A 72,089-nucleotide genomic window follows, 5' to 3' on the forward strand; every position below is an offset into this window, starting at 1 on the left:
CCGTGACTGCATCAAGGTATGATTACCACATGTAAGTATCTCGCTTCCACTATCTCATTCACATAATGTGATCAAACGATGTAAAAGTTGTGAAAGAGTTGGTTTATAAGTGAAAGGTGGATAGTTAACTTGGCCACCCTTGTTTAGTCAACGAGGACAAAGAAATTAGTCCTTCCGCACGTGGCAACAGTTACGTCAAGGAAAGGAAGGATGAGGTTGAAAGTAGTTAAGCTATGGATGCTTGGAGTGGGAGTTGATTACGAGTTGAGGAGAATGATGATGTGGTAGTGGGACCAACAATCCAAAAATAGCTATTTGTACCTCGGTTGCTAGCACACCACCTCACTCAAACAACCCATATGTGGAAATAAACGTTGATCCACATGCATAGAAGCATTCAAATTCTCGAGGCTCACACTAGAAAAATCACTCTCGTCCCTTAGGCAGTGTATAGGAAAGGCAAGTTTAATTTTCTTCCTGCGTAGGACCACCTACAGGATCCTACAAGAGATACTACAAGATACAGTCAGGCAGTCTATAGGATTGAAAGTGAGCAGCTTCATAAGGGGAAAACAGAGGGTGGCTTCATCAAGCAGTGTTAAGGAGGTAGGCTCTACATTTCCCCACATTTTTCCAAGTGAAAGGAACATAAAAAATCTTTTAGTTTGTTAAAATTGGTTGTAGTATAGGGGAATTGTATACACAAAAATTTCAATTAAATCTCCTCCTTCATTAAATTTTGTATCAAACATATACACTCCTCCATACATTAGATAAAATGATAGGGGGGTTTAATAGAAGGGAGCCCATCAACACCATGAGGATTCATCAGAACCCTCCCATGCTAGATATATTCACAAGGCATAATTGGATGGGTTTCTTTGAGAAATTGAGGGGGTAAGATGATGAAGTAGCCAAATATTTTTCTCTCTCCCTCATTCCACTGACTAGGACCCATGCCACTGTTGTGGTGAGAGGCCTCTCCATAGAACTCACCCTTGAATTCATAGGCAGAATTACCACACTTCCCTTAAGAGTGCCTTGGAGAAGGGAGGATAAGGGAAATAACCAAACTGTAAAGAAGAAATTCTTTTTAGAAGGAGAGGAGGCTATGGAAGACAAAAATGGAGCAAGGAGAGCAATCCTACCCTATCCTTTGAATGAAATTAGCTACCACCCTATAAAGTATATCTCATGTGAAGGTAGGTATAGGATACAACTTTAGGCTTCTTGAAGAATTAAGGTTTGTGGCAAACACATCTCCTCAACACAGACTCAGCATACCCTACTTCCTTCTTCAATCAATGATAGATATGAGCATGAAGGTGCAAGAAGGAAACCATCAACAACTAGCCCATCATGGGTTAATTAGACTCATCATAGAAGATGCCCTCCAAAACCTCAGAATTCCTATCACATGGGAAACTTTTAGAGACATGCAAATAGAGGGAGATATAAAAGCCCTTGAATATGACAAGAGCCCCACTACTAGTGAAAAAGATGAAGAAGAAACAGAGGAGGATGAAGGAGAAACTGGAAAATAGGAAGAAGAAATAGAGAGGGATGAAGAGGAAATAGATGAGGAAGAAGAGGAAGAAAAAGAGAAGGAAAGTGGTGAAGAGACATAAGAAGATGCTAAAGAGGAAACTAATGAACAAAGTAAGGAACTAGAGGGAGAATAAGAGGAGAAATACAAAGATGAAAAGGGGAATGGAAAAGAGGAGGCATAAGATGAGGAGTCACCCAGGGTGTCTCCAAAACCCACTGAGAAAGAGGCAACAATTGCCCTCACTATCCTTAGCACCCCTATCAAACAAAAAGGAAAAAGACAAAGACAAACTCCATTGTACTTTAGGACAAGAAAAAGTACAAGAATAAGGCAAGGAAAACCTCAAACTCTCACCAAGGTTCCTATTGTTATTGAAGACTCACCTAAATAGTAGGAGAAGATGACTCCTCTTATGAAAAATCAAGGAGAAGGATCCTCGGGACAAACCTTCCCTAAGTCTCCTATCACTTATGTGAGAAGGCCTGTGACTAAATTTGTCTCATCCAAAGGAAAGGGCATCCTACAGGATACACAGGAGGACCTGCAGGAAGCAGAGGCAATCCTACAAGAAACTTTGCTAAACCTACAAGAAACTCAGAAATTGGATAAAGAAGGGAGTGTGTAGCAAGAAACAAAGAAGGAGGATCCAGAGCTAAGGGAACCTAGTCCTCAACCTAACCTTGGCTCCTACTATAGGTTTATTGAAGGGGGTAGGGTCATTCCACAAAAAATTTCCATCCCATTATTCTTTGAGCTTGAGAAAGAAAGAGCAAGAACACATAGATGGATACAGATTGCCAAGTCCAAGGGAGTGGAGGACATAGGTCACATGGAGGAAAATATCAAAGAGATGGGCAGAGAATTGAGCAACTTGAGGGACAGAGAGGCCATAATGAAAGCTCAGTTGGAGGCAGAAAATGCATGGTTGAAAGGACAACTACAAGAAATAGAGAATCAATTGGCATCCATGGCCATTCTATCCTTAGAGGCAATCCAATGCAGGATGCTAGCTAAGTCCTATGCATTATACCTTAAGGAGCAGTGGCTGCAGTTCCAAATCAAGACCCTAGCATAGAGAGGCACTATGCCATTCTAGGATTATAGACAGTTCATTGATCTTTGTGATCAAAGCACATTGGAGGATAGGGCTAAGATGTTTGAGTTTTACCTACATAACCTAGCCTTGACAGATCTGAATGTATGGGACCCTAACGCAAAACTAGGGGATTTACAATTGATGGCTTTGGCATCATGGATGAACCATGAGGAAGCAAGGGCTATAGAAATGAAGAAGATAATGGCAAGGCAACAAATAGAGCCTCTCATGATAAGTGTTGAGAAGTCAAATCCAATGGCTGTCATCAACACACATAACTTAATTACAAATGATCCTCAACTTGCACCTAGGTATCTTGCTACCTAAGAGCAAGCAATTACACATTTTGAGGATATGTCCAGGCTATTAGGGGATGACAACATGCAATATTGAAAAAGGAGATGGAATACTTTTCCATACAGTTTGAAAATCAGAGAGTACCATTCTCCTCAAAGAATGAGAGAAGCACTAAACAGGACACCCATGTACAAGCAAACCCTCCAAAGACTCAAAGTCAATTGGATTGGCTTGAGACTTAGTCCACCACTACTCTTAGGGATGTTAGAAGGAAGGAAAGAAGAAGAAGAAAGAAAGAAATGGGAGGAGATAGAAAGGAAGGTAGGATTCTATGCACAAGAAGAGGAAACTACAACAGAAGCATGGGATGTCAGGGAGGCCACTAGAGCTATGAAAGACATGGATATTGATTGAGTTTCTTAGAGGATGAGCAACACTTTCAGTAGGGGGTGATGATAAGCCTCATCTTTAGGTAACTATATGGACCTTAATTCACCTCCTAGCTTAGTGAAATCAACTCTTCTCACAACTTATTACATATTTTGATTATATTTTGTTTAATGAGATGAGTCAAAGTGAGATATTATGCTTAGTGGACTAATGTGCATTGAATGCAGGTTTGTGAGAGAAAATCAGGGAATTTTGGCTAGATAAAGGGCTGAAACTTGAATGAGACAAGGAAGAGAGATTGTAGGAGGTAAATCCTCCTCATTTACTCCTCCCTCATTCAAATATTCATCCATCAATCACACTAGCTCTAAGTACAAGAAACCAAGTCATGGAGATCAAAAGGCAGCCGAGCAAGTGATAGTTAAAGAGTTAGTTTATCTCGCGTTTGGGAGCCGAGCCTCCCTAGATTTAAGGAAGTTGTTGGAGACTTTAGTTGTATAAATAAAGAGTCCTAGAGCCTCATTAGGATTCAAATTTTTGCTGTAAAAACACTAGTCATTTTCGAGTTCAAGACTTGTGGAAGACATTGCTATGTAATTTCCTGTTTTGATAATGAGAATGAGAATTTTCTTGATCCAACACTGAGTTAACTCAGAGGGCTGAAGCTCTTGGGTTAGGGCCCAACCCTAGCAACAAAGGCTCCTCTTCTTGTATTTGTATGCTTAGATTGATTTCATAGCTCAATGGTTGAATTGTCTTTGGGATTATTTCATTGCAAGTAGTGTAGAGTTGATTAGTTGCTTATTAGTTTGCTTCCATTTGTGATTTACTTCATAAGTAGTTTAGAAGAGATAAAGGAACATCAAAAGGCTATCAATAGGTGTTTTGGCCTCACTTCTTCCTTCAGGGATCATGATTTGAGGAAATAACTCCTATGCAGCCCCAAAAAGACAAAATTCTACTTTCTCATAGAATTTAGGGTTTCTTGTACTTAGGGCGGAATTTTATCAGTTTGCAAGAGTAGGATTTAGTTATCATTTATTCCATATTCAGTCTTACATTAGATCTCATCAATTATTCCATCTTATTCTGCAAGTTTTCTTCATGCATGAAGTAGACAACTAGCTCATTAAACTCTGTTTTCCTAGATCATTGAAATTCTTCTTGTTTACATGATTTTTGGGTAACTATCAATGTTTGATGTAGTGCAGGTGTTTTAGAAGTACATAGAAATATCATAGCCAACAATGTCCTTCCAACTTCATCAATTCATGATCATTCCTTGCTTTCACTAAGACCCTCACCAATTTCATCATTTTACAAGGAAACTTCTCCAAGCTTTTTGAGCAAATCCAGCCATCTTCCAACTTTGGTTTTGAGTTTTGGAGTGATCCTAGGTATTTACTTGCCTCATTCCATCAACCAACTACATTCCCTAAGCCTTCCATCACCTTCAACACCCATCCTTTCTCTCTCGACTGTATCCTGTAGAAATACAAGGAATCCTATAGGTTTTTAGGACATCTTGTAGGTTTTCCTGTAGTGGCCTATTTTGAGGCCGAATTGAAGCTAGAAAAGGTCATCTAGTGGTCTCCCCAACCTTATAACCATTCAACAGCATCCCTAAGTGACCTGCCACATCACCAAAAGAGATTAGCTTTCACACTTTTCCATAAAAAAAAGACAAAAAGAAAACATATTTATTTTAGTTAGTTGCATGCACAGTAGTAGAATGTTTGATGTTTTGAATTTACATGCTTAGGATAGTAGGATTGCATACATGTTAACTTAGCATTATTTTTGAAGCATAGTGCCTTAGCAGTTAGTTAGAAAATGATGTGTTTTTAGCATTTGATTTCAGTCTTCTTCCTTACTGCAATAGACAAGCTTTCTCTTTCTCTCATGAGTAAACAAGCTTCTTCTGAATCCATAGATGTCTAGTTTGAATAACCCTAGTGGTCTATTGCCAGTTGAGAAGTGACAAAGAGAAGATCCATCACTTTTACTTGTGTATACAACACTGTCACCTCCAAGTTTGTACATACCCTGGGTTGATAAAGTAAAGTTGGTAGCCCCAGGAGTTGTAACATTCTTGCTGCAATACGGGTGCTCATCAGGGATATGGAAGGATAAATATACATGAAGCAACCATAAGGCTTTGATGTGAAAGGAAAGAAATTGCTAGTACGTAGGCTGAAAAAGTCCCAACACTAAGGATGTGGTATCAAAATTTTGATACTTATATATTGGGACTTGGATGCTTAAGGAGAAAATCAGATCACTATGTGTATTTAAAATTAGTTGGTGATCATGTTATTTATTTGGTCTTGTATGTGGATGATATGATGTTGATTGGGAATGATAAGGAAATCATCTAATAAGTGAAAACTCAATTGTCCTTTAAATTTGGCATGAAGGACCTTGATGCTGCAAATTTTATCTTGAGCATGAAAATTAAAAAAGATTGGGAAGACATGAAACTTTGGTTACGTGAGAGGAAGTATGTAGAAACAATATTGTATAGGTTTAATATGCATGAATGTAAATCGATTATATATTTTTCCATGTATAAAGTTAGTTTCATATCAGTGTCTTAATACATATGAAGAAGAAAAGGACATGTCCCATGTTTCATATGCCAATGTAGTTGGAAGCTTGATGTATGCAATGGTCTATACTAAATTAGGCATTGCACATGTAGTGGGATTATTAAGTAGGTATTGTTTGTCAATTTAATTGTCTTAAATTGATTACATAAATTATCGACTGGAGTTGGTAAACTTGTGAAGTGCAAGTGCATTATGTATGATAGAATCCTTTTGAGTTTAATAAGATAATGATTATGAATGGTTTATTTTTAAGGATTTTCTTTGTTCATATGTTCCTAATGAAAACTAAAGGCTTACAATACAATCAATTCTTGAAAAGGAATGTTAGGTAAGCTATCATGGTCTTCTTTAGCTTACTATTGTTAGTTACTATGTAAATGATCAAAACAGAGCTATCTAAACTAATATTCTAGAAAGATAATTACTTCTACTCTAAAAGAATTACTTATATTCAAAGATAAAATCAATCTAGATTAAGATCTACACACTAAAATTATCAATCTTAATTGAAATAATTAAAACAAAAGTAGAAAGAATATGATGTCAACAAATATATCTATTTATAAAAGGAAGGATATTTATATTTACAGTCCTATTTTAAAAAGCATGTAAATGAATTGAAATCGACAGAAAACAAATGGAAAACTGTAAACAAATAATTGCAAAGAAATGAAACTATGATAATGCAATTCTGGAATAAATAACAAAATGCACTGAATATTAAGAAAAGGAATGAACCTCGACTGTCTGTAGGGGCCCTCCACAAAACAACAGGTTTATAACTCTATCTCAACAGCTAACTGCACATGATATTCATGAAAATACTTCTTCAATTAAAGAGGAACAAAGTCATGGAACTTCAAACTATCAATTACAAATTACATATACGTCTGCATGTGTCTTCTTTCTGGTTATATATATATATATATATAGCATTCATGACCAACAATTTTGAGATTTTCATGCCTTAAAAACTTAAAGACAATCCTAATCTAAATCCTAATATGATAATGGAAACTATAATGATGATTTTATATTTGGAAAGAAAATCAGATAGTCATGATTGAATTGAACTTTTGCTGCTCCGTTCATCCATGCGTTGACCCGCTTCCTTGAGTATGCCACTGGGAGATTCCCTTGATGATTTGGCTCGGACGAATAGGAGGAGATCCATGAGGAGATCAATTCCTATATGCCCATGTGCTTCTTTGCTTGACTGGCGCACTGGAACCCGACAAACCATGGAGGTAGCTACAAAATCATAAAACAACTGCAGATTCGTGTTAATTTTGTAGCTATTACAATCTTTAACTAAATAATAAGGCACATTAACAAGTATGAAAAATAAGACATTTGAGTACCTTACCATGTCAAAATCCCTTATTTTACTGTTTATTGGAGTTGATAGTAGTGATGAAAAGAGGAAAAATGGATGGAAAATGATGTCAAAAATAGAACAATCATGAGACTCTACATTCCCCCATGCTGAGGTCTTTGCATGTCCTCATGCAAAACACAAAAATGATATCTCCTGTTTAATTATTACATTTATTTTGTAACTTCTGCAAGTACATCCAACTTCATCTTTTTCCATTTCTTTCCACCCACTGCCATCCTTGGCTTTTTCATAAGAATCTTGTACTTTAGGTTTATGACTTGCCTTTGTAGAGCTCTGTTTTTTTTGTTTCAATGTCTTGTTCTTCTTGTACCATAGACTTAGGTGTAAAAGGAGATTGTCACTCTTAGCCACTTGGATTTCACTCTGCACCTTTAGAGTTTGATTCTCCTTCTAAATGTACCTATTTAGTGTCTCCAGCTCGAAAATTTATTGTTTTAAAACATTTACTACTGGAGGTTCTTGTGGTTCACTAAACTGGACTTCCTCTTGATTTAAAGCTAATGTTTTTGCTGCATCTCTTTTCTCCAGAGATTCAATATAATCATAGATTTCTTGTTGTACTGGATCAATTTCATGTGTTTTTCAGCCTGGACTCTGAGGAGATGTGATGAAAGTTGGTGGAGAAACCCTTGAATCTTTCTTTGCTTCTAGGTAAATATACTCCATACTTTTTTTAGGTCGTTCTTTTGTTGTTGGATTGAGTCTGGTACTTCTTAAGTTTGTCGCATGAGGCTTTTGAATCTTTGCCTTCTTCCTTTCTATCTTAGGTTTCTCTGTTTTGGGTGTGCTCTCTGTCTTTTGGCTGGATTTCTTTCTTCTAACATCCTTCTTGTTCATATTCCCCAAAATTTCTGCAAGAGGAATGTCATCCTCTGACTGCTCTTGTGATTGTTGTTGTTGTTGTTCTGTTGGTACTTCAATTTTTATTTTTATTCCTCTCTTAGCCTTGCTGCTGCTTGGTTGTTCTTGTGCTACTGGTTCTTCAATTTTTTTTTTTCTCCCCCTCTTAGCCTTACTGCTGCTTGGTTGTTCTTGGTTATCTTCTTTAAAATGGTTCCTCACCAAAAATATTTTCCAATTATCACCCACATTCTTAAGATGGAATTGAACAAGGATTTTAATGATACCATGGTGATACACAGTGTTTTCTATAAACTGAATTTTTCTTTTGACATTCTCTGACATATTTCTTAGAATATTGAGCTAGAAATAAGGAATATTTATTTCATTATCCTTAATAAAATTCATCAATAGTTGGATATGATAGAAAAACATGCATCCAAACCTCCCTTCGCAAGTAACAAATTTTTGAATTATCAGAAGAAAATTTCTCCACTTACTTTTTAATGTTGTGCTCCAAATGCCTTTCTTGAAAATGGTGGCATCCATGCTAGGGTTCTTTAGAAAAACTTTCCAGCTTCACACTCAATACCTCTGTTCTTAAAACATTTTTATCCAATTAAAGGTAATCCAGTAGTTTTGGCAACAAAATATTCTATCATTGTGAAGTTTATGTCCCCTATCTCGACATCCACTCCATCAAGGGCTTTGGAGAAGGACTTGGTTACTTGGTTACTTCCTTGTGGAATCCGTTAAATTTCTCTACAAATTCCAACCACTGCATTTTCTGCAACAATTCCCTTGTCTGTGGATATCCTTCCAAAAGTTTTCTTCCTACTGGTTCTATTATGACTATAACTCCCATGGCTGAGAAGCTTCATCTCATGATTATTTGTTTGATAGGGTATGAGGGTTTCAGAGTAATGAGGAAGTGTGAATGAAAAGAGTGTGAGTGGTAAAAGTATGGAGAAATGCACTATAATCTAATTGTTGAGGGAATGAATGAGCATGATTTGGGCGATCAGATCAATAAAAATTGGGATGTGGGTTGGAGCATAGGTATAATGATGAGGAGTGAATGGCAGATTAGATCTGATTTGACACGATACTATCAACGTTTAGTAATGATGATTTTGAATTCGGTAGTACAATGTCTATATAATTCATACGATTAATGTTTTGATCCCTATTATCAAGTTAAAGAATTGCATACCTTTGAATTATTGCTTCTAACCTTTGGTTGTGTTCTTTGTATTGTCTTTAGGTGCCTTGCAGTGGAGGGAGTCAATCACTTCTTTCAATTATTCCATCAAAATTCTCTGTCAAATTGGTTGCAGAAATCTATCAAAGCTACAGAAACTCAATAATTCTGTAGCTATTTTATTTTGAAAAAGAAAAGAGTGGGACATAAAGAAAATTTAGGGTGTAAAAAATTGATTTTCACCTTAAATTTTCTGTATAAACATGCCAAACATTGTTGGTTTTCAAATTTATACAAGTTTTGTTTTGTTTTGTTTGTTTGTTTGTTTTTTTATAATTTAGAAAGAAAATGATTTTTTAAGATCAAGTTGGAGAAGAAGGAAAATCCTTCTTCACCAACTTTAAATCAACATTATCTTGCAAATTTTTGATAAATTCTTGCTTGAACAATGGCTTATGATAGATTCTCAGTCGATGACCATTCACAAGAAAAGTGATCCTTTCTTCATCAATAGTTCTGATTCTGACTGCTACATTATCAAAGGCTGTTTCAATCTCATAAGGCCCAAGCCAATGAGTTTGAAATTTCCCTTGGAAATCTTTGAAATTTGAATCAAACAGTAATACCCAATCTCCCGGTTGGAATTTTCTCTCTTTGATATATATTGTCATGCCATCTAGATCTCAGTTGTTGAACTAGATTAATTCTTTGGATTGCATCTTGTCTTATGTCATCAACTTCATTTAGTTGCTCAATTCTTTGTTTTTGTGCTTCTAAAATATTAAGACCCAATTTGACTATTGTCTTGACAGTTTTGAATTGAAACTCAATAGGAAACATGACCTGTTTTCCATAGAAAATCTCATAAGGAGTATGTCCTGCAGTATTTCTCCATGTGGTATGGTATTCCCATAAAGCTTCTGGAAGCTTTTCTGCCCAATCTCTTCTATGCAAGTGCACACTTTTGGTGAGAATTGCTTCAATGACTTTATTGGTGGACTCCACTTGTCCATTTGTTTGAGGATGATATGGATTAGACTTTCGATGTTTGATTTTGTATTCCTCCATTATCTTCTATACGAACTTGGACGTAAATTGAGTACCTTGATTTGTTACAATTTCTCTTGGAACACCAAATGAGTAAGGATATGCTAAAAAAGAAATGAAACTACAACATTTTCAGTAGAAGAAATAAGTGCTTTAGCTTCTACCCATTTTGTAACATAATCAGTGCAAACAAGAATGTACTTTTTTTGCTTTGAAGGTGGATTGATTGGACCAACAAAATCCAGAGCCCATTTTTCAAAAGGTTCAATAAGTACTTGAGGTTGTAGAGGCATCTCATAAGAAGGAACATGTTTCCCCATCCTTTTACAACTATCACATCTCTTAACATACTCTCTGGCATCCTTAAAAAGGGAAGGCCAGTAGTATCCTAAGAGAAGGACTTTGTAAGAAGCTCTTTTTTCAGCGAAGTGTCCTCCACATGGCTCATCATGACAAGCTTTCAATATCTCTGTTACTTCATCTTCTCTCACACAACTTCAAATGATCAGATATGGACATGTTTTATACAATTCTTTGTTTATCCATGAATAAGATGCACTAATTTGAATTACCTTGTTTTTCTCTCAAGGGGACAAGTATGATGGTAATTTTCCTATAGCCAAATAGTTAGCAATATCTGCAAACCATGGAGATTTAGTAGATACTGCAAAAATATATTCACCAGGAAAATTATCTTCTACACAAATATCATTGTTATTATTTTGAATTCTTGATAAAAAGTCAACAATTGTGTTTTGTTTTCTAGGTCAATCCAGAATAGTAATATTAAACTCTTGTAGCAATAATAACCATCTAGTGATTCTTCCATTAGTGATTGATTTATTCATTAAGTATCTAATTGCAGAATGATCAGTATGTACAAAAGTTTCATAGCCAGTAATATAATGTCTGAATTTATTGATGGCATGAACAACAGCTAAAAAATCCTTTTCTGTGACAGTATAATTTAACTCTATCGGAGTCAAATTTTTACTAGTGTAATAAATGGCATATGGAGTTAAGTCTTTTTTTCCTAGTACAACTCCTAAAGCTGTATCTGAAGCATCAGTTGAGATATGAAAAGGTAATTTCCAATTTGGTCCTCTAAGAATGGGTGCTTCATAGATTTTCTCTTTTAATGACTCAAAGGCCTTTTGGCAATCAAAATCCCAATTGAATTCACAATCTTTCGTGAGTAGCTTGAAAAGTGGAGATGCAATTTTTGTAAAGTTTTCTATAAATCTTCTATAATAACTAGTGAAACCAAGAAAACTTCTAACATCTCTTTGATAGGTTGGAATTGATAATTTAGAAATAACTTCTACTTTAGATGTGTCCACTATAATTCCATTTCCTGAAATATGGTGTCCTAGAAAAATTCCCTCAGTAAACATCATACAAAAGTTTTCATGGCTTAATGGGAGATTTTCCTCTTTACATCTAGTGAGAACTTCTAAATTTTCAAGAGATTGCTTAAAAGAATTTCCATAAACTGTAAAATCGTCCATATACACTTCTACACAATCATGAATAAGATCAGGAAAAATGCCTAATACTGCTCTTTAGAATGTTACATGAGCATTACATAATCCAAAGGGAAGTACTCAGTAAGCATAAGTTCCCCATGGGAAAGTAAAGGTGGTTTTATCTTGGTCTTCTGGGGCTACTTGGATTTGGTTATACCCACTAAAACCATCTAAAAATGAAAAATATTTCTTTCCTGCCAATGTATCTAAAACTTGATCTATGAAAGGAAGTGGAAAGAGATCTTTTAAAGTGGCTTTATTCAGTTCTCTATAGTCACTACACACTCTCCATTTTCCATTCTTTTTAGGGACAATTACTAAGGGTGAAACCCACTGAATATCTGGTATTGGATAAATGAAATTGACATTCAACAATTTTTGTAGTTCTTCCTTAACAATCTCCATTAAATTTGGATTCATTCTTCTTTGAGGTTTCTGAACTGATTTGGCATTTTCTTCAATGTAGATATGATGTTTACAAGTATTAAGATCAATTCCTTTCATGTCAATATATTCCCATGCACAAGAAGATGAATGTTCTTGTAACATCTTGATTAATTCTTTCTTTTGAAATTCTTCCAAATTATTATTGATATTCAAAGTTTTTTTTTTTTTTGGAAATATTTCAATAGTAGAATTGCCAAAGTTTTCCATAGAGTGCAGGGATAGTTGACGAGATGATAAATATTCAATATTGTATTGTTATTGAAAACTCCGATTAGATTCACAACATAATGAAGATTCATTATTTTCCATTAAATTTAAAATTTGATTGTCTTCATCTAATTATGAAGTAGAAAAGATTGGTCTTATATTGAAGTCATCATCTATCCATTCTTCATTTTCAACCTCTACTGTTGTTTTTGTTGGTGGATATAGTGTGAATTTATTTGTTGTACTTCCATAAGAAATGAGCATATCACCATATCTACAACTTATGAAAGCATAGGTTGTAGCTAGCCATGGTCTTCCCAGAATCAATGGATGCCCTCCTAAGTTATCCTTGGATGTTAAAATCATAAAATCAACAGGATATTCCCAAGAATCTAAGGATACATATATGTCTTCTAATGCACCACTAGGTTTGATTACAAATCTGTATGCCAATTGTAATAGTGTAGGTATATATTGAAGATTAGAAAGTTTTAATTGTTTCATATTTTGTTTGCTCATGATATTTATGGCTGCTCTTAGATCAATCAATGTATTTGGGATCTCTATACCATTGATGTGTGTTTTCACAATGGGGCTTCCTGTATCAAGATATTTTTGAATTGTAGTTTTACCCATCATGATATCTGTAACTTTTCCAAAAAGTTGGATTCTTTTGATTTCTTTTCTCTTTCTTCTAGGTTTTTTTATGCTCAAGTCCCTAATTTTCTTTGTGAAAATTGGTATTTCCTTAATAGTTTGAAGCAAAGGAATATTTATGCAAACATTATTTAGTTCATCTAACATATCATAATCAAGCAATAAAATTTATTTCTCCACTCCTTCATCAATTTTCAATATTTCAGGGAAGGGTGGTTTTGAGAGAGATACTGAAGGTTGTTCCATAATAGGGATTGAGTTATTTGGATGTGTTGAAATAACTTGTTTTTGAGTTTCTTCTATTTTGATCATTAAGAGACTTTTCTTCTTTGAGGATCTTTTCTTTTTCACTTTACTGAATAACAATTGAGGTGGACCTTTTTTCTAATATTCTACCAGATATAAGTTGAACAATATTTAGATCTAGTGGAGTTATCATGTAAGTCTGAAATTTTTTCCCTTCCATATTGTAAAATGGTTGTGAATTTTAATTATTATTTGGATTTGGAAGTGTTTGGGGAGGTAGTTGATTTGGTGTTTGAGGAAATTGTAATGAGAGTTGTGGATTCACATTGTGAGGTTGAGTTTATTGAACAAGCTGAGGATAATATTGTGGAGGAAAAGTAGGATATGATTGTTGAAATTGTGGATATTGAGGGAATTTTCCATAAGGATTTTTCCATCCTTGTGACCAATGTTGTGGCCAATGTTATGGCCAAGATTTCCAAGGCATTGGAGCATTCCAATTACTTTGTGAAGATTGTGCAAATGGTTGAGGATTAAAACCTTGAGCTGTATTTAGCTGTGGATTCTGACAAGGTCTTTTAACAATAAAATAGAGAGGGTATACCTGATTTGGTACTCCTTCTTGATAAATAGCTTTAAGACATGGTATTAAGGGATATTCTTTTGTATCACAATTTTCTGCACAAATAACACAAGTTTCAATACCTTTTAAATCAAGAGGACATTCTCTCAAGGCATGTTTTTTTCTACACTTAGGACAAAAAATGGACAATGCAACATTTTCATCTTTTTACTTGTTTTGTTTTTTAAGGGTGTAAATTTGTTCACTAAGACTCTCTAACATATCTATTTTAAATTTATCGAGCAAATTTCGTAATTCTGCTCTACTTACTGTCCCAACTGCAATTTTATTAATCCTTGATAGAAGAGGATCTCTTAGATTTTTCCTAGTTCTTGCTTTGCCTCTTGAAATGTGTATGCACAATTCATAAATTTCTCCTAGTGATAACTGTGAAATGTCTCCCTTACCCATTAGACTGAGAAGATCAATCCATTCATCTCTAATTAATTTTAATAAGAGAAATTTCAAAGTTTCTTCATCTAGATTATTCATTTTTTTCCCTTTTTACATTGTAAGCAAATCTTTCAATGAAATCTTCAAGTTTTTCATCTTCTTTTTGTATCATTTTAAAGACTTCATCCTTAATGTTATGGGGCATACAATAATCCTTATATTTCTCTAAGAATGCAATTTTCATTTGTTCCCATGTTCTTATGGAGTTTATTCCTAAACCCATAAGCCATTTTAATGCTGCATCCTTAAGGGTTGTAGGGAATAATTTCAACTTTTGAGCATCATGTAGATAATCATATGATTTACACAAGACTTCAAATTCAAAGAGAAATGTCTCAAGGTCTTCGCTTCTTAATCCATGAAATTTTGGAAGGATAGAGGGCGAGATATTTTTCATTGTAACGATTGTCTCTTCATTAAGGATTGGAAATCTAAAAGGTTCTGGATTTATATTCTCTCCTCTTCCTCTTCCTCCATTTATTCCACCTCCTCTTCCTTGTCTTCCTCCTCCTCTTCCTCCTCCAATTCTAGGTTGTTCACCATTCAAATTATGTACCTCTCCTTCCCCTTCTCCATCCATTGTAGATTCTTCAGAACTAATATAAGGTTCTGATTCTGGTTTTAAGATTGGATTTTCAATCTCCTCTAGTTCCTTTGGTTCTTATATCAATGGTTTGAAGTAGGTTTCTTCTTCCTCTTCTTCAATAGGAACTTCCAACTCTTGAGCTAGAAGTTGTTCTCCAGTTGAAGATAGGAAAATTATTCCTGTTGTTAGGGATGTGGGATCTTCTTCAATTACAGCTTCTGTTGATGAAGTTGGTGAATCTTTAGGTTGGATTTCAGATCTTAATACCTCAATAAGTCTATGTTGGCCTTCTATGGATGGAATTCGAGTTTGTGTGGGTGGTGTGGCACTACGAGGTTGTGGTGGAGTGAGTGATGTTGTTGGAATTAAGCTCTTTCCTCTACCTACAATCTACCCCTAGAGTCTCTTTTCCTATGCATATCATGTTTTTGTTTTGTTTTGTTTTTGTTTTTGTTTTTGTTTTTTTGTTTTTGTTTTTGTTTTTGTTTTTGTTTTTAACTCAAGACTTCTATTTACACTTCCCACGCAACGATGCCAAAATGTTTGTCATTTTAATTGTCTTAAATTGATTACATAAATCATCGACCAGAGTTGGTAAACTTGTGAAGTGAAAGTGCACTACATATGCTAGAAGCCTTTTGACTTTATTAAGATAATGATTATGAATGGTTTATTTTTAAGGATTTTCTTTGTTCATATGTTCCTAATGAAAACTAAAGGTTTACAATACAATCAATTCTTGAAAAGGAATGTAAGGTAAGCTATCATGATCTTCTTTAACTGACTATTGTTAGTTACTATGTAAATGATAAAAATAGAGCTATCTAAACTAATATTCTAGAAAGATAATTACTTCTACTCTAAAAATAATTACTTATATTCAAAGATAAAATCAATCTAGATTAAGATCTACACACTGCAATTATCAATCTTAATTGAAATAATTGAAACAAAAACAAAAAGAATATGATCTCAGCAAATATATCTATTTATAAAAGGAAGGAGATTAATATTTATAGTCCTATTTTAAAAAGTATGTAAATGAATTGAAATCGACATAAAACAAATGGAAAAATGTAAACGAATAATTGCAAAGAAATGAAACTATGATAATGCAATTTTGGAAGAAATAACGAAATGAATTGAATTGAATACTAAGAAAACTATTGAACCTCAACTATCTGTAGGGTCCCTCCACAAAACAACAGGTTTATAACTCTATCTCAACAACTAACTACACATGATATTCATGAAAATACTTCTTCAATTAAAGAGGAACAAAGTCAAGGAACTCCAAACTGTCAATTACAAATTACATATATGTCTACGTGTGTTTTCTTTCTATTTACACACACACACACACACACAAGCACACACACACACATATAGCATTTGTGCCCAACAATTTTGAGATTTTCATGCGTTAAAAACTTAAAGAAAATCCTAATATAAATGCTAATATGATAATGGAAACTATAACACTTCTCGACGATTTTCTATTTGGAAAGAAAATCGAAGAGTCATGATTGAATTGAACTTTTGCTACTCGGTTCATCCACACACTAACCCACTTCCTTGACTGCGCCACTAGGCAATTCCCTTGATGATTTGGCTCTGACAAATAGGAGGAGATCCGTGAGGAGATCAATTCCTATTTGCCTATGTGCTTCTTTTCTTGACTGGTGCACTGGAACCCAACAAACCATGGAGGTAGCTATGGAATCATAAAACAACTACAGATTCATGTCAATTCTATAGCTATTACAATCTTTAACTAAATAATAAGGTGTTATCACTCAAGTTGTTCCCCAAAAGTTGTAGAAAAGGGAATACGACTGAGGTAACCACAGACCAATCTTTTAGATGCAGGTTCTAGCCAATATGCATCCAGAGAGGGCTCTCTCTTTATAATTTAGCTTTGTTTTAAGGTATATTAGGCTAGTTATGAAGTACAATGGTTTGTTTGATTTTTGGATGGTGACATTCAATAGAACAGGGGTGTAAATCTGAGAAGTTCAGTCCATTGGGCTAATGGAGTCTGTGAGGATGAACTGCTGGATATGGTTTCTTTGATAGAGGGTGGTACTACAGAGCAAGGTAATCAATCATGGAACAAATTGTAAGCTAAAATTAGGTGGGATGGAGTCAGGGGGTGAAGGGAAATTAAGAATCCTTCATCATGTTGATAGAGGGAAAGTGGATGAATATTGCTAGGGAGCAGTTAAGAATTCCTTAGATGTCTTCAAGATGTAAGAACCAGGGGAAACGGGTGCAATTAAGAATTCCTGCTTATGCTAATTCTGAAGAAAACATAAACAATAACAGAGATTGAACATAGAGTGCAGTTACGAAAGTTCTGGGTTATTCTTTTTCCCTGTTATTCAGATCATGAAAAATATATGATATAGTAAACTCAAAAATTTGAAACACAAGTAAGAGAGACTTATTGATCCACAAAACAATTCAGGAATTCTGTAACATAGTCCTCTGCTATCAATTCCACATCCAGACAGTTCAGCGACAATGGATTCCAACAACTTTTGTATTCAGAAGCTTTTCAGAGTTACAACGCAGTCTGAGAAATGTATCACCAACCCCTAATACTTCGCTTGGGGAGGTATTTGTACAAAAATGTTTACAAAATATCTCAAAGAGATAATATCTAGTAATAACTCCTTCTACCTACTTTACAGGAGAAGTAAATGATCTTGGGGACAGGAAGAAATAAATGTAGAAGTAAATGTTGCTGTGCTGGCCACTCAGTTGGTAAGATGCATTGACTGTAAGCTCGGTGAGTTGGCCGGTGGCTGTTTCCACTGATATTCCACGCTGCTGGCTCAGCTTTCTCGGGTGTATCTATTTTTTGATTTGATAGACTGCCGCCCCACGAGACTCTCACCCGTTCCTTTTCTCCGCTTTATGATATTTGTTGTATTCTCGGAAAAACAAAAGTTTGAAACCCGCCTACAGGATTTCCAACATGCTTTGCCACCACTGCTCTTCTGGTAACTGATGTCTTAGTAGCTTTCTCAAAGTCTCATCGGCGTCTGTGTACCTGTAGAAGTTAGGCTGGACTGTAAAAAGATGTTTCACTTCATGTTCTATATAAAATAGATTTTCCAAGTTGCTGTAAAGAGTTTGGCCAGATGGAAGGGTCTTCTCTGCTGGAGTACTTGATGATGCATTTAGTTGATCAGCAGCATGTTTATTCAACCTGAGCTGGTACTCAGCTTGTCTCAACAGGCGTTCATTGTTTCCCACCAGACTTGGCAAGCCCCTTTCATGCAAAACTGCAAATCTTTCCATAAAAGAGTCTATCTCCACCTGCATATCCTGGCTCTTCCTCTCCAAATTCTGCATCAGGGTTCTCATGGTCAGAACTCTTTTGATTGTTAGAATGGTGGCTGTCCTGTCTCTGATGTCCAGTGCTGCTAGTTCTTCACTGGTCTTAGTGTTCAAAAATTGTATTAACCTGTTGGCCTGTTCGGGCATATGTCCCAATAAATTTCTGGCCCTTTGAATTTCTACCTGGGCTGCTGCTATCAAGTCAATCTGCTCATATATAATTTGAATAGATCTCCAGACATTACTAATGGATTCACTGATGTTAGCCCACAAAATTCCCTTGATCTCTCCCAGAGGCTTATCTAAAGAGAGGTCTTTTTCCAATGCTTTCACTTTGTTCTCTAATGCTTTCACCTCTCTTGTCTTTTCTACCACAGTCATTTTGGATTTGTCATAACTTACTTCTAATTTTGCCAATTTCTCTTTGGCCTCTTTTAATTTTTATACTTGGAGTTTTAAATCCTCTATAACTTTTATTAACTCTTCTGTGGTCATGGTAGTGCTGCTGCCTGCTGCTGTTGTTGTTGCTGAAGTACCTGGTGCTGTTGATGCTGGGACGGTGGGAGGCACTGCTGTTGTAAACGTGGGAGGAGAAGTTGTGACTATTGGAGATATTTGAGATGGCTGGGTGGTCGACACTCCCTGCTTTTCCTGTAATGCTTTCTCCAATTTCTGCTCCGTCTCACTTAGTCTTTGATTCATTCTTATCAACAAGTCCATCATGTCCTCCTCTGCTTTTTCCTGCACAACCTCTGTAGTTTGTGGATGCATGGTAATAGGTAGCTCCAACTGTTTCCTAAGGGCAACAATGTCCTTTTCCTTCTTCTTAATCAATGCTTTTATTTCTTTAGCATCCTTGGGATCATGTCCCAGCTCAATGATAATCTCTTCCAAGGACTTTATCCTATTGTCCTTGGCTAATGAAGATGCCTTTTCCAAATCTAGTTGGGCAGATGTGTTGTTCAATGAGTTCTACAATTTGTGAGCTAACATTGCCTTATCTGCCAATGTAGAGTAGACCATCTCTCCAGTTTGCTTGTGCAACTCAATCTGGTCCATAGGATGAATGTCTTTGGTAAGGACTGATGAGCCCCAAATTTGGTAACTTGTTGGCCTCATTTGGCCTAATTATCCTTGTTCAGTCCTTGTTCAATCCTTCATTTTTCATAGCTTACGCATTATTTTTCAGTATGTTTATGTCATTTGTATGAATAAGGGTAGTCACTCTTCCTAGGTGGCTAACACGTGCTCATTTCAGGTTTTTTGACACATGTTGGAGAAAAACCGAGCAATCATGGGCTAGAAGACAACCAAGCTTGAGGTGAGGATTCATAGGGGGGTTGTCTATGGCATTAAATAGCCCTTCCTCGGGATCTTCACACCCAACTCCAAGCTCCAAAGGCCACCAAAACCAGATCTAGAAGGCAGCCAAGCAGATTTTGGAAGGGGCTGTTTACTCACAGTTTGGACAGCCAAGTCCGATAGATTTAGGAGGCCAGCTAGGGCCCTCATGGTGTATAAATGTTAAGGCCTCAGCCTTCATAAGGGACTTTTGAAACCATTGCATATTTTGCACTACAGTGTTGTTAGCTTTACTTTGTTCTCTTGTAGCCATTTTGGCATAACTCTTGACTTATGACTATTTTTTGATAATGAGAAGCAGTCCGATTTTATATCAACTCTGAGTTTTCTATAGGAGCCATAGCTCTCAGGGTTGGGCCCAACCTGAGAGCCTAGGGCTTCCTTTTTGTACTGTTACCTTTCCCTTATGCATCGTTGTTTTCCTTTTATGCATTTGAAACGTATTTCTGTTGGGCAGATTTAGTTGTGTTGGTTAAATAGGTCACTGTTTATGAATAGAATTGCTTCGGATGTTTAAAATAGATTGGTAGGATAATAACAGGAAAAAATCTCCAAGAAAAGGGTCAACAACACTCTCAGTTTCACCTCATCCTTATTGGATCAGGGGTTGGAATTGAAGAAACAGTGCTGCCCCAACAAAAACACTAGTTTGCTTGACCATGCAATCCTTAGTGCACTGTTGTTCATTTGCAGAAGTTAGTTATGGGTTCAGATATCTGAAATGTTTCTTTGCATGATTGATGTACATGGTTTTATTTCCAAATAAAGCTGTTGTTCATTCCTTTTATTGACAGTTAGATTAGATTAGCTAGGACTTTGATTATTTGCAAGACTTTGTTGATTCGGTTAAATGTACACCGTGCAAGGCATCTCTACCACTCTCTCATCTGCCTAAGCTTCATCAGAGCTAGCTGTTCCACCTCCTAGCTAGGTTCCTCATCTCACACCTATCCTTTTTCCCACGTAACCCTACCTTCTTGCTCCATCATTGTCTTAGCCCTCTTTAAGCCAAGTCAGCCTTCTACACCCTCTCACCACTCCATCCACCAGTCCTTGGGTCACTCCAGGCCCCTATCCTACCTCCCTATCCATTCATGCATCTTCCCTCACTCACCCATCCTCTAAAATCCACTTTTTAAACATCCTGTAGAAATTTCTGAACATCCTGTAGAAATCTCTGAACATCCTGTAGAACCCCTGCAGACTTCCTGTAGAAGCTCACAAATGAGGTTTCTTGATAGCCAAACTTTGTGAAACTCTCTGGAAGGGTGTTAGGGACTCCTTAAACCCTCTCTGAACCTTCCCAACCTTTTCCAAGCATTTCTCCTCCTTGATCCACCCCTGCATAGTAAAAAGCCAGTTAAAAGCACATGCATGATAATTCTAATAACTTATTCAAAAATACAAAAAGATGTTTTCTTCAGGTAGAGGTAGTCTAGACACATGTATTTTACCTTCATAGAAGTAATGGCATCCCTTCCAGTAGTTTGCATTCTCTCCTTTGCATCAGTAGGACTAGCTGGTAGAATTAGGGTTTGCTAGGGTTTGCGTTACTTTTTGGCTTTCAGTTTCTTTCCGCAAGTAGATTAGCTTCCTTTGAGTTAGCTTTCATCCATCAGTTAAAAAGCTTATTCTAAGATCTCATAGCAGTTGGCTTAAGCCCCTAGTGGACTTGTGCCAGCTGACCAAGTGACAGCTGCGGCAAGAGCTAGTACTTGTGCATACAACACCGTTGCTTCCAAGTTTGTTACGAACTACCGGGTTGATAAAAGTAAAGAAGGGAGTCCCAGGAGTTGCAGCATTATTGCTGCAATACTGGAGCCCACCATCTTTTTGGCGCTGTTTCCAACTTCAGAGGATTGACCCTCATACTCACCCCACAGCTCATTAGCAGAGTAACTGATCTACCGATGGGGGTACCCTGGGATAAGGAGGAGAGAAAATTGGGTCAGAAAGCTAAAAAAGAGTTCTTCTTGCTAGAGGAACAATTTTCAGAGGACAAGAATGGAGTTCGAAGAACTAGCCTACAACCATTCTGGAGTGAAGTCAGCCTCCAAATTATGAAGTATATTATGTGTGAGGGGCGATTTAGCATCGTGTATGGCTATCATTTCTGGTTGCTCACAGAACTCTGGCAACAAATGGACCTACCCTCAGAACAAAAATTGAGCATTCCTTACTTCCTCTTGCAATCCATGATTGAGTGTGCCACCAAACTGAGAGAGGGGACACCAGACTAGCTAGCCCATCATGGGCTTATCAAGCTCCTCATGGAAGATGCACTCCACACTTACACTGTCCCTCTCTCTTGGGAAATTTTTTGGAATATGTCTAAGGATGATGACATCCGAATTTTGGCCGAGGAGCTCACTTCCTCTAGTAGCGAGGAGAAGGAGCACACTCAGGCAGAGAAGAAAGCTAAAGGACAAGAAACCCCGGGCAAAACACCAAAGAAAGAACAGAAAGGAACGCAAGAAAAAGGCCAAGCTGCTAAAATAGGGGGTGGTAAAATTACACCAACACCCAGGGAGAAAAGACTACAGAGCAGGGTAGAAAGGACTGAGAAAGTCCAAGCCAGTGAGGGCACCCCTAAGGCAGCCTCAGCCAAGCTAAAGGAAAAAGCACCCTCAGCCAAGTAGGCTAAAACGGTGCCATCTGCTTCTATAGGAAACCAGAAGGCTATTTCTATAGGAAGTTTAAAAACGGTTTCTACAGGAAGCTAGAAACCAGCGACTACAGGACTTTCTACAGGAAGTTCGAAAAAAGGATAGCAGAAGGAGAAATCGGCCGAAATTCTAGCTAGGGAGGTAGCAGCTATGCTGGCCACCCTAGGTACCTCTCCCAAGCCAAAGGAAAAATGAAAGAGGGAGACTCCTTTGTATTTTAAAGCAAGAAGGAGTGTGAGAATTAAGACTGGTAGACCCCAGCCTCCATCAAAAGAGCCAATCACAATTGTGGATACCCCTACCACACCAAGGGATAGGTCCCCCTCCAAGGCATCCATTACTTATGAGTGGGGGAGCCCGAAAAAATCCTCATGGAGGGAAAGGATGGAGAAATTGAACTCGGAAGCCTCTCTACAGGATGCCGAGGTGGTTCTGCAGGAAACTTTGGCTAGGATGAAGGAAACTGAGCAGATGGAGGAAAGAGCAGCCAAGTCACCACAGGAGGAGGAGAAGACCGATGTCATCATGGAACCAAGCCCCCAACCCAGCCTGGGCTCTTATTATAACTTTTTGGAGGCCGACAAAATTATTCCTAAAAAATTCACAGTGCCACTATTTCTAGCACTAGAGGAAGAAAGAGTACGAACCCACACTTGGATGAGGATCGCTAAATCCAAGGGGGTAGCAGATATAGGGCTTCTAGAGGAAAGGCTCAAGGAAACACAAAGGGAGTTGGCAAGAGTATGGCATGTGGAAAGCTCCCAACAGGCCAAGTTAAGAGAAGAGAATGAGCTGCTTAGACAACAGCTATAGCTACAGGGACAGAGGAAAGAAGAGGACACAACAGCCAAGGACACCACAGCAGAACCTCAAGAAAAAAAAGGAATGCAAGCTGATCTTGAGGAACTAAACCGGCAACTACAGGAAAGGGAATTGCAGGCAGGCATAGAGATACAATCTCTAAAACAATAGATGAAAGAAAACGAGGCATAACTGGCTTGCATGGCCAGTTGGGCAATGGAAGCTCTACGATGTAGGCAGCCGGCCAAATCCTATGGCCTATACCTAAGGGATTAGTGGCTACAATTCCAAATCAACACATTGGCACAAAGGGGTATCTCCCAAATCCAAAACCCCCAATAGTTCATGGATTTATGTAACAGCAGTTCATCAGAAGATAAGGCTAAGCTTTCAGAGTTTTACCTTCATAATTTGGCCCTTCCAAACATAACCTCGTTGGACCCCAACACAGCAGTAGGGGACATGCAGCTGATGGCAATGACCTCATGGTTAAACCACGAAGAAAAGAGAGCGGCAGAGGTCAGAAATGTCATGGAATGAGAACTACATGAACCACTGCTGATTAGAGCAGAGCCAGGGGACCCCACAACATTGATATCCGCTCACCAGCACCTAGCAACCAACTCTCAGGCTTTATTTGAGTACATGGATCGGCAGGCTCAAGCCATAGCACACTTCGAGGATATGGAGTGATTATTAGGGGACAATTGTGTTCATGCTCGCACCCATAGGTGGAACACATTGTCCCACAGCCTCAAAATCAGGGAATATCACACTCCAACTAGAATGAGGGAGGCCTTGGCATGAGTGCCTCTCTACAAGAAGTCTATGCAGAACCTCTAGGCTAGCTGGATAGGCCTCAAGCGAAGTCCACCTTTGCTTTTGGGATTGTTAGAAGGAAGCACAGAAGAAGAAGAGCATAAGCAGTGGGAAGAGGTGGAAAGGAAGGCCGAATTCCATGACAGTGAGGAGGATACTACTTCAGAAGCCTGGGATGTGAGGGTGGCGATTAAAGCAATGAAAGACGAGGAGCTGGACTAGTTGCTCAGAGGATGAGCAACCCTTTTAGCAGGGGGGTGATGATGAGCCCCAAATTTGGTAACTTGTTGGGCTCATTTGGCCTAATTATCCTTGTTTAGTCCTTGTTCAATCCTTCATTTTTCATAGCTTATGCATTATTTCTCAGTATGTTTATGTCATTTGTATGAATAAGGGTAGTCACTCTTCCTAGGTGGCTAACACGTGCTCATTTCAGGTTTTTTGACACATGTTGGAGAAAAACCGAGCAATCATGGGCTAGAAGACAGCCAAGCTTGAGGTGAGGATTCATAGGGGGGTTGTCTATGGCATTAAATAGCCCTTCCTCGGGATCTTCACCCCCAACTCCGAGCTCTAAAGGCCACCAAAACCGGATCTAGAAGGCAACCAAGCAGATTTTGGAAGGGGCTGTCTACTCACAGTTTGGACAGCCAAGTCCCATAGATTTAGGAGGCCAGCTAGGGTCCTCATGGTGTATAAATGTTAAGGCCTCAGCCTTCGTAAGGGACTTTTGAAACCATTGCATATTTTTCACTACAGTGCTGTTAGCTTTACTTTGTTCTCTTGTAGCCATTTTGGCATAACTCTTGACTTATGACTATTTTTTGATAATGAGAAGCAGTCCGATTTTATATCAACTCTGAGTTTTCTATAGGAGCCATAGCTCTCAGTGTTGGGCCCAACCTGAGAGCCTAGGGCTTCATTTTTGTACTGTTACCTTTCTCTTATGCATCGTTGTTTTCCTTTTATGCATTTGAAACGTATTTCTGTTGGGAAGATTTAGTTGTGTTAGTTAAGTAGGTCACTGTTTATGAATGGAATTGCTTCGGATGTTTAAAATAGATTGGTAGGATAATAACAGGAAAAAAGCTCCAAGAAAAGGGTCAACAACACTCTCAGTTTCACCTCATCCTTATTGGATCAGGGGCTAGAATTGAAGAAACAACGCTGCCCCAACAAAAACACTAGTTTGCTTGACCATGAAATCCTTAGTGCATTGTTTTTCATTTGCAGAAGTTAGTTATGGGTTCAGATCTCTGAAATGTTTCTTTGCATGATTGATGTACATGGTTTTCTTTCCAAATAAACCTGCTGTTCATTCATTTTATTGACAGTTAGATTAGATTAGCTAGGACTTTGATTCTTTGCAAGACTTTGTTGATTCGGTTAAATGTACACCGTGCAAGGCATCTCTACCACTCTCTCATCCACCTAAGCTTCATTAGAGCAAGCTATTCCATCTCGTAGCTAGGTTCCTCATCTCACACCTGTCCTTTTGCCCACGTAACCCTACCTTCTTCCTCCATCATTGTCTTAGCCCTCTTTAAGCCAAGTCAGCCTTCTACACCCTCTCACCACTCCATCCACCAGTCCCTGGGTCACTCCAGGCCCCTATCCTACCTCCTTATCCATTCATGCATCTTCCCTCACTCACCCATCCTCTAAAATCCACTTTTTAAACATCCTGTAGAAATTTCTGAACATCCTGTAGAAATCTCTGAACATCCTGTAGAACCCCTGCAGACTTACTCTAGAAGCTGACAAATGAGGTTTCTTGATAGCGAAACTTTGTGAAACTATTCAGAAGGGTATTAGGGACTCCTTAGACCCTATCTGAACCTTCCCAACCTTTTCCAAGCATTTCTCCTCCTTGATCCACCCCTGCACAGTAAAAATCCAGTTAAAAGCACATGCATGATAATTCTAATAACTTATTCAAAAATACAAAAAGATGTTTTCTTCAGGTAGAGGTAGTCTAGACACATGTATTTTACCTTCATAGAAGTAATGGCATCCCTTCCAGTAGTTTGCATTCTCTCCTTTGCATCAGTAGGACTAGATGGTAGAATTAGGGTTTGCTAGGGTTTGCGTTACTTTTTGGCTTTCAGTTTCTTTCCGCAAGTAGATTAGCTTCCTTTGAGTTAGCTTTCATCCATCAGTTAAAAAGCTTCTTCTAAGATCTCATAGAAGTTGGCTTAAGCCCCTAGCGGACTTGTGCCAGCTGACCAAGTGACAGCTGCGGCAAGAGCTAGTACTTGTGCATACAACACCGTCGCTTCCAAGTTTGTTACGAACTACCGGGTTGATAAAAGTAAAGAAGGGAGTCCCATGAGTTGCAGCATTATTGTTGCAATACTAGAGCCCACCAAGGACCTCCAGATTTGTTCTTATGTAGTCAGCTGCTGACTGTGGCTACTGCACTTTAGGCCTAAAGTGGCTTAAGATCATTTTTCCTTCTTTAATGTCATATGCTGACATTAACCTTTGCTGTTTGGTGGGGGTCATCTTGAGAAACTGATCATAAAGTTGCAATCTTATTGGCTCATTCTGGGCTTTGATGTCCATGAATGTTCTTTTGATATCAGAACCTTGCTTGCTTTGTGGCCTTGTGGAGGAAATTTCCACACTATGTTGTTTCTCCAATTCTTGCCTATGAGAGCTGGTGGATGTTTCTACCACTGGGGATGTCTGTGGGCTGGTTGCCCTCTCACCTCTTGGACTTTTTATGATTTCCTCAATAATTTCCTCTTCAGGTAGAGGATTTATTCTTTTCCTTTTTTCCCCTGGTTGCTCTGCTGGTCCACTTACAGGTGTGGTCTCTTCTCTGTCCCTTTTCTTGCCCCTTTCCTCATTTAGAGGAGTTTGTAATGCTGGTATTTCTGGTGCTTTGGTCTGGACAGGAGGAATTTGCCCTTGGCCCTGTTCCTTTGATGATGCTAGCTGATCTGTCATTATGTGCTACTCTGAATCCAGCACTTCTTTGTCCTTTGATCCCCCTGCAGCTGGTGTAGTGCTTTCTTGGGCAGGTTGCTGTGAAGTTCCAGCAGATGATGTACCCACTCCGGTTTGCTGAGGCAATTTGAAAGACACCTGTCCAAAAGAGTCTAGGTCAAGGGTCTTTTCAAGATTTTTCATAGCTTGTTCCATTTTTTCTTCCTCAGTAAGCTCTTCTATCAATGTGCCCTCTACCCACTCATCTTGATTGGCAAATTGCTCTATTTCAGGGATCCTACAATGTTTGTAAGCTGATAGCCTGTTTTTCACTTTTCTTTCAGTGATAAAGCCATTTGGGTCATAGGGAACCCACCAAAAGCTCCTCTTTAATTTGAGTTGTTCACCCAATATCTTGTCAGCATCTTGCCATGCTTCCTTTTTGTTAATGATGAAGGGGCCTAACTGGTTTCTTAATTTCAGCTGAGCTTTTTTCTTGGCACCATAAAAGTGAATCAAATATGAATTGATAAATTGCCTGAAGTATTCAAGAGAAAACAGTGTCATAGGCGCATATTTTGGCAGTTTATAAGGGCACAACTCACAGCCATATATCCTGATCTTAGTGTGATTATGGTAGAAGTACCAGTCACCTATTTTGTAGCTTTTGGAGAGCTGTAAAATTTTCTGCATATCACCAAAGAGTCTAGGAGGAGGAGTTCTCATCAGTAGTGAGGAGTCTGGATGTATAAACAAATCAATGAATTCACAGTAAGTGTAAGGAGAGCTATGGACTTCATGGAAGACTGAGGTCCAAAAGATCATAGACCTCCTTTCTCCTTTAGAATCCAATTTTCTGATGGGAATCTGAAAATATTCCGTTTGATAGTATAAGAATAGATGATATATATAAGGGCTATACTTGAAGGTTCCTTCTCTTTCTAGACTCATGAATTGGTCATGGATCTTGTTGGCAATGAAAGTAGCAAAGTCATATTTGACAGCAGGAGGATGTCCTGGAATAAACATGGACAACAAAGCTAAAATGGTCTCATCAACATATTCACTTGTTTTAAATCCCAGGACATAGGATATCATATCAATAATGAATCTTCCAGTTTCATTGAACCAGACATGGTGAAAAGGAGGTGGCTCCTTGGGCTGGCAATCTGGTCTCATAAATAACTTGGGAATCTGGCCTATTTCTGTAGTGGATAGTTTAGAGCCTTGCTCCAGCAAATATCCCATGGAAAGAGGAGCCAGAGGCTGAGTAGGTTTGAAGTGCAACATCTCATTTATGGACTCAAGAGTTATATGAAAAAGGACAGTTCCAGTTGGAGTCATAACTGCTCTTTTGACAGGTTCATAATTGGCACAGCACATGCGGATTACATCTGGGAATACATTTACTGAGGGGAGATAGTATCTAGGCAGATTGGATTCCCATATCCCATAGAGATCAGTTTTGCTTAGGTGACTGTTCCTAATTTCACAGAATGCTTAGAGGTGGTTTTGTCACCAGTTAAGTCCTGTATTTGAAAATCCCTATCAGCCAAGGGCAACCATTCCAGGTCCTTATGAGGAGCATTAAGAGGAGCAATGTTCAGGGCCACTGGAGATTCCATTGCTCAATTTTCTTGTGATTTTCAAATTGAATTTGGGTTTTTGCAGCAAAAGTAGGCAAAACAACAGTTCTGGGGATTTTCTCCGGGAATTGAAAACCACAGTGGATTTGAACTTAGCTCGCTGGGTGAATTTACAGAAAAATGAAGTCTGCAGGGTTTTTTTTGGAAAATGGGCAAAAATAGTGGTTCTGGCACGCATATTTGAAGGTGGTGTGGTGAATTGAACTTGAATTTGGCTTCTTTGGAAAATTTTTGCAGAGGAAAGCTAAAAAACACGGTTTTGGGAGGCGAAACGGGTAAATACCAGTGTTTTTGGACGCGTTCGGGAGCAATTTGGAGGTTTGGACGACGAATTTGCAGAGAGGGATGCCGGATTAGGCTGGCCGGGGTGGCAGACTGGAGCTCTAGTAGCAATTTTGATGAAATTCACATGCACTGGTCTCGTGAAAGCAACCAATAGAAATGAGCGAAAACGACACTTTTCACGGGTTTTTAACAAAAATTGGTTTGGCGGGCTTTTAGCGCCTTTTTTTTAGATGACGTCAGCATGATGTAATGGCTTGTCACATAGTGGGGTGATGTGGCGATGACGAGGAGGTGACGTCATAGATGGGGTGGCGATGACGTCAACGGGGAGGCAGCGGGGGGCAGTAAACGGTTTTGGCCCCGCACTGCTTTTGGGAAAAGGTGGTATCGGAGAAGAGGGCAGCGAGCAATGCGAGAGGCCGCCACCTGTCCGAAGGTACGGCGGGAATACCACCATCCCCCAGGCACTAATCATCAGACGTAGAGGGGTTGCGATATTGATCTGGGCCATTGGATGGGCGGGCCCAGATCCGACGGCGAGCGGTCAACGAAATATGGTGGAGGCTATGGTGCGAGGCTCGTTAATTAAATCAACGTTTTTTAATGTGGGTGGGTTATGACCTTTGGTTATCGGGATCGCGGATTTGGTTATTCATTTAACCGAAGGTTAAAATAAATCCCACGGTCGTGCATGAGGGTTATTACAAGGTTTATGATAAACCTTTAATTCCCAAAAATATGATAATATGGTTGATATTACAACCGAGGCGGGGAATATTTAAATATTTTGGGGGTTTTTATATATTAATATAGTACGGGAAAAGGGAAAGAGCATAGGGATTTACATAATAAAGTTAAAGTGTTAATATGAAAATGAAGTAGGAATTAGTGCTAAGTCTAATGTTTGAGATACTTAGGCTGAGAGGAGAAAAGTATCTTTACACAAGAAATGTGGCTTCTTTTGCTTAAGTAAAAACAGAGTTTCACTTAGTCTTTTTCATGAAATGGAGTGTTTTAGGAGCACTGAGTAGATCTCAATATCCTTGGGGGGAGGTTAGCAAGTGATTTGGGAGAAATGTGAGGGGAAGTTAGACATGCATCATTTGATCTGTAACCACATAGTTGCCATGGTATTTAGGATAGCAATAGGATGAATCACCTCTTGAAAGAAAAAACTACTCACAAGCCTGCTTCTACAACATCAAAACTGCCTACCCAGCTTACTGTATCTAACATTTTTTCTTCCTTTTTGCTTGGGTGCATTTAAACTAGCAAACCCTTACTCTCTTCTTTTCTTTTAACTGCCATCCTATCTAAGTCTACAATTATTTCCTCCAGGGGCTCAGATTTAACTATTGAGCACCTTTGGTTCTCTACCTAACTATTTACCTGCCAAGCTTGAACTGTTTGGACAGATTTTATTCTCTACCTCTAAAACAGGAAATTTAAACATGGACTAGCCAAGATTAAGCTGTTTGGCCATCCATCAAGTGTGGCAAGAGCCAATTGATTGCACACAATGAACTTCTTTGAAAAAATAGAATAGTAGTGGCATTTTGGACTAGCACACTTTCCTGGTCTTCTTCATTTGGGGTTCATTTTCTTTCTTTTTGACCAATTCATTCTTTTTGCCCTTTGATCTTTCTTTTAGGGCATACCCTCTTTTCATTTTTTAATTTTTTGGTTTTTTCAAAATATGGAACCTTTGCAGCATGGAAAGGATGAACATATTTGGCATTTTACCAGTCAATCATGAAATATGACACCTATTGGTATAGGAGCATAACACTGGCTCCACTTGGGGATGGCTTTTCCTGGTGAAAAGCTAAGAACAGCAGGTCAGATGGCCTTATATTCAATTCTTGCTGTATTCTGAAATTTCTCCTTTGCTGTAAGTAAACAAAACTGTACCTCTGCAACATATATACATTTCTCCTGAACTCATTCAAACAATTGCAGCTCTGTTTTGGATAGTTTGTTTGACTATTTGTTCTCGTATTTACAGCTCCCAAGTCTTCTTCTTCAATTTCTGGTAAACTAAAAAGTAACACAAAAAGGTAGGACAGTTCCTTGACTGTTTCTCAAAATTTGCTACATATTCCTTCCTATCTTATTGCTGTAATAAACTGCAGAAAGTAAACACTCTTATGTACAAGTTAAAGTCCTGACATCTCAACAAACTGGATCAAAATAATGCTTCAGCATCCGACCATTGACTGGTCCATTTTCTGCTTCTGTATCATCCAGGCTTTTCAAAAAGTAGGTGTTGTTTCCTTGTGAAGCCTGAATAGTAAAAGGTCCCTTCCATAGGAAGTCAAACTTCCCATGTTTTCCTTTATCTTCCCTTCTGGAATCCCATTTCAGTACTTTGTCTCCTATGAAAAAATCCTCTGCCTTAGTCCTCTTATCAAATATCTTCTTGAGTTTTTCTTGTAGAATTTGAGATCTTTGATACACCTCTTCTCTAGTCTGCTGTAAATGAATAGTCTGATTTATTCTTCTCTGAATGTCATTGGGTTCTGCCCGCACTTCTTGCAGCAATTTTATCACAGGGACTCCCAAAGATGAAGGGAATACAACCTCCATGCCATAAACTAATTCATAGGGGCTTGTTCCAATGGATCTCTTTGTAGTCAATCTGTCTACCCAAAGTGCATTGATAAGCTTCTTATGCCAGTTTTTCTTGTTTTCCTCCAATATTTTCTTAATGATATTGATCAGGCTTTTATTGGATGATTCAGCTAGACCATTACCTTGAGGGTAATAGGCTGTGGAGTGGCCTAAGGTAATATGGTATTTGTGACAAAAATTGATCATTCTTTTGGATTTAAAAGCAGCAGCATTGTCAGTTATAATCTTTTCCGGACAGCCAAATCTAGACAGGATATTGGTTTCTAGGAATTGCATGATCACTGAATCATTAGCTTGTCTACAAGGGATGGCTTCTATCCACTTGGTGAAGTAGTTTGTGGCAGTCAAAATCCATTTATGCTGGCTAGAAGAGGGAGGGTGAATTTCCCCAATGAAATCTAAACCCCATTGTTGAAATGGTTTTTCAGTGGAAATTGGTTTGAGGGGTAGAGGTAAAAGCTTTCTCTTTCCTTCAAAGATTTGACATTTATGGCAAGTAGTAACAAATTTCTTTACATCAGCAAACAGGGTGGGCCAATAAAATCCAGCCCTTAGGATTTTATTAGCAGTTGACTTCCAGTACAAATTTCCACCACAGTCCCCTGCATGAAATTCTTTCAGCACTTTGTCAGTTTCATCCTTTGTTAAGCAATTCAGTAAAATGCCTTCATGATTTTTCCAAAATAAAACATTATCTACAATACAGAATTTTGAAGCTTTCATTTTTAGAAATCTCTTTTTAGTTCTGGATAACCTTGGAGGAGCCTGCAGGTTTAACAATACATAAATTATATCAGCATACCAAGGTGATTGTAAAAAGGCTTGATTGATCTGTGGAGTCGCCATCTCCTATTCATTATCCAGTTCATTGATGTCAAGGGCTTGAAAGTTGGTTTCAGTCATAAGTTTAGCTAATCCTTGTCCTTTTATCAGCTTTGTTGGTTTAATTTCAATGTCATATTCCAAAATGTTAGCTATCCACTTGCCTCTTTTGCCTTCAATTCCTTCCTGAGTTAGAATATCCTTGACCATAGTATTTGGTACATAAGCTATTATATGAGAGTATAAGATATAAACTCTGAAGTCCTTAATAGATTTTACAAGTGCATAAGCCTGTTTTTCCATGATTTGATACTTAAGTGGTGCATCTCTCAGTGATTTTCTAAAGAAGGCTATGGGTTTTTCACATCCCTGATCATCTTTCTATAGCAAAACAACAACAATATTATGTTCAGATGCAAAGGAAAAGATTACAAAGTCTTTGCCAAATTTCGGGCTTGTGAGGACTGGTGTTTTAGTTAAAGCTATTTTGATTTCTTCAAAGGCTTGTTTAGCTTCTATTGTCCATTTGACTTTGGAATCTTTTTTTAGCATGTTATTCAACAATCTTATCAGTTCAGCCAAGTTGGGTATGAATCTTCTTAGAAAATTGATTTTCCCTAGGAAAGCTTGAAGTTCTTTGATATTTCTAGGGTGAGGAACTTGCAGAATGGCTTGTATTCTATCTGGATCAATTCTAATGCCATCTTTTGAGATTATGTGACCTAACAGTTTGCCCTCTTCTAGGCCAAATAATGATTTCTTTGGATTCAGTGATATACCATATTTTCTGCAGATTAAAAACACCTGTCTTAAATGTTCTAAATGCTGCTGATCTGATTTGGAAAATGCAGTAAGGTCATCTAGATATATAACCAGGAAATCATGAATTTCTTTAGCAAAAGCTATGTCCATTGCTCATTGAAATGTTGCCCCTGCATTCTTGAGTCCGAATGGCATTTTTACATACTTGAAGGTTCCCCAAGGTGTTGTAAAGGCAGTCTTATCTTGGTCATCAGGGTGAACTAGGATTTGGTTGAAGCTTGAAAATCCATCTAGCGGTGAAATCCTAGAGGCACCCACTACCCTTTGTAAAATGTGGTCCATCTTAGGTAAGGGGTAGTGATCTTTTAAAGAAACTTTATTAAGATTTCTCAAATCAACACAGTCTTATTTCTCCTGTTTTCTTCCTAGTGGGCACTAAATTTGAGATCCATTCTGAAAATCTAATGGGTACAATTATCCTAGCTTCATACATTCTCTTGACTTCTTTTTCAATTAGAGGGAGGAGTACAAAATTGACCCTTCTAAGTTTTTACTTGAAAGGTTTTTGATTTTCTTTCAGGGGTATTGTATGCTAAATTACAGAAGTATCATAGGACTTGAGATCTTCATAACTCCATGCAAAGAAATCCTGAAATTCTTTGAACAGTTCCATATATTTCAGCTTTTGGTCAGGAGGCAAAGCTTTAGACAGTTTTATCATTTTAAGATTCTGTTCCATCCCTATGTTACAGTCTTCAATTTCTGCATTTAATGGCTGCATTTTTGGCTTTCTTGGAATATCATTAGAATCAAATATGTCTTCTAGAGGAGTTAATCCTGTGGGTAAAAAATTGTCCTTTAAATCAATCACTTCAGACTCTCCTTCAATAGTTTCATCAAAGTCTATTTTTTCAGCTCTTATAATTCTTTGCTGGTAAATTTTGTTGGATGTAATATTTGAGTTGCTGTTTCAACTGAAATGTGAGTTTCAATTTTGTCTATTTGGTCATCTTCACAAATGGTGCTTGTGTCTATTTTTGTGCTGGAAAATTCTTCTTTTAAAGTCAGGAAATTATTAATCTGAGTGTCATTGTCAAACACTTGCCAGTTTTTCATGTTGTCAGGTATAGTTGGCCTGTGTTTAATTTGAGTAGTAAAATGATAATTAGGCTCAAATGGCAGTTTACAAGTGCTGGCAAATGTTGCCAAACTGTGAGCATGCAAATTATGTTTCCTTGGAATTTTGGCAAGCTGTGATTCTAGAAAGGTATTGAGTATTTCGATTGCTGCCCCTCTATAAGATCTTAACCTGAGGTCATTTGTGAGGAAGCTTCATTTCATTTGTTGAATAACCAAATCAGAGTCTCCCAAAATTGATATCCTAACTGCCCCTAGACTTTTGATCAATTTGAGTCCTAGCAAGAGGGCTTCATATTCAGCCATGTTATTTGTGCATCTAAAATTCAGCCTGTATGCGTGTCCCTCAGCATGATCATTTTGCATGTTATGTATCCAAATCCCTGCCCCTGCTCCTAGTTTATTGACTGATCCATCAAACTCTAGATACCATAGGACTTCTTGATTACAGCTAGCATCAGGAGTTTTTAAAATTTGCTTAGTAGGCAGATTTGGATTTTCAATCTCATGTGGTTTCCCTTGTGTGTTTGTTATATCCTTAGTCACCATGTTCGAGTTCGGCGACCATGAAATTCGAATAAAGTTCGGCAACTAAAATTTTGTCGATAAAATTCGACATATAGAAATTCGAAAAAAAAATGTATATTGAAGATAGATATGCATATGAGAAATGGTATGGCAGCAAGTCCTGTGAGCAACCATTCATAACTGTTCAAAAAATAAAATACATCTGAATCTTAAAATACTTCAATCTTTTAAAGATAGATTGGCATAAAAAATATACAAAAACAGTTTTAAAGCATTTTCATTGTCCTTTCAAACCCCTGTTGACTAAAGATGGAGTTATTGTTCTTATGCTGGAACAAGTACAAGACAGCAAAGGCCAAAAAAATTCACTTATATTGGTTTAAATATGACACATGATACATCCACTAACACATACAAATAGATATTCTTTTGGCAGTTCAATGAAAAACTCTGCATTATAATTTATAAGATACAAAACCGTCTGACATTTCCCAAGAAAAAGCTTTTGTGCTGACATGAAAAATAAAGCAGTGAAATAGCTTGATAGCAGCAAAATCAGAAGCAGAAAAAACCAAACAGAACTGCATAAAGGTAACTCTATTTCACATGCAAAAGACGGTTTAAAGTTTAAACTTTAAAGTAGCTTGGCAGTTTTAGAAAATTGTTCATGCAAAAACTAAACTAGAAATCTAAAACAGGAACACAAGTTTTATTCTTGATGTTCTTGTTGCCCACTTGTTATATCAAAAAGTTCTATGTCATCAAGAGCAGTATGAGATGTGAATCCGCTAGATGCTTCAGCACCAGATTCATCAGTGAATTCCCTGTCAGTGTTTATGTCACTATCAATGTACAAATCAACATCATCCATTGTTGCATTTGGAACAGGATCGATCTATGGAGTAGAAGAATTGGATGAGTCTTTAGCCACATTCTTCAATGCCAACTGCAAGTTACTACGGACATAAACAAGATCTTCTAATCTTCCAGATGAAAATCTATTTCTTTTTTTGGAATGAATGTGGTCAAAGGAACTCCAATTCCTTTCACATGCTGATGCACTTGTTCCCTGGCTTAAGATACGATTTGCAAAATTTTGCAATTCTGGTGCCCCTGAACCATAAAATTCCCACCATAGTGTTGGATCACTTCTGCTCCTATCATACTTTGCTGATTTTGTTCCAAATAATCCTTCTTCTAACTTGTATGCTCTCAACTGACTTCTGATCAAACCTGCAATCTCTGGATCTAGATTTAGCTTCTCAATAGACTGGATAAGTCCATTCATGATTTCTTCATCCCTATGTCTTGGTAACCCAAACAATCTGGGGTCCAAATAGCATGCTGCTGCGTGTAATGGACTATGCATCATCTTCCATCTATGATCAATTAAATCCCATATCTCCTTGTAATCAGCTTCCACATTATCAAAAGCAGTTGCAATGGCCTCTTTGCAACGATCAAGGCTTTCATAAACAAAACCCATACAAGGTTTGTCACCATCAACCATGCGGAGCACATTAACAATTGGGCCACAAATTTTTAAAACCTTGTTTGCATTTTCCCAAAATCCATTATTGAGCACTATTTGTTCAACATTTTTCCTCTTAGTTTCTTTTGAGAGGGTAGATATCTCCCACTCAGTGTTGCAAAAAACAGCTCTTAGGCTCGCTTTTTCCTCAACAACTCTTTTCAGAGTAATACAAAAAGTGGCAAACCTTGTATCACAAGGCCTCAACAACTCTTTTGATGCATTCTTCCTGTATATGCTCAAAGTGAGACGATGGTTGATGATGAAGTTTGAAATTGTTTTGGCTCTTCGGATTGTTTCATTGACCCAAGGAAATTTTGCTAAGTCATGCAACATTAAATCCAAGCAATGAGCTGCACAAGGGGTCCAATAAATCTAATTATATTTTTCCATAATCAGCTTCCCTGCACCAACACAATTTGATGCATTATCTGTAACAACATGGACAACATTTTCCACCCCAACCTCTTGAATCGCTTCATCCAAAATTCCAAAAATAAATTCTGATGTCTTCACTCGATCCATTGCATTTACTGCCTTCAAGAAAAGTACCCCTTGAGGACAATAAACAAGCACATTGATCAATGGGCGATGACACAAATCTGACCAACCATCACTCAAAATTATGCATCCTGTAAGCTTCCAGGACTCTTTAATATCAACCAACTTTCCTGTCACTCTGTCTTTCGCTCTCTTTAGCAAAGTTGTCCTTAAAGCTTCAGATCCAGGAGGAACATAGCCCTTCCCAAAATCAATGGCCTTTTTAATTACATTTTTAAAATATGGACTCCTCGCCACATTAAAGGGAATTGCACATGCATAAAAATACTTAGCAACAACATCATCAACTTCCTGTTTCTCAACAGGTTTCCAGAATTGATTTAATGTTTTCGGTCCACCTGTTTTTGCTTGAGGAGCTGTAGAACTTGATCCACCAATGTTTGAAACTGAATTAATGGTGTTGGAGGAAGACATGGCAATCTCCCTCTCAATTCACTACCTCTTATTTACCCTTTTTTTCTTTTGCATCTGTGAATTGGAATGGTCTTTCTCCATTGTGGCTTTTTGTTCATCGGTGATCTTAGTGCAGGCTTCAACACCACCTCCACTTCCATTGCTAATACCGAGAAGGTGATACACTGCTCTAGTCAAAGTGCCAGTGAAATTATGGCCACACAGCTGACATGAAAGATTAAAACCATCTTTTTGGACAAAATTCCAAGCTACAGCAGTTGATTTTGGGGGTGCCATTGGAATTTAGAAGTCTGAAATGTCTGGCACTGCAATGTCTGAAATGTCTACAATTTTTTTTGAAATTACATTTTCGTTAGTTAGAATTTAGAAAAAGGAAAAGTGATTAAAAACAGTTTGCAGTTTGCACACATATTTATGCTTTTGTATCAGTATGTTTCAAGATTTAGGCTCACAGGCCTGTAGGCTGTAGCTATTACACGAATATATAGATCTATGTAAATATAATGCAGTGAATTTTTTTCTGGGCAAATTCCAAGTCCAGCATTTGTTACAGGCTGGCGTACACACAGAACCTTGATTCCTGAACAGGTGTTATATTGGCTGCTGTTTTGATGGCACAGTGATACTGCTAAATGTTCTTATCAGCACTTTTTATAATTTTATTACATTTATACATAAATATTCTTTTAATTTACAGTTTTACTGGCAGTCTGGCAATTGGAATTTGGATGCATCATGCAGTAAGTTAGTAACAATTTTCCACCAACTTCTGTTTGCAATGCCTCTTCTATTTTATTTTATTCAAGGAACAAGACTTCAAGGGTAATAGTTAGGAGATAGACCCCTTACTTCCATATCATCTACAGTTTCTTAGCTGCATGCTAATCCAAACCTCAAGATCGCATGCCCTAATTGATTTGGAGTGGGGTTTCTCAATAGGCCAAATTCCAATGATTACTGTTCTTAAGCTCGGAAGAAAAAGGATGAATCTTCTCAGAGTTGCCAATTCCACAAAATCCATTTATCAGATTCAGACTTTCAGTAAAGGATAAAAGGAAATTCTATATACTTTTCTTGGCTTTTGAAAACGGCATAGCAGGCTTCTTCCATTTGCCCTACAGTGGCATGTCTACTTCAAACTTGTGATTGGAAATAGCAATCCACACATTGACATCAAATCCATAAGGGTTTCCTATCTGAAGACTGAAGGGAGCATGTAGATAGTCTGTAAGAGTTTATCTGTGTAAGGGACCAACTGCGTAGAGGTTCTCTAACTCAAGGGAACACGAATTCATTAACGTTGAGCTATTCTCAGTGGGACAACAAGCTGCTGTACCTGTGTTTTTATTTTTGGGTGTACCTGGGCAATCTGAAATGAAAATTCAATGTTATACCCTTGCTAAAAGGGGCCACGCTTCTCCTCAAGCCAGCTGGCTGAATGTTCATTGGTTCAAATGATGATATCACTTGCTATTTCTGCTTTATGAGGCTGAATATATATGTATTGCTACTGTGGAGGATTATCTGTATTGCTGGTGGTACTTTGATTTTATAGTGTTCATCTTCAGCCATTGTTTCCTTCATTGCTCACTGGTATTTCCTATCTCAGACCTTTGTTATTATTAAAACCAGTGCACCAGTGGTATGTATCAGATAACTGGTAGATCAGCGTACTGGCCAGAGGCAAGTTCTGAGTTTGATTTCTAGCCTGTCCCATTTTCAACAATGATTGACATTCATCACATTCATCACATTTGGACATGTGTTTACTGTCTCGGTTTATTTATATTAATATATATACACAGTCAGACTTCAGTGTACAGTTCGCCATAAAGTTTGAACTCCTACCTGAAGGCTGAACCGTGAACGCTGAGGCCTTGTGAACTTCACACTGCACAGTGATACGCGTCGGCAGCTGAGAGTCGAGACGCGTCGGGCAGACTGGTAGTGGACTGGTCACTGAAATGAAGTTATGAAACCGGAGCAGGCTGCAGCTGTAGAGTGTAGAGTCGTTTGCTGTGATTGCCAACTGGTGAGTATGGAGTCTGGACTGCGCAACGAAATGAAACCCTTCGCCCTTCGCACAACCAAACAATGCAACAATGAAACCGGCGAGCAATAAAACCCGCAGCCTAAAGCCTAAAACGCGCGAAAAAAAACGAATTTAATCGAACGTCAGGTGAATTTAATCGAACGTCAGGCGAATTTCATCGAATGTCAAATGATTTTGTTCGAGAAAAATTCGAATTCGGCTTGAAATTCGAGTTCGCCATAAAATTCGGCGAACTCGAACGAATATATTCGTTTCTCATTAAAATTCACCGAATTTCGAATTTAATGGTTGAAATTCGCCGAATCTGGTGACTAAGGTTATATCAATTATTTCAGCAATTTCTAAAGTTTGGGCGATAGATTCTTCATTTATGCTTTTTCCTTGTGCTGATGCTAAAACCTTGACATCAGCTGGAGGGAGAATCTCAGCATTGTATAGGATGAAAGAGTCCATATCATAATGCATGGAATAGATACGAAAATTATGGGGTTTCCCCTGGCTGCTGACCACATATTTCATCAAAGTTTCCCGGTACAATCTCTTTGGCTGACCAAGTACTAAAATGGTAGCATAGGACATGTCCAACTGTAAAGATCCATGGAGCTTTGCACCCCAAGATCTGGATAATAACATGCCATATTTCGGTGGGATATCAGCTACCACTACATCCATTAAAATAGTCTTGGCCGGGTATTGAACTAGAGATACACATAAATATTTAATTAATCCTAGACATCTAACCTGGCTAGAATCAAAAGAAAACAAGTCTTTGTATGGCCTTGTGATATCTAGGTCCAAATTTTCCATCACAGATTTGGGCATTAGATTATGGGAAGCTCCAAAATCAAACATTGCATTGTGAAGTACTTTGTCATGAATATTCAGACTTACATAGAAAGGAGGAACTCCTCCATCTACTGATTTACCATTTACTTCAGGGCCAAAAATTAATTCTGGCTGGTCATCTAGGACATTTACTGCATCTCTATTTTCTGAAATTTGAAGGGATTAGCTGATTTGTTCTCTATAGAAATCATGTTTAGCCTATTTCGGTTTCAAGATTGAAAGGTTTTTCTATTTGAATTTTTGCATTTCGGGCAGCAAAATTTTCTTTTTTCTGCTATGTTTTTAACGCTTTTTTCTTTATGAGGAGCAGTGCCATGGGTTGAAGTCACTTCCAGGTCATTTTTAGGAGGTTCTTTTGCATTTTCTTTGGGAGGAAAGGAAGTGAAGGGCTAACTGTTTAATGGTGGGCTATCTGATATGTCCTCAACCGTTGGTTCTTTTGGGTCGAGGTCTGTTCTAGCAGGGAGCTGTATAGGGGGGTATTAACCTTTGCTTTTTTAGGCTGCTTGGCATCTTTCTACTTGTTGGGTTCAGGAACATCTATCGTTCTGCTTCTCAACTTATATTGTTTGTGAACTTCATAGACAACTGTATCATATCCCTCTCTAAAATCAAACGATTCCCCCAATTTGGTTTGAAATTGATTAAAGGTGTGAGATTCTTGATCATCCTGGGTCAAAAATATTTGCTGTTCACTGTTTAGACCCATTAAGTTAATTTGAGTGTCCTTTGTTGGCTCACTAGAAGTTGAAGCTTCAACATAGTTTTCCTGGAATGGAGGTCTAATGTTTTGGTCAGGACCAGCCTTTCCAGTATTGGGATTCTGATTTTTCCTGAAGTTTGGATTTCTTCTGGTGTTACTTGGTTGACCCTCCCAAGAGGATTTCCTCTCAATTGTTTCTACTCTATCACCCAGTCTATCCATTCCTTTAATAATTGCATCTAACTTTTGTTCAAACGCAGAGGGTTCTTCTTTGAAAGGTGTTCTCCTTTCAGCTCTAGCCCGAGCTCGTTTAGAAATCAGATTGGCCTCTACACTGATAGCTATACTCTGCATGTCTTCTAAGCTTGGAGGAGCTCTTTCCCTGAGCTGGTAAGCCATGTCAGAATCAAATCCATCAGGGAATTTGATCAAGGCCAAGTCTGGTGGAGGTCTAAGATTCTGAGGAATAGCATTGTACACATTATTAAATCTGGCACAATAATCTTGAACAGTTTCTTGTGGGCCTCTTTTCAAGCTTTCATATTCTGATAGGATGTGTAATGGGTCCTTCTTCTTTTCCCATCTGTTCAAGAAAGTTTGATAAAGGGAATTTGGGTCAGCAATAGTGTTTACAAGGAGTGCCCTAAACCAGGTCCTTACATCTCCAGTTAAACTTTGAACAAAGATCTTCATTCTCACATCATCAACATCAATCTCATAGTTTTCAAAATAATCCATCATTTTCTTGGTATGCTGTTAAGCTGTGTAGGTGCCAGTACCATCAAAATAGGTAATTTTGCTTTGATAATCTTGGGGCATAGCCCCTGGATTTGCAAGTAACTGCAGGGGAGCATATCGGTTTGCCATATTTACAGAGAAAAGTGTAACAGCTGGAAGAACAGGGATAACAATGGAAATATATGCTGTGGATGGGGGAGTGGAAAAGATGTTTTGAAGTGCTGATGGTGAACTAGGTGAAGCAGCAGTAATGGAAGAAAGGACTTGTGATTTTCCAGCAGTAAGCTCAGTTTGGATAGCGTTCTGCTGAGGTGTGTCAAAGTTTAAATCAGCAGAATTTTCTTGATTATCTCGGCTCCTAAGGTTCTTAGGGATCAAATTAGGATTTTCAAAGATACGTGGAGGATTTGGATCTGGATTTGATCTAGTGTAACGGATTTTCTTCTTTGGAGCCAGCTTCTGAATATATTTTTGGTATTTTCTACAAGTATTTGAAGAATACAACTTTTAACAATATGCTTCTAGGAAGTTTTTAAATGAGGAAGCTTGGAATTTTCCTAAAGATCTATTGAAAAAAGGAAACTGATCAAGTCTTTGAGAGAACTATTTAAAGCCCAAAACTAGGCTGGAGATAGACTGAAGCAGCTTTTATTTACTCCTGTAATTGCATAGCAAAGACAGTTTCAAAGGTTACCTGGCCAACTTCAGGCTCCATCTGTAGCTTTAGAAAATAGACAGCAATAACAAACAATCATTCAGGTCCCCAACGGAGTTGCCAATGATGTTATCACTTAGGTTGTTCCCCAAAAGTTGTAAGAAAAGGGAGTACGGCCGAGGTAACCACAGACCAATCTTTTAGATGCAGGTTCTAGCCAATTTGCATCCAGAGAGGGCTCTCTCTTTATAATTTAGCTTTGTTTTAAGGTATATTAGGCTAGTTATGAAGTACAAAGGTTTGTTTGATTTTTGGATGGTGACATTCAATAGAACAGGGGTGTAAATCTGAGAAGTTCAGTCCATTGGGCTAATGGAGTCTGTGAGGATGAACTGTTGGATATGGTTTCTTTGACAGAGGGTGGTACTACAGAGCAAGGTAATCAACCATGGAACAAATTGTAAGCTGAAATTAGGTGGGATGGAGTCAGGGGGTGAAGGGCAATTAAGAATCCTTCATCATGTTGACAGAGGGAAAGTGGATGAATATTGCTAGGGAGCAGTTAAGAATTCCTTAGCTATATTCAAGATGTAAGAACCAGGGGAAATAGGAGCAATTAAGAATTCCTGCTTATGCTAATTCTGAAGAAAACATAAACAATAATAGAGATTGAACACAGAGTGCAGTCAAGCAAGTTCTGGGTTATTCTTTTTCCCTGTTATTCAGATCATGAAACATATATGATATAGTAAACTCAGAAATTTGAAACACATATAAGAGAGACTTATTGATCCACAAAATGATTTAGGAATTCTGTAACATAGTCCTCTGCTATCAATTCCACATCCAGACAGTTCAGCGACAATGGATTCCAACAACTTTTGTATTTAAAAGTTTTTCAGAGTTACAGCGTAGTCTGAGAAATGTATCACCAACCCCTAATACTTCACTTGGGGAGGTATTTGTACAAAAATGTTTACAAAATATCTCAAAGAGATAATATCTAGTAATAACTCCTTCTACCTACTTTACAGGAGAAGTAAATGATCTTGGGGACAAGAAGAAATAAATGCATAAGTAAATGCTGCTGTGCTGGCCGCTCAGTTGGTAAGATGCGTTGACTGTAAGCTCGGTGAGTCAACCAGTGGCTTTTTCCACTGATATTCCGTGCTACTGGCTCAGCTTTCTCAGGCGTATCTATTTTTTGATTTGATAGACTGCCACCCCACGAGACTCTCACCCGTTCCTTTTCTCCACTTTATGATATCTGTTGTATTCTGGGAAAAACAAAAGTTTGAAACCCGCTTACATGATTTCCAACATGCTTTGCCACCACAACTCTTCTGGTAATTGATGTCTTAGCAGCTTTCTCAAAGTCTCATCGGCATCTATGTACCTATGGAAGTTAGGCTGGACTGTAAAAATATGTTTCACTTCATGTTCTATATAAAATAGATTTCCCAAGTTACTGTAAAGAGTTTGGCCAGATGGAATGGTCTTCTCTGCTGGAGTACTTGATGATGCATTTAGTTGATCAGTAGCATGTTTATTCAACCTGAGCTGGTACTCAGCTTGTCTCAACAGGCATTTATTGTTTCCCACCAGACTTGGCAAGCCTCTTTCATGCAAAACTGCAAACCTTTCTGTAAAAGAGTCTATCTCCACCTGCATATCCTGGCTCTTCCTCTCCAAATTCTGCATCAGGGTTCTCATGGTCAGAACTCTTTTGATTGTTAGAATGGTGGCTGTCTTGTCTCTGATGCCCAGTGCTGTTAGTTCTTCACTGGACTTAGTGTTCAAAAATTGTATTATCCTGTTGGCCTGTTCGGGCATATGTCCCAATAAATTTCTGGCTCTTTGAATTTCTACCTGGGCTGCTGCTATCAAGTCAATCTGTTCATATATAATTTGAATAGATCTCCAGACGTTACTGATGGATTCACTAATGTTAGCCCACAAAATGCCCTTGATCTCTCCCAGAGGCTTATCCAAAGAGAGATCATTTTCCAGTGCTTTCACTTTGTTCTCTAATGCTTTCACCTCTCTTATCTTTTCTACCACAATCATTTTGGACTTGTCATAACTTACTTCTAATTTTGCCAATTTCTCTTTGGCCTCTTTTAATTTTGATACTTGGAGTTTTAAATCCTCCATAGCTTTTATTAACTCTTCTGTGGTCATGGTAGTGCTGCTGCCTGCTGTTGTTGTTGTTGCTGAAGTACCTGGTGCTGTTGATGCTGGGACGGTGGGAGGCACTGCTGTTGTAACCGTGGGAGGAGCAGTTGTGACTGTTGGAGCTATTTGAGATGGCTGGGAGGTCGAAACTCCCTACTTTTCCTGTAATGCTTTCTCCAATTCCTGCTCCATCTCACTTAGTCTTTGATTCATTCTTATCAGCAAGTCCATCATGTCCTCCTCTACTTTTTCCTGCACAACCTCTATAGTTTGTGGATGCATGGTAATAGGCAGCTTCAACTGTTTCCTGAGGGCAGCAATGTCCTCTTCCTTCTTCTTAATCAATGCTTTTATTCCTTTAGCATCCTTGGGATCATGTCCCAGCTCAATGATAATCTCTTCCAAGGACTTTATTCTGTTTTCCTTGGCTAACGAAGATGCCTTTTCCAAATCTAGTTGGGCAGATGTGTTGTTCAATGAGTTCTGCAATTCGTGAGCTAACATTGCCTTATCTGCCAATGTAGAGTAGACCATCTCTCCAGTTTGCTTGTGCAACTAAATCTGGTCCATAGGATGAATGGCTTTGGCAAGGACCTCCAGATTTGTTTTTATGTAGTCAGCTGCTGACTGTGGTTGTTGCACTTTAGGCCTAAAGTGGCTTAAAATCATTTTTCCTTCTTTAATGTCATATGCAGACATTAACCTTTGCTGTTTGGTGGGCGTCATCTTGAGAAACTGATCATAAAGTTGCAGTCTTATTGGCTCATTTTGGGCTTTGATGTCCGTGAATGTTCTTTTGATATCATAGCCTTGCTTGCTTTGTGGCCTCGTGGAGGAAATTTCCACACTATGTTGTTTCTCCAATTCCTGCCTATGAGAGCTGGTGGATGTTTCTACCACTAGGGATGTCTGTGGGCTGGTTGCCCTCTCACCTCTTGGACTTTCTATGATTTCCTCAATAATTTCCTCTTCAGGTAGAGGATTTATTCTTTGCCTTTTTGCCCCTGGTTGCTCTGCTGGTCCACTTACAGGTGTGGTCTCTTCTCTGTCCCTTTTCTTGCCCCTTTCCTCATTTAGAGGAGTCTGTAATGCTGGTATTTTTGGTGCTTTGGTCTGGACAGGAGGAATTTTCCCTTGGCCCTGTTCCTTTGATGATGCTGGCTAATCTGTCATTATGTGCTGCTCTGAATCCAGCACTTCTTTGCCCTTTGATGTCCCTGCAGCTGGTGTAGTGCTTTCTTGGGCAGGTTGCTGTGAAGTTCCAGCAGATGATGTACCCACTTCAGTTTGCTGAGGCAATTTGAAAGACACCTGTCCAAAAGAGTCTAAGTCAAGGGTCTTTTCAAGATTTTTCATAGCTTGTTCCATTTTTTCTTCCTCAGTAAGCTCTTCTATCAATGTGCCCTCTACCCACTCATCTTGATTGGCAAATTGCTCTATTTCAGGGATCCTACAATGTTTGTAAGCTGATAGCCTATTTTTCACTTTTCTTTCAGTGATAAGCCATTTGGGTCATAGGGAACCCACCAAAAGCTCCTCTTTAATTTGAGTTGTTCACCCAATATCTTGTCAGCATCTTGCCATGCTTCCTTTTTGTTAGTGATGAAGGGGCCTAACTGGTTTGTTAATTTCAGCTGAGCTTTTTTCTTGGCACCATAAAAGTGAGTCAAATCTGAATTGATAAATTTCCTGAAATATTCAAGAGCAAAAAGTGTCATAGGCACATATTTTGGCAGTTTATAAGGGCACAACTCACAGCCATATATCCTGATCTTAGTGTGATTCTGGGAGAAGTACCAGTCACCTATTTTGTAGCTTTTGGAGAGTTGTAAAATTTTCTGCATATCACCAGAGAGTCAGGGAGGAGGAGTTCTTATCAGTAGAGAGGAGACTAGATGTATGAACAAATCAATGAATTCACAGTAAGTGTAAGGAGAGCTATGGACTTCATGGAAGACTGAGGTCCAAAAGATCACAAACCTCCTTTCTCCTTTAGAATCCAATTTTCTGATGGGAAACTGAAAACTGTCTGTTTGATAGTATAAGAATAGATGATATATATAAGAGGTATACTTGAAGGATCTTTCTCTTTCTAGACTCATGATTTGGTCATGGATCTTGTTGGCAATGAAAGTAGCAAAGTCATATTTGACAGTAGGAGGATGTCCTCGAATAAACATGGACAACAAAGCTAAAATGGTCTCATCAACATATTCACTTGTTTTAAATCCCAGGACATAGGATATCATATCAATAATGAATCTTCCAGTTTCATTGAACCAGACATGGTGAAAAGGAGGTGGCTCTCTGGGCTGGCAATCTGGTCTCATAAATAACTTGGCAATCCGGCCTATTTCTGCAGTGGATAGTTTAGAGCCTTGCTCCAGCAAATATCCCATGGAAAGAGGAGCCAGAGGCTGAGTAGGTTTGAAGTGCAACATCTCATTTATGGACTCAGGAGTTATATGAAAAAGAACAGTTCCAGTTGGAGTCATAACTGCTCTTTTGACAGGTTCATAATTGGCACAGCACAGGCGGATTACATCTGGGAATACATTTACTGAGGGGAGATAGTATCTAGGCAGATTGGATTCCCATATCCCATAGAGATCAGTTTTTCTTAGGTGACTATTCCTAATTTCACAGAATGCTTAGAGGTGGTTTTTGTCACCAGTTAAGTCCTGTATTTGAAAATCCCTATCAGCCAAGGGCAATGTTCAGGGCCACTGGAGCTTCCATTGCTCAATTTTCTTGTGATTTTCAAATTGAATTTGGGTTTTTGCAGCAAAAGTAGGCAAAACAATAGTTCTGGGGATTTTCTCCGGGAATTGCAGATCACAATGGATTTGAACTTAGCTCACTGGGTGAATTTACAGAAAAAACGAAGTCTGCAGGGTTTTTTTGGAAAAATGGGCAAAAACAGTGGTTCTGGCGCACTTATTTGAAGGTGGTATGGTGAATTGAACTTGAATTTGGCTTCTTTGGAAAATTTTTGCAGAGGAAAGCTAAAAAACACGGTTTTGGGAGGCGAAACGGGTAAATACTTGTGTTTTTGGACATGCCCAAGAGCAATTTGGAGGTTTGGACGACGAATTTGCAGAGAGGGATGCCGGATTAGGCTGGCCGGGGTGGTGGACTAGAGCTCTGGTAGCAGCTTTGACAAAATTCACATGCACCGGTCTCGTGAAAGCAACCAATAGAAATGAGCGAAAATGACACTTTTCACGGGTTTTTAACAAAAATTGGTTTGGCGGGCTTTTGGTGCCTTTTTTTTAGATGACACAACATGATGTAATGGCTTATCGCATAGTGGGGTGACGTGGTGCTGACGCGGCGATGACGAGGAGGTGACGTCACGGATGGGGTGGCGATGTTGTCAGTGGGGAGGTAGCGGGGGGCAGTAAGTAGTTTTGGCCCCGCACCGCTTTTGGGCAAAGGTGGTATTGGAGGGGAGGGCAGTGAGCAATGCGGGAGGCCGCCACCTGTCCCAAGGTATGGCGGGAATACCACCGTCCCCCAGGCGCTAATCATCGGATGCAGAGGGGTTGCGATATTGATCTGGGCTGTTGGATGGGTGGGCCTAGATTCAACGACGAGCGGTCAATGGAATATGGCGGAGGCTATGGCACGGGGCTCGTTAATTAAATCAGCGTTTTTTAATGTGGGCGGGTTATGACCTTTGGTTATCGGGATCGCGGATTTGGTTATTTATTTAACCGAAGGTTAAAATAAATCCCATGGTCGTGCGCGAGGGTTATTACAAGGTTTATGATAAACCTTTAATTCCCAAAAATATAATAATATGGTTGATATTACAACCGAGGCGGGATATTAAATTTCTTGGGGTTTTTTATATATTTTATATAATAGGGGAAAAGGGAAGGAGCATAGGGATTTACATAATAAAGTTAAAGTGTTAATATGAAAATGAGGTAGGAATTAGCGCTAAGTCTAATGTTTGAGATACTTAGGCTGAGAGGAGAAAAGTATTTTTACACAAGAAATGTGGCTTCTTTTGCCTAAGTAAAAACAGAGTTTCACTTAGTCTTTTTCATGAAATGGAGTGTTTTAGGAGCACTGAGCAGATCTCAATATCCTTGGGGGGAGGTTAGTAAGTGATTTGGGAGAAATGTGAGGGGAAGTTAGACATGCATCATTTGATCTGTCACCACATAGTTGCCATGGTATTTAGGATAGCAATAGGATGAATCACCTCTTGAAAGACAAAATTACTCATAAGCCTGCTTCTGCAACATCAAAACTGCCTACCCAGCCTATTGTATCTAACATTTTTTCTTCCTTTTTCCTTGGGTGCATTTAAATTAGCAAACCCTTACTCTCTTCTTTTCTTTTAACTGCCATCCTATCTAATTCTACCCTTATTTCCTCCAAGGGCTCAGATTTAACTGTTGAGCACCTTTGCTTCTCTACCTAACTACTTATCTGCCAAGCTTGAACTATTTGGATAGATTTTATTCTCTACCTCTAAAACAAGAAATTTAAACATGGACTGGCCAAGATTAAGCTGTTTGGCCATCCATCAAGTGTGGCAAGAGCCAACTGATTGCACACAATGAACTTCTTTGCAAAAATAGAATAGTAGTGGCATTTTGGACTAGCACACTTTCCTGGTCTTCTTCATTTGGGGTTCATTTTCTTTCTTTTTGACCAATTCATTCTTTTTTCCCTTTGATCTTTCTTTTAGGGCATACCCTCTTTTAATTTTTTAATTTTTTGGTTTTTTCAAAATATGGAACCTTTGCAGCATGGAAAGGATTAAGATATTTGGCATTTTACCAGTCAATCATGAAATATGACACCTATTGGTATAGGAGCATAGCATAAGGCACATTAACAAGTATGAAAAATAAAACATCTAAGTACCTTACCATGTCAAAATCCCTTATTTTACTGTTTATTGGAGTTTATAGTAGAGATGAAAAGAGGAAAATTGGATGGAAAATGATGTAAAAAACATAACAATCATGAGACTCTACAGGTATATGTCAAAACTAGGGAAGGAGCATTGGGAAACAACAAAGATATTTTTTAGGTATTCACTTGGAACTACTGGCTATGGATTGTGCTACCAAGGAAGACCAAGATTCCATAGAGTGTTGGACATAAATGGCTCTGTTGATGTACAATGGGCTAAATATTTGGATTTCAAAAGATCTACAAGTCGGTATGTTTTAAACTTATTTGGAGGAGAAATTAGTTGGATGAGCCAAATATAATATATAGTGGCACTCTCAACTATAGAAGTAGAATACATGGTAGCCACTCATGCAAGAAAGGGAGAAGTATGGTTACAAAGAATGTGTTCAAGTATTGGGTTGGTACAACAAGTTGTAAGGATATATTGTGATAGTCAACGTGTACTATTCCTAGCGAAGAACCATACTTATCATTTGAGGACAAAACATATTGATGTTCAATGTCACTTTGTGAGAGATATGCTTGAAGATAGGAAGGTAATACTAGAAAGAGTGGACACTTTGAAGAATGTTGAAAATTCATAAACAAAATATGTGAGCACAAATAATTTCTCTTGGTGTAAAGAGACAACGAGCATTATTTCCCTATATTAATGTCATGTACTCTTGTGACCCCATGTGTGCAAAGAAAAAAACAAGTGGGAGAATGTTGGGTATGCATTATATTCTTTGAACAACTAGCTCCATGCACTGTACGTTGCATTGGGCACAACGAGGGGGTAGTAGCTTCCCCTATTTAGAGGGTTCAGAGGGGGCATAATCCAGCCTGTGTGGGGGTTTATGGGCAATGCCCCTGGAAAATTGTTTTGTGAAACTTTTTTGCATTAGTTTTTGGCAGTTTTTCACACACATTTTTTTTTCTTTCTAAAAGTGGTTTTGTGGCTCATGGTGGTTTTCCCCAATGGTTTTATAGTTTTGGTTAAGGAACTATTGATGTATTATTCTAGGGTAAATGGATAGGTAGTTCATGGTTGTCGGGCTATATACATTTTATTGTAATATTATACGTAAGAATATATATATTTAAAAATCTTACTGGTTTTCCCAGTTTTGGGTTTCCAAGATAAAATATTTGTGCTAATGTGTGTGTTTTCCATTACACGTTTTATGTTTTAATTAAGAATATGTTCACATAATTTTATGTAAAAGGTTAAAAACTACAAAAAGGGCCACATTTGACTGATCTCCTTAACTTGCAGGGGCCTGATTGTGTTTGTGTAGAAGAAGGATGGGACATAGAGACTCTATATTGATTATAAAGCCCTATACAAAATCATTACGAAGAATATAAACTCGATCCCCCTGATTGACGAAGTTCTTGATCAACATAAGGGTGCCAAGTTTCTTAGTGAGATTGATTTGAAGTCAATATACCACTAGGTTCTAATTGAACAAAACAATGTATGTAAGAACCTTCAAATGTAAAGAATGCCTTTTTGAGTGGTTGGTCATGCCCTTTGGTTTGAAAAATGCTATAGAAATGTTCATGAGGATGATGGATGATATATTGTGGACATTCACAAACAACTTTGTGGTTGTATATTTGGACGAAATCCTCATCTTTAGTGGTAATTGGGTGAAACATCTATAACACATTGAGCAAGTTCTGAGCACTATTATTACACAAGAAAATACCCCCTCATAAGCTCAGAGGAGAAGGACATTTTGGTGATTGAAATACACTCTTGTTTTAGGCCTTTTGACATAGTAATGCACCCTAAAAGACTTGCACAGAGCATGTTAACACTCACCACAGTCTAGTAAATTGCGTTACCCTAGCAGTTAATGCTTTGTATCTTCGTGGGAACTGCACTACCCGAATTTTACATAGCCACGAGCAAAAATATTGAGTTGACATGTTGTGACTCCGTTTATCACTCAAGCAATAAAGTAAAGAAAACATCCTCCACCCTTGATCCAGGTGGATATTGGTGGCCACCTACCTATTCCACCTGGACCTCCACCATTGTTTCTTTCATTTTTCTTAATTATAGCATAACTTACTATTTTTGGCAGTTTTTTTGGGTCATAATCTGTTAGAGTCGTTTTGAGGGCCTAATAGACATTTTTTTGGGAAAACAGAGAGACTGAAAAAGTGCAAATCCAATTTATTAATCTTGTTTTGGCCTCCTTTTGGAGATATTTAAAACTAGGTATTCTGATAGTCAAACGAAGATCATATGCCAAAGTTATGACCCCAGGAAATTGACATTCCAACTAACCCCAACGGGTCCCACAAGCTTTTGGCACTTCATCTCTTAGGGTTATGTTTTTGGATGTTTAGGGTTTCCCATTGTTTCTTAATAATAAAAAGACCTTCAAGCCTTATTGTAACACAGTTCAGAAGGTTAGTAGCCATCACATCTCTTCTTAAATATAAGCTACCATTTGCCGAACTAATTTATTTCCATTCTGCATGTTATTGTTTTCAGTACTTCGTCCTATTTTCAATGTAGTTCTATGCATTTATTTATATCTATACTGTAGTAGCTGCAACACCCTCAAATATTTTGGCATGCACTTAAATTTTAGAACCTACCATGGATCCTATGATCGATCATTCCTTAGTCACTTATTGATAAGCTGATGATCTCAAACTCCCCTCTTCGATCTTAAGAGTCACACACACTTTTATTTTTATATAGTATGTGTCATCTTTGGGCATGAGGATTACATCTTGTCATGCAAAGGGGATTTTGTTTTCTGTAAAGGGTAAATATTTGTGAGAATGGGTTGTCCTCACCACATAGAGATGTTTCGCACTCATTTCACGCACTCTTGCACAATTGTCGCCTTTATCCTCTTAAAGTCTATCATTGGAGCCGCACTTGTCGTAAGCTACCACAAAGGTTGTTACATTAAGTGAAGTATGTGATATATGTTATTGATGGTCTATGTTGTATCATTAAGTGCTCAAGTGTGTGATCGTAGTCAAGTTCTATCACTTTTCACAGTAGTTCCACTGATCCCACACTTAACCAACTTTCAGAGTTTCCCCAACAACTTGGCCTCATCCAACTTTCCTGAACTGCACACTTCACATATGCAACCCTCAATATTTTCCCTTGCCTGATGAAACTATTATCACTCCTCCGGATCTCCAAGGCTGAGGAAGAGTCTAGCTGAGGTAACCACAAAACAACCTTTTGACTTGGTAGCTAGCCCTACCAAGCCGGAGAGGGCTCTCTCCAAAGAATCACAGCCAAGAGGGTTGGATGGATTAGGGTTTTAGGCTAGGTATAAAGTGCAAAGGGTTTTGTTTGATTTTGATTGGGTTATTACTGGATGAGGATATTAGGTCAAAGAGGCTAGGTCAGGGAAAATAAGATATGATTGCAGACATTCAAAGGGGTAGGGCAGGGTAGGAAAAAAACCTAACACTTTAAGGGTATTTGTGTGGGATGGTTTAGACTGATGAGGAGCTAGGAAGAGAATGAAACACATGAATTATTCCTAAACTGAAGAAATGATTACAGAATGTGAAAGTTTCCCCAAAACAAAGCATGAAAACTCATGAATTTTGTTCATCAACTTGAAAAATATCAAAAAGTAGACATGAAATGATTGTTGGTATAAAAAAAAAACATCAAATATAAGAGACAATAGAAGAAACAATGATAAATTTTCATACCACAAGTATCCCAAGGAAATAGCTACAACTCATCTATTAAAACTAGCCAAATTCTGATACAATAATGTCTTTGATTAATACTACAACATCCAATTGAGTCCAACCTTTGAAAAGACTGAAAAATACAAGATATAGGCCTCAAAACAAACTCTTCCCAGTCTTAGGGGTCGAATCCATGAGAGGAGGAGCAGTTCCACCAGAATCTGAACTAATAGCTAGAGTGTAGGGTGGTCAAAGTGACTCATCCCTAATTACAATTAAACTAATTCATTTCACCTCATAGAGTCTATTTACCTAATATATCTACCCTAGGTAGTATTAAAAAGACCAAAATTACATTTATATCATCAATTATATCAGTAAAAACTTGATTTCCCAAGATTAAAATCAAATATGGATAAAAATAGTGAAAAATTAGACAACTGGTCAAACGCGCCATCTCTGTGTCAAACATGCCATCTCTGTGTCAAACACATCATCCATCTTGCAGGCTGATTTTGATTGCCTTCCTGGTGTCCAAATTGAGCCGAGGATAGGTCGTTGGAAATATTATCCTGTCTAGTTTCCATATCCACCTTTATTTTCCAAAATGGACTTGATTTGATCCCCCAAAAGTGGATTCACCCAATATTTCTCAAACACGCCCTCTTTATGTCTAATGCACCATCTCTGTGTCAAACACGCTCTCCATCTTGCAGCCAAGTTGTGAATCTTTCCAGTGTCCAAATTGAGCCCAGGATAGCATGTTGGAAATATATCTCTCTTGGATACACAATGGACCTATCAAGAACTGAAAATGATCAAGTATAGCCCCTCAAAAATCAATTCTCCCAAGACTGGTCAAAAAGTGTAGAATGGGGGTACAAAAATGCAGTGTGATCTTGTAGGAAACTTTTGGAGGCCTTCCTCAACTCCAAATTTAGCTCATGATAGCTCATTGGAAAGATATTCCAGTATAGTTGTCATTTGATGTATTAATAAAGTCATTTGGAGTCTCCATCTAGGAGAAACATTGATTTTACCAAGTTCGCTTTAGAAGTACAAAAAACATCTTGTAGCACCTGTATGTTTTACATTTATCCAAAACCATAACACCTGTGTAAAAAATGAAGGAGGTTTTTTTCCTTGGACTATTATGGACAAAAACCTCTCTCATGTTTGTAAAATTAATCTCTGTTTGGTTGGAAACATACTTTGAAGCAAAACTAGCCCTATGTGTGGCAAATGATTTTGTCCCTTGGAATGGAATTTTGAAAAATGATGGAGACATGATGTTTATGAGTTGGAGTGGCCTCATACTCGCTGATATGACCTCCCTTATCCCTCCTCTACTCATATTTCTCTTATTCCATAGCAAAACCTAGCTCAGTGGGAGAGGAAATTAGGGTTTAGTGCAGGCAAAATAAGGGATTTGGGAAATTTATAGGAATGAAGGGAAATAAAGGGGATAGGGGGCTTTTAAGTTCTTAGGAAAATTTTTGGAGGTAGGGAGGGATATTAGGAAGTAGGGGAAACTAGAATTTCAAGGATTGAGTGAGGGGAAGGGGTCCAAAAGGGAAAAACACAGGCCTAGTCTAGAAAAGTGTCAAAAGCGTAGCAATAGGCTAGGGTTTGTAGAAAAATGATGATTTTGAGGGATAAGAGTGATGGGAAGTGTTTAGGAAGGTATATTAAGGATAGGGGAAGGTGTAAGAGCATCAGGATATAGGTTTTTTTGATGATTTAACCTTGGAGGTCATGAAACCAAGAAAAACGTCCTCAAAACCCTAGGAGAGGGAAATGAGAGGAATGGGCATGGGTAAAGGTCAAGGGAGGTAGATGGAGTGTAGGTGAGTGAGATATAGATGGATAAGAGTGAAAATGAGCCTTACCTTGGTATTTTATGGTATTTATACCTTTATTAAATTTTAAAATTGACCTTGGGATCCACATTCTTCCTTTTGTCATTCACCTTACTCTTGGAAACTAACCTTTACACTTGAATTTTTCTTTGATAAATTGATCACTTGATATACATTGAGAACAATTTGACCTTTGAATTTGGTCCTTTGGAATTTTGGAACTCTGAATAAGAAGTTTGGAAATCATGTGCTTATTACATTTGAAAGACATAAAATTACATAGTGAAAAATAAAATTACATCTCTGTTTTTTGGAATAAAATTACAATTTGGAATGAAACTCATACTTGAAATCAAAATTACAACTTTGGCAAGAATCTTCACATGTTTGAAAATCCTCTTTAAATGAAAAAGGGATATTATTTTGTTCACTCTCATACTTTTGCTAGCCTTATGCAGTGAAATGGTGTTTTATTGGACCTTGAAAGAATGAAACCTAGAGACCTAATGAAAACCTTGAGCGAGTAGACTTCATGGTGACTTGATTGACATAAAGACATGATGAAATGAGCTTTCATGATTGAAGTATGCTCAGTAAGACATGAAGGTGGGCCAACAAGTATAGATTTTTGAGGGAGAGTGAGGTTTTTGACTAGGGCTACCATCAGTGAGTAAATTTTTGAATGAGGACCTAGGTGGAATGACAAAAATTTCTGAGTGGGACCCTAATATGATATGAAAAGAGGATTTTTGATCACTGATGGTAGTATGAAAAAAATGACACTAACAGGAACTACACAATGCATAGCAATCGCAACCCCTCTTGGAATCCAAAACTGCACAGTGGTTTCCTCTAGTTTCCTTCCCTCAGCCGAAACCCACTGTCTCCTAAAACTGCGTAGTTTTGTCCCTTAGTTGTCTAATCTGCCTTGCATCTTGAAAGTGCGCATATGTGTCTTCCCGGGGCCTCATCCTACAACAATTACTTGCATCCTAAAACTACACAGTTTTGTCCCTCAGATGCCCAATCTACCTTGCATCCCGAAACTGCGCAGATGTGTCCTCCCAGGGCCTCATCTTGCAACAATCACTTCGTTCTGAAACTGCACAATTATGTCTCCCAGGGGCCATGAAGAAGGATGACAGGCTAGATGTATCAAAATGAGCTAAGGAGAAAGATAAGTAGACCAAGGAAGTATGATAGAAGATGAGACCGCATGAAGACTCTATCTGATGCATAACCCTTTGGAGGGTAGGTATGGAAAACAAAGCACATCTTTCAAAATACACCCCTTAGTGTAGCTTGAAGGACTACTTATCATTGTAATATCACTCTTTCTTCAATAACATGCATGGTTTCAAGCATTGAAAGTCATTCCATGTGTTTCCTCTACATGTCTTGCTCCCTTTTGCTTGTTGGATCCATTTTCATCTTTTGACATGTTTGGTTGTTATGTCATGTTGTGAACCATTCTGGTGACCTTGAAAATTGGTCTTTATGTATACAAGTTTTCCTAGCCATGTAAACACTTATCACATTCATACACAAGCGTCATCACGATCATCCAAAATTCTATCCCAACTGTCGCACTTGTCACTTTTAACTCTAGACAGTCTCACAAAGGGAAATTATTTGTCTTGTTGTCTCGATGGTCTATGTTGTCATGTTGTCGAAGTATGCTAAGTGTGATCACAATGTCGAGTCCTCACAAGTTCACTTGCCTCCCACACTTAGCCATTTTCTTGAAAATACTTGTGACTGAACAACTCCACTTCACCGAACCCCGACTGAGCTACACTACGCAGTATCAACCCTCAGTGATGCTGCTCTACTGCCTATAACTATGCAGTGACTGAGGCTATCCCACAGGGTGATTGCAGTGAAAAATCCTAGAGGTGAGCAGTCTGCCTTCCTTCCCAGAATTGTGTAGAAACTACCTCAAAGCTTGACCTAAACTACACACTTCACAAGATCAATCATCAAGTCTCCTCCCTACTTGATGGAACCCCGCAATGCGCAGAGACCTGAGCCGACACTACTCACAGAAACTGTGCAAAGGAGTTCTCCTAGTGACCTCCCTCAACTAGGACTCACTCTCCCAAACACTACACAGAACTTTCCTCTAGTGTCCCTCTGTTGCCCTGTCTTGTCTTCCCTTGGAAAAATGCGTAGAGGTGCCCCTTAGGGTCCCACCTTGTAGCTGCCATTAGTGACATCAACTACACAATCCTGCCTCCCAGTGGCCTCTGTGCAGTTTTCATTGACAGTGAAGATTGTGCCCCAAAGTTCCTCATTCAAGCTTGAGTTACGCTCTGTGCAGTCTTAATGACTAGTTTCCCTCCCTGTCACCTGGAACTGCATAGTGTACAGTTACTGGGCCCTCTTCCAAGCCTGTCATTTGTCCCAAGCCTAGCCCATGTAAAACAATGTATCATCTTAGACTAGGAGGTTTTGGATTTGATGTTGTCCCATCATGAGTGAATTTTAGGAATAGGTACACTGACATATCATGGCGAGATGAGGAATGGGCCCTCTTCCCAGCTTGCCATCTATCCTAGGCCCTGTCCATGGAAAACAATGCATCACCTTAGCCTAGGAGGTTTTGGATTTGATGTCATCCCATCATGAGTGAATTGTAGGAACATGTACACTAACAGATCATGGTGAGACGAACAAGAATGAGTGAACATGCTAGAAGACTTACTTGCAGTTGGATGGATGAAAGAAGCTCAAGCGAAAGGAACACATACATGTAACCATATTACAAAACCTAGACCATTGAAGACCCCACAACTTCAAGCCAGGTAGAGGTGAAGACAAAGTACATCCAAGAAAACATTCACCACTCAACAGCAACAATAGCTTGACATCGTCACCACAACTAGCTAGTCCATGTTAGCAGTGTCATGTCAAGTTGTGTCATGACTTGTCAAGCCCACATCATTACCGTGGGACATATCTTTTGTAATCGAATGTAATGTAAAGTGAAAGTCCAATGGACACACAATGTAGATGAAGAGTCATGTCAGTTGAAAAGTCACAGGAAGTTCAACAGTCATGAGGGTAGTCCAAGAGTCACAAGGGTCAAGCATCACCCTTGGCTATATATACCCCCTCATTTTATGAGCAAGGGAATTTTCACCTGGGCTCCTCCCATGAAGCATAGAGAGCTTTTTAGCCAATTCTTAGAGGAGCGAGGAGTGGCTCCAATGTCCCACTACTGGGGCTAGTGATGTATGACGTACATATGTGTATTGGAACTTTTTCTTAATACAAAAGCTTGTTCAGGCCAACATGTTTTCATGCATGTATTGTAGATGTTTGTAAGTCTATTCTTTCAACATTTGTAATTCATGTTTGTTTCACATGTACTAAGATAATTGGACTATTTTGGTTGTCTAGTACTTATCCTTTTGGGAATGTGTTGTATTGGTTATTACTGCTATCTCATCCTTGTGGACTAATCCATAGGATACTAGACATACCTTCCTCGCTTACTAGTTATAATGGTCATCACATCTGTTGTGGACTGCTCCGTTGGATGGTGTACTGGTCTCCCCTTGTACTTTGGTTTTAATGACTGTCGTGTCCACTGTGGACTATTCTGCTAGATGTTGGACAAACCATTCTTGGTTTGCGTGTGTTTCTTCTTGGGTGGTACTATTAACTCCCACTCAGAGGCTCACTTCTATCCCCCCTTTGAAGTAAGAGAACTTTGACACATTTATATTATGCACTCACTAGGCACACTTACCTTGTTGTTTGAAGATACCACTGTAACAATCTCATGTGCTGACAGGTAGAGCCAACACATATCTTTGAGCATTTGGCAATCGAGAGTTTATACTAGATGGGACTCATACACCAAATGGTGTGAGGTTTAGTTGCGACTTCATATAGGTGAGATCCCCTTGGTTGACAAATTTCCAGCACCGTCAACAAAATGGTGCTAGAAGGAGGGCCAAACAACAGGCTGTGTCTATAGAGTATGGTTTGAATCTCTTATTTAAAATGGATCTTCCTGAAATCATAATCCTGGGATGTTTCTCTAAAAATTATACTATGTACCATCCATGCAAAACTTATTCATGACCTGTACAAGTTGAAGTTCAATGGTGAGGGTGAACTTTCTTTTCGTGTGCATGTGCTTCAATTTATGACTCTTTGCCATCGTCACCAAATAAAGTCCGAAGATGTCTGGGCTATATTACTCACCCTCACATTTGAAGGTCATGCTGAACAATGGTGTCATACATTACCCATTACTTCTATCAATTAATTCGGTCAGCTTGTCGAGATGATGATGAAAGCTTTCGATAAGTATAGCCACCGGGATGTCTGTGAAAAAATATGCCATTTAAGAATGGAGCCTAATGAATCAGTTGAGGACTTTGCTGATTGGTTCCTTCACCTTTTTTATGAAATTCTTGACAAAATTTTGAACTCAGATTTCTTGAGACAAGAGTTTAGACACTTGGTTCATGTATCCCAATACGTTGAACCTCCTGATTTCCCTTCTTCCCCAACTCTTGCAGATCATGAGGCACCTCAGAATGGAGAGGAGGATCACACTACCTTGTTTGTTCCTTGTCCTCCTCCTTTTCCTGTCCCGATGTGGGTGACCCCTTATGGTGATCATGAAGCTGAGAATTTTGCACACCAATTCCCCAACCCATCTTCTCACCTATCTCCCGCTTCAATGGATGTAATTCTAGAATGGCTCACGAAGCCTACAATGAAGACCCACTCTTCCATTCCACAAGAGGACGTCACCATTCATAACTCAAGTATCAAATCTGAACTTCATATCTTCCATTCTCTATCATCTATAAGCCATGAATCCTTGTACAATGAATAACTTGATCAACTTGCTTCACCAACCAGTTGTTCGCATTCTCTTGATTCTCAAGTTACTGGCTCAAATTGCGATTAGGTGAAATGAAGTCACATTATGCAGGCAAAGGAGCATAAAGGTGAGGACACTATCAATCTTCCCTCTTTGTTTCAAACTTTTCACATCAAAACAATGAGCTTTCATTCTTAAACGATTCTCAATTTGCTAATCTTTGTGGAACATCTTGTACAATCAATTATTTTGATCAACCCCCAGCCTTGGGCGGTAGTCATCCCAATGATGATAACTCCATGTATGTATGTTGTGACAAATGCCCAAGCACATCATGTGATCATCCAACTTCTCATGAAGATTCTAATTCAGATCTAGAAAGTGCTCTAGTAAAAGAAGACGTCCATATCGAAACTTCCTATCCACCTCACTTTCCCTTATGTCCTACCATTCGAAACACATCTACATGCAGCGAAGATACTCCATGTTCTCTTGCTTCTTCACCCGATGAGTTATCTCCTCGATTGACACAAGGTGGTGAGGCTGTCCATGATAAAATTGAAAATAGTCTAATCATAGAGTATCCTTCCCATTCCTCGTCATCCCTTCTTTTGCATGAAGACAATTTGTCAAATTAACTTGCTCATGTGAGCTCACCAATTCATTTATCTTTGGATGTACCATTAGAAGAGCCTCTTCAATTGAGCAATCTGATTGTTGTTGAAGCTAAAAAATTTGGTGAAACTTGTGACAGAGATGGCTGCCATCCAGAGAGAAGTTTTGAAATTAGCAACAACAACCACCCTCAAGCCATGCATGATCTGGTTCAAGCTTCAAAATGTGATTCTACAATTCTGGAAAGTTCCAGGATGTGCCAGGGAGTCAAGGCACTTCAACGTCCATTGATGGTTATGTCAGGACTTCATGACTCTGGTAAGCCCCCTGAACCAAATTAGATCTGGTTTCTCACGCACAATCCGTCTATCTGCATGGTTGCACTCGATGTGAATTCATGTGTAAAAAACATTTGGTATTCCGGGCGTGATCTCTCAAATTTTCAAATTTTCAATTATGATTGAATTCATGAATCTGTTACAGCGTATGCATCTTCATGCATGCCTCTCACATCAAAAGTGGGTTGGGAATGTTCATCTCTCACGTAGTCATGGAATTGTGAAGTTGATCATCTCAAAGACAATCTTTTCCCACAATCATACTTATCGAATTTCACCCTTAATGGTCAGCTCCTCGGTCTTCTTGTGAATATTGTACTACAAATATGTCTGCTAATCACACCAGAAATATTAATGGGTGATGATGAACGCACAAGCTTTCATACGAATTGAGTTTCTCTTCACTCACCATGCTTCGACCGGTTTCACACATTCATGCTCCTGGCATTCTTTTTAAATTCTTGTGATGACTATGATGCTTCCTCAGGAAGGTGGTCCGTCATATCTAGCTCACACCGAACTTGGTTTGATTGTTCAGAGCATTCACAAGATTTTTCAAATGGATTTTTCTTTGTTCATTGCAAACTGGGAATTTGACGTCTCAACTAGCTCATATGATCATTTCTCTATCTTAGGTGACTGTCATTTGGCTTATCATTTTCCCATCAACACATTTGATGACAACTAAATCACGTTCTTTGATATTCATTGCTTAACATCTCTCTCTTCAGATTTCTGTCAAGCAGGTGAGGCACTTCAACCTTCGTTGATGGTTATCACATGTCCTCACTGTCTTGGAATGACCGCTGAGGATGATTAGATATATTTTTATTTACAAGATAACCATCATGATTCTACTTCTCAAATAAAAAATTCATCTTTTCAAAGATCACAAGGATTTCCAGACAACCATTATGAATTTTACATTCTAATCGTTGAATGGCTAGGACAATCTTACTTGGTAAGCTCTGTTGCATGTAGAAAGTTTTAATCCTTCATCATGCCTGCTAAGAAGCTTGGTGCAGATAGGATATTGGTGGCCACCCGCCAATTCCACTTGGACCCCCACCATTGTTTCTTTCATTTTTTTAGTTTCCTTAATTGTAGCATAATTTACTATTTTTAGTAGTTTCTTGGGTCCTAAACTTTCGGAGCCGCTTTGAAGCCCTAAATGATTTTTTTTTAGCAATCTACCGCCAATGACTTTTTGTCTAAAATCGTCTTTTCCATCGTATTTCTCGATGAGATATTTCCAACTGTTATCATGCATGTCAAATGGAGATAATATGACCAAGTCGTGACCCTAGGAAGTTGGTTGTCCAACTCACCCCAATTAGGCCAATAAAATCTTAGTGATACATCTCCTCTAGTTAAGGTTTTGGTTGTTTAGGGTTTTCTCTTATTGTTCAATAATAAAAAGGCTCTTGAGCCTCATTGTAATGCAGTTCAGAGGCATGTAGCCGCCACATCTCTTCTTAGAGATAAGCTACCATCGCCAAGCTAGTCTTATTTCCATTATGTTTGTAAGCATATTTCAATATTTGATATTAATGAAATGAAGTGTTATTTCTACTGCATCTTTGTATTTATGGTTATATCTATAATTTGTTGCGTTCTTGTTTAAATCTGGATCAGTGGTATTAGAGCAGTTTGCTCTTTCTCTGTTTTTCTTTGCATGTCCCCAATGAGGTTGGCATATAAGGAGTTAGCGATTGAACTGGTCGAACCTTTGCAAGACCAGCCTCGCAAATCTCGATGGCCTCCAATGGCAGATGAAAATAAAGATGAGGGGGCAGGAGATCCTATCAAAATATTGCTCAAGGAAGCCCTCAAGTGACAAAGGAACGCGATGATGGACAACTTTGCCTAGATCCTTCAGTGGCTACCTAGGGGCGACGCATCTACTTCCAGCAGCTACTTTGGAAGCGCCACACTCTTTAAGGTACAAGTTAACTTTGACATTCCCATATTTGAGAGTCAGATAGATGCAAACACTGTAGATAAATGGTTAAATTTGCTAGAAGGATATTTTTCCATTCATTATTTTTCTAGTCAGGAAAAGATCACCTTTGCACTTCTCAAAGCAGTCCCCCACATCAAGGATTGGTGGGAAACCTACTGTGAGCAGAAGGATGAAAGTACAAACTCACTACTTTCAGCTGCACCCACTTGGAACTCGTTCCAGGATGCCATCAAGGAGCAGTACTACCCTGTCAAGAGCTATGAGGATAAATACATAAAGTGGACAACACTATGACAAGGAACGGACCAAGATGTGCTAGAGTTTACCAATGTTTTTCATACCCTTCGCATGAAGTTGGGTATCAAGGATTCTGAGAAGCATTTGGTTCTCAAGTACCTCAACTACCTACACAGGTACATCTAGGATGAGATGGAATTCCTGGACATCTCCTCGCTCGGCACGACATACCGATATGCAGTCAAGATCGAGAAAAAGTTTAAATAGAAGAAGCGAGACTTTGGATCTGTGAATCCGAAGTAAGGGAAAGGTGCCCCCAAACCACAAAACAAAGGACAAAGCCAAGGTAGGGTGAACTAGGAAAACTCGCCAAAGCTGCAAGCAAAGAACAATGTCGCGAAGCCAAAGAAGGACAAAGGAAAGTGGTGTGAGTTCCATAAGAGTTCCACTCACAATACTAGTGAGTGTTGGGCCAACCAGTCACTGGTGGCTGAGCTAAAGGCTTCGAAACCAGATGCATGCTACAACTTTGAGTCAAAACCCGATAAGGGGAATGACAAAGGGAAGCAGATTATCAATGCAGATCCCAAAGCCACCGTTGCCATCATGAAGATCTAGAAGGAGGAACCCAAAGATCCAGAGGAGGAGCACCTCTTCCACTCCTAGATGTGGGTAAAGGGTTCCCTGCTATAGTTCATTGTCGACAGTGGGAGCCAAAAGAACCTCATTTCAGCAGAGGTCGTGAAGTGGCTAGGCTTACTAACCATAACACATCCACAACTATACACCATCAGGTGGCTTCACCAAGGACGAGATCTTCATGTGAGCCAGTAGTGCCACCTTGATACAACATCAAGCCCTTCACGAATGAGGTATTATGTGACGTTATTCCCCTTGATGTTTGTGTTGAAAATAACAACAAGAAATGCTAAAAATTAAAATGCTATAAATAACATTTCAGGATATACTCCAACTCTGTTGGAAATAACAAAAAATAGAAATGCTAAAAATAGAATTGCTATAACTAGCATTTCAGGATACATTCCAATTTTAGTTAGTCCCTGAACTAAAATTGAGAATTAAAATTAAAATTTGATCTTAGCAATTGTTTGTAAAATAATTAATTAATTCATCTTGAGTTAATTAGTTGTAGAAAATCAAACATGAAGTCCATGTGAAGACATGTAACCGTTTCTCCATTGATTGACAAATTTATCGATCAGTTAAAGAGATAAGGATGAGTTGTAATTAGTTGGCTCAGTTAACTGAGTCAAGTCCAGTTAGATTAGTTCAAATAGTTTGTTGAACTAATTGTGAGTTCAGTTAGTTAATGCATGCATGCATGTATCTACTGCACTTTAGATAACTGAATATTCTCTCATAAATAACTCATGCATGTCAGTTCAATTAGAGACCCAATTGAGATCAGATGGAGGGATAGTGTACTATCAGTTGCAGGATTGTGAATATCTCTTGCATGCAGAAGGAATTCATTCCTTGAGGATTTCACAGTTACTTCTTCAGTTTAGTGAGTGTGTGATGAGGCCAATCACACAGGTGGCATCATTGGACCCCAAGAAAAACTGCCCGAGGAAATAGGAGGCTTGGAGGGCTGAGGGAAGGCATATCTTGTGTCTCTTTAGTCTGTGAGCTGTATTGTTTGATTACAGAGAGAGTAGGATAACTTGTGAGTTGATTCCTTTTGTAACTTGAACATATTTCCACTTGTATGATAATACAGAGACTGGGGTTTTAGGCTGAGGCTTTCCTTGGGTTATTCTTCTGTGTTCATGTGATTGATTTCTCATTCTTATTTATATGTGTTCTATTTGATCTTGCTCATATTCGATTAAGCTTCCACAAAGTTTGTTGTAGAAGTAGATATTGTATTTTGCTTTAGTATATTGCATAATCTATTGATCTACAGTGGGAATTTCTACATGGTATCGGAACAAAGGTGATCGAAGCAGCGAACTGTATACGAAGAAGAAAATTCGAAGTAAAAAAAAAATTGGGCCACGAGTTTTCAGAGAATATCTGAAAATTTTTGTGAAAAATTTTCAAAAACAAATAGTAGATCTGGATTCCTTACAGAAAAATACCCAAATTCAAAAAAAAATCGGCTAAATCGGAGTTCGGATGAGGGAGATATCGCTGATTTAAAATCAGCTTTTTTTCCAAAAAATTTCGTGACGGCAGGAAAGATGAAACAGATTGGTGTGCTAGCCAAGAACATGTATGCACTTGAGGTACAAGATGCATGCAAAGCCTTGAGGAGCAAGGCAAAGGTTAGATACTTGGTGGTTGAGAGGGAGAGTAAATTACCTCTCAACATGCAGTGCCAGAAGAAGTCTTAGACAGTTGTGGAGGAACCACAATTGGTGAAGCATCTTCAGGAGGTTGTGGAGTAGCCACAACTAGAGAAGCTGAGAGGAGACCGAGTGGAGGCATCCACTCATGTAGAGACATCCAGTAGGGGGAAATTTTGAGCCAAGTGGGCAGAGGGATCACATGCATCCATACCTCCAAGTGGGAGGTGGGGCAATGTGGAGTGATAGTCCTAAGAAGGCTGAAATAGGGGCAGGATCATTGAGGTACCCAGCCTCTTTGATTAGACCTTGTTACGGGAGCCATGAAGAGGAGTAGCAGGACTGGCTGAGTGGGTAGAGATGGATGTGGATGGATTTTCAGAGAGAGCTACAGTGCAGGAGTCCCAAGACGGCGAAGAGCTAGCAGGTTGTAACAATGCGAGAGGCACAGGAGTGTTGCACCAGTGCAGGATGGCACAAGAGTGTTGCACCAGTGTAGGATGGCACATGAGTGTTGCATCAGTGCAGGATGGCACTGAGAGGTGTGCAACAATGCGAGATGTAGGGAGTTGTTGCATCAACGTAGAGGTCAGAGAGGGAGCACTTGTCAGCAACAGAGGGAGCTTCAGCATCAGAGGGTGTTTCTAGCCCAATAGGGAGGTCAGTTGGGAGATCAGTTACTTACTTCTCAGTAAGTGAGTTGTAGTGCAGCAGTGGGCAGTGCGATGCAACATGATGAGAGGAGGTGTAGTGCGGATGCAGTGCTAGGAGATAGGACCAGCAACAGCACGGATGCAGCAACAGGAATCAATGTGATTGATGCAGTCAAAGATCAAAGTGACAGAGGCTAGAGTAGTCAGATTTTGAAGAACACAAAGGTGCAGAGTTTTTCAGTCGATAGAGGCAATAATAGTCAGAGACTTTGATGACAGAGGCATCATTCTGATTTAGGTTGGATATTTTTTTGTTTCTAGAGTTGCTGGAGCAACAACACTAGGGAGAAGTGTTGCATGCAGAACATTCCAAAGGTTCAGGATTGGGTTCAAGTTGAATGCCTTTCTTGTTGAGAGGGAGTGTTGAAAATAACAACAAGAAATGCTAAAAATAGAAATACTATAAATAGTATTTCAGGATATACTCCAACTCTATTGGAAATAGCAAAAAATAGAAATGCTAAAAATAGCATTTCGGGATACATTCCAATTTTCGTTAGTCCCTGAACTAAAATTGAGAATTCAAATTCAAATTTGATCTTAGCAGCTATTTGTAAAATAATTAATTAATTCATCTTGAGTTAATTAGTTGTAGAAAATCAAACATGAAGTCTATGTGAAGACATGCAACCGTTTCTCCATTGATTGAGGAATTTATCCATCAGTTAAAGAGATAAGGATGAGTTGTAATATTGAGTTGTAATTAGTTGGCTCAGTTAACTGAGTCAAGTCTAGTTAGATTAGTTCAAATAGTTTGTTGAACTAATTGTGAGTTCAGTTAGTTAATGCATGCATACATGTAACTGCCACACTTTAGATAACTGAATATTCTCTCATAAATAACTCATGCATGTCAATTCAGACAGAGACCCAGTTGAGATCAGATGGAGGGACAATGTACTATCAGTTGTAGGAATATTCCATTGTAAATATCTATTGCATGCAAAAGGAATTCATTGCTTGAGGATTGCACATTTACTTCTTCAGTTTAGTGAGTATGTGATGAGGCCAATCACACAGGTGGCATCATTGGACCCCAAGAAAAGCTGCGCAAGGAAATAGGAGGCTTCGAGGGCTGAGGCGAGGCATATCTTGTGTCTATTCAGTCTGTAGCTGTATTGTTTGATTACAGAGAGAGCATGATAGCTTGTGAGCTGATTCCTTGTGTAACTTGAACATATTTCCACTTGTATGATAATATAGAGATTGGGGTTTTAGGCTGAGGCTTTCCCCAGGTTATTCTTCTGTGTTCGTGTGTGATTGATTTCTCATTCTCAGTTATATGTGTTCTAATTGATCTTTCTCATATTCAATTAAGCTTCTGAAAAGTTTGTTGTAGAAGTAGATCTTGTATTTTGCTTTAGTATATTGGATAATTTGTTGATCTACAGTGGGAATTTCTATAGTTTGTGATGTATTATTAGGCCAAATCTACTTATGGAAGCAACATGTTGTGTATGAGTCAAGGCCTCATGTTGTTATTGTTACTTTGGGAAATAAGTTGTACAAGATACTGGAGGTAGCACTGCCTACCGCCATCTCTTTGGTTACTGCAAAATAATGCAGTAAGCTCATTTCAAAAACTGGGAAATTTGTTTTCCTGATGATACGCCCTCAGGGAAAGAAGAAGACGATGGCCATGACCTCCAGATAGGGCCCCTCCGCATGACAACAACAGATGGACAAGGTTGTGGAGGAGTACGAGGACATCTTCACCTCCCCCACAGGGGTGCCTCTGCACTGTTAGGTCAAGCACTCCATCGATCTGACCCTAGGTGTGCTGCTGCCCAGTGGACCAATTTGTCGATGCTCCATTCTAGAGAACGATGAAATCAAGAGGCAGATTTAGGAGCTGCTGCAGAAAGGTCACATCCATCTAAGTTCATTGCCCTGTGGGAGCCTGATCATGTTGGTACAAAAGAAGGATGGGACTTGGAGACTCTATATTAACTATCGGGTGCTGAACAAGATCACTGTCCGAAATAGGTACCCGATCCCATGGATTGATGACCTTTTAGAATAATTGAAGGGGAAAAATATTTTAGCAAGATCAACTTGAATTCTAGGTATCACCAGGTACCAATCGAACCCTTCGATGTGTGGAAGACTGCCTTCAAAGCTAAGGAGGGCCTTTTCAAATGGTTGGTTATGCCTTTTGGGTTGACGAATGCTCCTGTAACCTTCATGAGGCTGATGGATGACATCTTGTGGCCATTCACTAACTCATTTGTAGTGGTATACTTGGATGACATCCTGATCTTTAGCTAGAGTTGGGAAGAGGACCTCCACCACATTCGACAGGTTCTCCAAACACTGCACAACAAAAGCTATGTGCAAATTTGGAGAAATGAACTTTTGGCATGAGCTAGGTTCAGTATCTGTGATACATTATTGATGAACGAGGGGTGAATGTGGATCCAACCAAGAATCAATTCATTCGGGATTGGCCAGCCCCAACCACTCTGATAGAGCTTCGTAGCTTTCTGGGTCTTGCCAATTTCTACTGCAGGTTCGTGTTGGGATTCTCTCATATCACTTGGCCCTTGAGTCAAGTCACCAAGGAAGGAGAGAAAGCAAAATTATTTTGGTCTAAATCTCAACAGAAGGCATCCACAGAGTTGAAACATCACCTTTACTCTGCACAAGTGCTCACTTTACCAGACTTGCAACAACCATTTGCGATTGAGACAGATGCCTCTGACTATGCTATTGGGGCAGTCCTTACTCAATAGGGGCATCAGCTGGCATATCATAGTGAGACAGTTTTAGACATAGCCTGGAAGTATCCCACTTATGAAAAAATGATGTATTCTATTGTTCAGGCTTACCCACAATGGAAGCATTACATTTTAGGGAAGGAAATGGTCATCCACATAGACCACTAACCCCTGCAGTTCGTACAAGTGCAAGGGAAGTTGTAGAATGATCGTCATCAAAAGTGGTCCACAAACCTACATCATTTCCATTTGAATATCAAGTATAGGAAGGGTAGCACAAATAATGTTAGAGACTACCTTAGCCGATCACCGATCATGGTGCTAACCACTGTGCTCAACTCTTGTGGACACGAGACTTCTCATTGGCCACTTCTCTACAAAAGCGACCCAGAGTTCGGCCACACATACTAGATGCTCTTGGAGGGTCAACAAGTTCCATATTTTCAACTCTAGGATGCCTTGTTATGCCACCTGGGACACCTTTGTGTTCCTTCAAGCGAGCAAGCCAAGATGATTTGGGAAGCACACTACAGTCGAGCCACTAGGAATTTTGGGGTCGAGAAAATAGTGGTAGTACTGCAGAAGTATTTCTACTGGACGAATCTTTGACATGATGTTAGGAAGTACATCAAATCCTGCACTACTTGCGCCATTGCCAAACCAACCATCAAGAAGCATGGCCTCTATGCTCTGCTTCCTACCCCTAGTCGACCTTGGGAATCCATCTCCATGGATTACATGTCGGGCCTTCCTTCTACTAATCATGGCAACACCAATGTTTTTGTGGTTGTCAATAGATTCTTGAAGATGGACATTCTGGCGGCCTGCAAGAAGAATATCACAGCAGAAGCCACTACTAAAATCTTCTTTAAACGAGTGTGGGTACACTTTGGGATCCCACAGTCTATCATCTGAGATCGGGACAACAGGTTCCTCAGTACATTTTGGTAAAGTCTATGGTTTATGCTAGACACCAAGCTCACTAAGTCCACAACTTTCCATCCCCAAACTGATGGCTAGAAAGAGGTCATCAATAGGATGATCGAACACATTCTGCGCATGTGCAACTCAAAGCATCCACACACATGGGATGAGAGCCTTCCCTATGTCCAGCACAGCTATAACCGGGCTATCCATAGCTCGACTGGCCACAACCTGGATTCCAGCCACTATGTCCCATTGATGTGGCCATACCATTTGTAGCTACTTAGGCAGATTTGGCTCGTCTTAGTCGGAAGCCGATAAGGCAAACTACTTCATTGAGCACATCCAACATATCTACTAGCAGGTCCATGACATTCTGGAGAAATAAAATGCCAAGTACAAACAACGACATGATCAACATCATGTGCCACACAAGTTTCAGGTGGGCGACAAAGTTTGGTTGGACCTACAGAAGGAATACCTTACCAGAGCCTATTGTAAACTCAAACCACTCCAATATGGTCCTTACACCATTACCAAGGTGGTGGGTGACAATGCATTTGAGCTCAGGATTCCCCCATTCCTTGGTCTACATTGAGTTTTCAATGTGGACTGCCTTCGACCATACTTCCCACCATTGCTGGACACATCAGACATTGCGGGTCAACTCACACCTATAGAGTTAAATCCAGATTACATGGAGCAAGCCAAAAATGATCAAATCATGGACATGCAGATCAAGAACACTGCCAGCAGAAGATCCAACTATATTGAGTTGTCAAAGTAGACCAACTCCTTCACCACAGCAAGTGGCTCACTAGGGACCAAGTTCAGCAGAAGTTTCCTCATCTCATGGAGGAACTCAACATAATGGGGATCATTGCTTCCTAGGGGGGGAGGAATGATCCAGGTGGACATTGGTGGCCATCCGCAAATTCCACTTGGACTCCCACCATTTTTTCTTTCAGTTTCCTTAATTGTAGCACAATTTACTATTTTTAGCAGTTTTTTCGTGTCCTAAACTTCCGGAGCCGTCTTGAGGCCCTAAATGACATTTTTTTGGAAATCTACTACTAGTGATTTTCTGTCTAAAATCATCTTTTCCCTCATAGTTCTCAGAGATATATTTCCAATGAGTTATCATGCACGTCAAATGGAGATAATATGACCAAGTCGCGACCCCGGGAAGTTGGCTGTCCAACTCACCCGAACCGGGCCCATAAAATCTTAGTGTTACATCTCCTCGGGTTAGGGTTTTGGTTGTTTAGGGTTTTCTCTTATTGTTCAATAATAAAAAGGCCCTTGAGCCTCATTATAACGCAGTTCAGAGGCATGTAGTTGCTGTTAACACCCATGTTGTTCCCTTTGACTCCTGAGGGAATACGGCAGGGGTAACCACTAACCAAGCTTTGGATTACAGGCTCTAGCCTACCTGTAATCAGAGAGGGCTCTCTCTTTTAGTTTTAACTTTGTTCTTTGAGGATTTTTAGGCTAGTTATGGGTTGGGAGGTTGTTTGAGTTTTGGTTGCAGACTCTTGTTCAGAGAAGGGCATGCAAATATGAAAGAGAGTTCAATCCATTGGGCATGTGGAGTCCAGAAATAAGTAGGTTTTGATGTCTGTGATAAAGAAAGGTTCACTGCAAGGCTAGATGGGTATTCATGACACAAATTTTGATTTTTAGCAAAGTAAACAGTATAAATTACACCAGGAAAGGCAATTAAGAGTTCTTTCACAGTGCAATACAAGATGAAGAACAAATCCTACTCAGCAGCAACAAGAATTACTGAATATAGACTTATCATGTGACTAGAGCAATTGGGAGCATTTAAGAATTCCACAGTTGCAGCTAACCTTGAAGAAAACATATATAGTAGTAAGGATTGAGTTTAGGGTGTCTGTAATAGACAAATCCTGAACTAGTCTTCTTCCTTTCTACCAAGATTAAACCCCATACATTCACAGATAGATTACAGAAAAGACAAAACATAAACACAGTTAGAAAACACTTATTGCATCACGCCATAACACGAGAATCTTGCAGCAGTCAGTAATTTCATCACATCACATCCGAGCCAGACATCTCTCCTAGAAACCAACAGCTTCTTTTTATTATTTCTTTCAGAAGAAATACAACCGAGTTCTCTTGAACAATCTGAGTAAGAACAACCCCAATAAAATAGCGCGGGGGTGCATATATACAAAAATATCACAAAAAATATCTTAGTTCTGAGTTATTGCACAATAACTGCTCCTACCAACTTTCAAAGATATTTTTAGAAAATTAAAAGCTACTTTAATGAATACATAACAGCTGTTTGTTGTTTGTCAGAAGTTCTTGACTTTGAGGGCAACTGGCTCTGCAGGATGCTTTGC

The sequence above is a fragment of the Pinus tabuliformis genome, chromosome J (assembly GCF_031772625.1).
Source record: "Pinus tabuliformis cultivar Carrire ecotype Pingquan chromosome J, CPIR1, whole genome shotgun sequence".
NCBI lineage: Eukaryota > Viridiplantae > Streptophyta > Pinopsida > Pinales > Pinaceae > Pinus > Pinus tabuliformis.